The 72,089-nt window shown below is 38.2% G+C and overlaps 1 protein-coding gene and 1 long non-coding RNA gene across 3 annotated transcripts; one reads left to right on the top strand and one right to left on the bottom strand.

Moving 5' to 3' along the window:
- Positions 1 to 28,184: 28,184 nt before the first annotated feature.
- LOC143560055 (DNA glycosylase/AP lyase ROS1-like) lies at positions 28,185 to 34,666 on the top strand. 2 transcript variants are annotated; one of them, XM_077048456.1, is made up of 17 exons: positions 28,185 to 29,466; positions 29,750 to 30,139; positions 30,334 to 30,424; positions 30,827 to 31,541; positions 31,817 to 31,896; positions 32,001 to 32,085; positions 32,164 to 32,255; positions 32,380 to 32,448; positions 32,716 to 32,752; positions 32,825 to 32,907; positions 33,005 to 33,218; positions 33,283 to 33,530; positions 33,612 to 33,648; positions 33,718 to 33,775; positions 33,858 to 33,997; positions 34,076 to 34,256; positions 34,354 to 34,666. In XM_077048456.1, exons 1-17 carry the CDS (start codon positions 28,230 to 28,232, stop codon positions 34,503 to 34,505), a joined length of 3,909 nt encoding a protein of 1,302 aa, XP_076904571.1. In that variant the 5' UTR covers positions 28,185 to 28,229; the 3' UTR covers positions 34,506 to 34,666. The 2 variants fall into 2 exon arrangements, with proteins under 2 accessions (XP_076904571.1, XP_076904570.1); XM_077048455.1 differs by having other exon boundaries at positions 33,612 to 33,775.
- Positions 34,667 to 38,479: 3,813 nt separating this feature from the next.
- LOC143560072 (uncharacterized) lies at positions 38,480 to 49,457 on the bottom strand. The gene is made up of 3 exons (XR_013140050.1): positions 49,416 to 49,457; positions 49,138 to 49,231; positions 38,480 to 38,744 (listed from the first exon to the last, which is right to left on the bottom strand). It is a non-coding gene; the product is annotated as an uncharacterized LOC143560072 (long non-coding RNA).
- Between the last annotated feature and the right edge of the window lie 22,632 nt (positions 49,458 to 72,089).

The following is a 72,089-nucleotide window of genomic DNA, read 5'->3' as shown; positions in this document are numbered from 1 at the left end:
TATGACGTTTGGATACATGTTAGGACTTTTTGGCATAGTTTCCATTACTTATTATCACCAAAGAGTCGTTGTGTCAAGTTTGTGTGTGAGTCCATACTTGGGTTTTAGAGTCATGTGTTGTTGAGCACATTCTCATAACTTAAACACTTATACTAGGTAACGGTTAGCGAGTCAAGTACATCCTTTTGGTTTCGAGAAAAGTCTGTTACACGCGACACCAAGTGCGTTCATGCTTTATCCTATTTTTTTCTGGAGAGAAAACACAAAACTATTTTCGTATACTTGTTTTATAGAAAGAATACACCAAACATGTTTCTTAATTGTTTTCTGGATTGAAAACACTAAACTATTTTTGTATACATGTTTTCGGGATTGAAAACACTAAATTATTTTCGTATACTTGTTTTCTGGATTGAAAACACAAAACATTTGCCTAACATGTTTTCTGGATTGAAAACACGGACGTACTTATATACTGGTTTTCTGGAGTAAAACTTAGCAACTTATTTTGGATTTATGTAATTTCTTATATATCACAAGTATATACTAGATGCCCTCATATCACTTAAAGTCCTTACATACCTTGAACCGTTATGAATCGATCGCAGAGAAATTTAAATAGTACTACTGGGTTTGACAAACCCCACCTTCTAAAACTCGACTAGAGGTTGAACGGGTGTAAATTGTCCTAACATACTTGCACCTGTGTTTTGTGATAGACCTGGTAAGAAGGCATACATACAGTCAGCTTCGGTTCTAATGTTTAGTAGCTTGTAAATGGGTTAGCTACCATGGTATATTTGAAAAGTGTTAAATCTACTTACACATATATTAATTATGCTACGTATACTATATATACTACTTCTTACTACAACTTTTGAACTCACCAACCTCGTGTTGACCCTTGAGTATTTATACTTGCCCAGGTTGCTAGATGTGCTAAGGAGCGGGTTGCATTGCATATGTCAGGAGTCACAATTGTTGCATGAACTTTTATTTCACATTGTTTACATTTGATGGGTTGTGCATGTTTGAGCACTTGGTTTATTATTTTTAAACCATTTACTTTACGCTTCCGCGAACTTTAAACTGTATGACTTGGTTTTTGTTTTCTCGTTTTTGAATGAGACCTAAATAATACTTTGAATTGGATGTTTGGTATAACAAATGAGCTAGATCCTGTTATGTCACATGCCTCGTGGTAAAATTCCGTTCGTCGAAATTTGAGAGTGTGACGACACATAATTTAACTACTACTCTAGTGCTCGTTTGTGTCCTTAGTTCTTCTTTCTAGGTCTTTCTCATTTTAATCATTACCTTTCATTATTAATCGGTTCCTTATTCTTAGAGTTTATACTGTATAAGCCCGTATGTGTCATACATACATATATGTCATACCTGCATATACATTTTACATGCATATACGTCATATACGTCATACATACATAAAAATTATACATACATATACGGTATACGCACATACACGTTATACATACATATATGTTATATGCATACACATACACAGCATACATACATACATTATATACATATACACATACACGGCATACATATATGGCATACACGTACACGGCATGCGCATACACGGCATACACGTACACGACATGCTAACATACATATACGTTGTATACATACACACACATGACATACCTACATACATATACGTTATATACATACACGGTATACACATGCACATATACCCATACATATACGTCATACATATGCACATACGACATACGCATACATATACGCCCATACGTATACGTCATACATATATATATATACACCATACAGATACATATACGCCCATACATATACGTCATACATATACATATACGGCATACACATACATATACGCCCATATATATACGTCATACATATACATATACGGCATACACATACATATAGGCTCATACATATACGACATACATACATACTTATACGACCATATACATATACGCCTTATACTTCAGACCAGCTTTCTCTTTTCAAGTTTTTTAGGGTTTTCTCTGGTTCAGGCTCCGTCAGCCGCCGTTAACCACCATGGTTGGCCGGAGTTTGATCGTTTATGACCTAAGTAACTTTGGAGTGTCCAGATCTGAGCTAAGGTGACCTTAAGCTCTTTTTTGTTGATTAAACACCCGAATAAAGCTAGATCTAGATTCAACCGGCTCATTCGGCATCACGGGGATGCGGTGTCGGGTTCTAAATTATGGGTCATCTGAGTTAAACGATTTCTTACCTTCGGTTGGTCTTGGATCGTTGAATGGAATAGTGTAGAGAGTGTTTGGCTTAAGTGTGTGTTTTTTATGGTGTAGGCTAAGGTGTAGAATGATGGAGATGGAAAGGATTTAGGGTTTAAGGGGTATTTATACTCCCTAAGCTCATGGACCTTAGGCTCATTTACATCTTCAGTCCATAATTAATTCCATCTATTTTAGCCTACCATCCTTCTATCTTTATTATTATATTATTATTATTAATCTACTAACTCAAAATTAATTATTCCAACGAAAATAATATTTTAATATTATTCATTGAAATTTCGGGTTGTTACAATCACAATAAGCAAACTAGGATGAATAACAAAGGAATCAGTTATTACATTGGCTACACGAACTTGGATATGTCAAACAGTAGTTGCTCTTGTACTTGCTCTCAATGAATCCGGAAATGAGTGAAGGAGGGTGTAGATTCGGTTTATATAGTAAAGGGAAAAGGACTTTGTTATAGTTTGATGATTGGATACATGCCTTGGATAGATGAAAAGCAAAAAGGGTGGATAGTGAATGGGTTGGAATGTGTAGGAAGGCTATCGCCGGTTTTGGCTAGTGAAAAACAAGATATGTTGGTGATATGTCTCTTGAAAGTTTTGGGATACTTCCATGGATTGAGTGTAGGGGATTATGGAAAGGTTTGGGATTTTGGCGTGAACCAAAAGTTGGTGAACTAAATTTACTAAATTTAGGAAGTATACGGTGTGTGTTTATATATATATATATATATATATATATATATATATATATATATATATATATATATATATATATAGGGGTGGGATCTAGAGAGAACTCCTCTTAAAGAGAACTAGATAACTACTAAAGAATTATTTTTAACAATTTAAAAAAAATTATTTTGTGATTTTTTTTCTTTCCTCCTTCTAATAAGATGATACTGATACTAAAAAAAACCTTATCGGTGTAGTACTGTAGTGTATATGTGCACTAATGCCTATTGCATATATACAATAGTGTTTTATTGCATATACAATACAATTGCATTATCCAATACACACTATTGAATATATGAAAATACGACACTAATAATTGTATGCAAAACACATTATCCCATATATGTAATACAACACTAATGCACATATGCATTATATCGATTTTTTTTAATTTTTGTATATAATATAACACTGTTGCAAATAAACAATACAAACAACTATATATATGCTATTCAACACTATTTCAAATATCAAAATGCACATTATTGCACATATGCATTATAAAAAAAGTCGGTGTATTGCATATATGCATTACTCGTTAAATTTTTTTATTTTTATTTTATTTTTATTTTTATATTTTTTGTGGTGAAGAATAACAACATATAAGAAGAATGAAAGAAAAAAAATTAAAATTATTTTTTTTTTAATTAAATTAAAAATAATTCATTATTAGTTTTCTAGTTCTCTCCATAAAATAGAGTTCTCTCATGATCCTCTCCATATATATATATATATATATATATATATATATATATATATATATATATATATATTTCTTATTATTGTAATACCACACATTTAACACACATTCTTCACCATCTTCTTATATAACAAATATTTCAAACAATGGTTGAGAGGCCATGTAACTAGCAATAGCCAGTGTCATATCAGCGATGGCTTGCTATTTGTCACGTGTTCTTAGCAAGTTTTCCATAAAGAGAAACAGAGTACATTGATGTCCATACCCAACCTTTTGGTGGGTTAATCAATATGGTTCCCAAAAGGTTCGAGGGGAATTGTTTACCCGGAAAAAGACACCTCCACAATAACCTTACAAACATAGTTCGTTAACAAGTTATGTAGAAAACGTACATAAAATTTCGCGACACTAAGCTATTTATTTATTTTTATCATATCATCCCAACTAGATTCCATTCCAAAGCAACACCGTATCGTATCTTGATATTCTCTACATTAATATCGCTATTACTATGTATTTTCTGTAGTTTACTTTATTTTATCTTGCAAATTCACCACAATAAACTAAATCAACAAAGAAAACTAATTGGTAACTAATAGTTGAGTAATAAAAGCCATGTCCTTGGATTAACACTTCTATTGTAAGCTATATTATATACGATAGGTTATCTGCTTTTGTTTTTAGCCAAACATAATTCCCATTTTTATAAATTTAAAACTGTGATCTAAAAGTTCCCAACTATACACATTCCCAACACCGCCCCCTCCCCCAACCCAACCCAACCCAATTGTTACATTTGGATTCAATAAGACTTCTTTAAAAGATGAGGAGTCAACTCTTCTCCATTGCATGTTATTAACTTCTGAAATATTGGAGCTGCTTTATTTGCCTTTGTTTGTACGGTTTTTTCTTTCTTAGCACTAAAAGATCTTCATTCTAGTTTATATACTTGTATCCCCGCTATTCCGATTAGTTGAGGTCAGGCTTTCTGAATCTCACAACATCGACCTTTACCCTTTTCTTGCCTATCCTCAACGAGCTTAGCATATCTTTAAAAGTCAATACATCTTTTACAACAACTCGGGTTTCCATATAATTTATTAAATACCATTACCCGACCCGTTTAAAGTTTCACGTATCTTATCCGATCGACTTATGTATTTAATATCAATCATTTTATTAATTAAAGTGTTTTATATATTATCGTCAAACCACTATTTAATGTCTCGTTTATTAATTACGTCTCGATCAAAATATTGTGTACGTTATTACTCGATTTTTATTTTGTTTAAAAACACAGTATATTATAAACTATTAAATATATACAACCTTCCCTTTAACTTTATTTTTATCCAACCTCGTTTACCCTCTCAAACTTTAGGGACTGTTTTTGTAAAATTATTATAATATCCTCCCCCTCCAAATTCCCGTAACCAAAATCCTAACTTTTCCCAACATAAATACGATTAAATTCTCTTATAATCATGGAATTGTTTACGTCAAGATCGCTACTTGTTCCATACGAAATCAATACTTATAGAAACCTCGTTAAAATTGTTAATAATCCAATCAAATCGATTATTTTTTTTGTAACAGCCCTAAATCGGCCCATAACCGACCTTAGATCAACATATATACTAGTTTTTAAGGCAATTAAATGATGTTGCATACTCACGTGATCCAGGCGAAGCTAAGCCCTATCATAATTTCATCTATCGTTGATTTGATGTTGTATTTGGAGTTGTGTTATAGCTGAAAACCCGAACTGCTCGTTCGTATTCAATTTGTCATCAATCAAGGTATCTATATTAGGTTTTTTTCGTTATTGAATCGTTTATGAAACCCCTCTATCAATTTTAGTTAATAGAGGGTGTATGAGCTTTGATTTTGAGGGTTTACGGATTAGGGTTCTTAACTATTGATTTGGGGGTAAAGCTCTGTCTTAATAAATGTATTTATTTTCTTCTCTTTCAATTACAAACTGGTGTTACAGCGGGTTGGCGGTGTGTTTGTGCACAATGACTGAGCCAGTCTGGGGCGCAGGTTCGAGCCCTAGCCAGCCCAATTTTGGGTATTTAATTTTGTTAATTGTTTTTGTTAAGGATTTAAATGATTTATTAATTCATTAATAATTAATATTATTTTAGCAAACCGATATCCCCAAGTTCATATTTATTTTCAATTAATCTCGTTACAAGTTTATATATATATATATATATATATATATATATATATATATATATATATATATATATATTATGTATTATTCTTTAAATAAAAAATTGTAATAAACGTATCTTTAAACGTATTAACTATCTTTTTTTAACCACGAATTCTTCATTAAAGACTTGAAATAAAAATTTATTAAAAATATTTATATATATTTGTATTATATCTATTCAATATTACATGTATGTCTCGTATTTAATTAAATTATTTTATTTTAATAATATATGTATTCAAATATTATTATAAGTATATTTTATAAATCTATATATTTTAAATTATTTTATTAGTATATTTGATTCAATTATAAGCAGTGGTGTTTTTATATAGATAATCATTTTATAAATATATGATGAACAATAATATTAATCCTTGCGATTATAATCACTATAGAAATCAATCGTTCAAATCCATAATATTATAAACCCAGTCCTAATTCAAATCGCGTTGAAATCCGAATCTATTATACATGTCATGTAATTTACAATTAACTCATATTATTTTAATCATTGACGGTAAATCCCGAAGGGTTCAATCATTCTCATATCCTCACTCGTATTTTTGTGCATCTAATCAGGTGAGTATTCACTCCCTTTTTTACTTATTTTTTTTAAATCTTTTTGGGAACACTTGCGTACCAACTATTAAATTACATACCCTATTATTTCTCAAATGCAAACTGTGTTCTTGGTGTTGTGTATCAATTGAATGACTACTTGGTATTTGTTATATGCTGATATGTTTACTGCTTTTTTATGGTTGGTTGGTATCTCATCCTCATCCTCATCCTCATCCTCGTCCACATAGTATGATCATACGACCGTCGTAGTGGCCGGAGCCCGATTCGCATTGGCAATAGTTTCACTGACATTCATTACTTGCTCAACAATTGCATTGTTGATACTCACAGATAACAGTTTTGCTTATTTTTACTCTATTATTTATATCATTACATATTATCATTTTGTTTGTGTCAGAACTGGTGATTCTACTCGCTCAACACGTGTTGTTGACAAATATATTTTGTACGCATTTGCAGGTTATAGATTGGATTGACAATCGAACTGAAGCTCACGTAGAGATGACCTTAGGATGTTAAACATAAACAAGAATAGTTGGTTTTGTATTTGTAATTTTCTCTATTTTTGTTGTACTTAAATGTTCGTTGACAATAAATAAATTAATTAGATATTGTCGCTTTATAATTACATAATAGTACCTTGTGAGCTGTAGCATTCAGTTCGCACCCCGGCATTTCCGCCGTAGGTAGGTGATGTGTTGTAAAACACACTTACTTTCCGTATGGTTTTATCATGTTTTTCATGCTTAATTATTTTATTAATGAGAGTTATGGGTGGTTTTTGCATAATTTTACAAAGATTAAATGTTAATTGTAGGTTACGAAAGTTGATGGAAAAAATATTTAAGTTTGAAGACCTTAGGGGCTTATTTGATCAAGTTTAAACACTACAACTCAAGGCCCGACCCAAGTCACAAGATCCAAGCCTTTCAAGTATGATTATTATATAATATATGAGAAAAAATACACTAGCAGCTCTAAAGAAAATCCCGATCGGAAAAGATAGAAAGAAAGAAAAAGTTGGTGTTTATTTGGGGGATAGGTCGTCTAGGTTGTTTTGGCTTAATTTGATTTGTGTGGCTGTGTTTGCTCCTTACGTGAGCTGCTCAACATACAACAACAATAATATTAATATAAAGAGTAAATCAAAACCAACACAACTTGACAGCTAGGTTCCGATCGGAAGATTTTGGCAGCAAAGGAGAAGGGAAAACAATTTTTTTTGAGTTCTTTTGAAGCTAAGGAAAAAGAAGGCAGCCAAGGGCGTTTCGGTACAGCAGCTCGGGGTCGTTTTCTCATCCATAAACTCAGCCATAATATTAAGTATTACTCTCATAAACTTTATGTTTTTGTTCAAGAACCTTAACTAGTTGATTTGATCTTTTACTTTGAATTGTTTTGCGAGTAACTTAAAGATTGACTTGTGCTTGATTGAGATTGATTCTTGAATGATTTTAATTATGTTTATGTTGAGTTTTATGATGTTTAAATCAATTGTTTGTTGTTGTCCAAATAATATGCTCGGCTAAATTTGTTAGTTCTACCTAGGTTAGATGAATATTGTTAGGTTTTAGCAAGTAATATGGATTGTTGATCATCATGGCTTGAATTGTGAATTAAAAGTTTGGTTTAATATTGAATTAGGTTGTGTTTAGTGGCTGTGAATTTATTAATTATACTCATATACCACTTGCTTTGATTAATTGAATACGTTTTGATTGATTGTTGCTTGTTAGAACTCTTTACTTGGTGTTTAGGGTTTGTTTGCGGGGTGATCAACCATAGGGTTTAAGTGAGTGTTTTAATTGAATATATTCAGTGGGTGAACACCTTCTTAGAGACCGAGAGGTGATAAGAAGTAAACTCGTTTCATAGCTTTTACTTGTTAGGATTAAGATCGCGCGAGAGCGGGTTTGGTTCTTGTCGGGTTTGGGTTTTTGAGCAATTAGTTGGTCTAGTTTAAGTTAAACTAAATTGTTCCTCTATCCTTGGTTGCGTAATATTCGTCTCCATTAGGGTAGTGTGTTGGTGAGTCCGAGAGGAGAGTCGGCATTAGAGCACTTTAACAGTTCGTTTCCCGGTTTGTTCTTAAAATCAACTGAGTATAAGTTAGAGTTTGTTGGTGAGACCGAGAGGTGATCTAGCTTTTTTGAGTGAACCTAAGTTGTGTCATCCTTAGGAACCGGTGTCGTGAGTATCCTCAATCCATTATCTTATTATACCTTCAACATGATTCTTACCTAGGTAGACGTTTTTTTCCGACTGCAGTCAAGTTTCCAAGTTTTGTCAAGAGTTTCATATAGTTAAGTTAAGTTTAGTTAATTAATTTAGTTAAAGTAAGTTAGGTTAAGTAGTTAATTATATTAAAAATCATTTAAATATTCTTAGGTGAGTTTTGGTTAGGGTTAAGTATCATTAACCTTTTCTAGTGTCCTTGTGTTCGATACTCAGACTTTCTTAGTGCTATACTATAAGTGATCGGTACACTTGCCGGTTTTGTGTGGTTTCTTTAGGATTTTCGTTTAATAAATTTAAAGATTAGTTGTGAGAGCATCATTATACACACATCAAGTTTTTGGCGCCGTTGCCGGGGACACGGTTAGAGGCGTATTGAGAACGACTCGAGTTAGGACTTACCTTGTTTGCTACTTGTTTTCTTATTTGCTTTGTTTGTTAGTTTAAAATAGTTTAGCTAATTTTAGTTTATTTTATTAGTTGTATGCGACGTACTCGATCTCTAGGACCACCAGAAGCCGAAGGATTTCCCAAACCAGAGAGAGAGTTGGGTGAGAGACGTCGTACAAAGCCGTCTTCCAGTTCTTCTTCGTCGTCTGTTGGTAATACATACTCTTCTCCAACTTTTTCTGAATCTGACATTAGGGATAGGATTATGGCTGACGCACAACCGAGGAGGACAGTTGGAGACCGGGCACGTCCGGTTGACGCTCGCGCGAGATCCAGCATTACTCCACCAGCCATCGCAGTTCAGACGACTTGGCAGATTCCATCGAACGCTCTAAATACCATTTCCCATTCTGCTTAATTTCACGGGTTGCTCCACGAAAACCCGCATTCTCATCTCACTCGCATCGCACGTATTTGCGACACGTTTCATCTTGCCAACGTATCCGAAGACGCCATCAAACTCCGCATCTTTCCGTTCTCACTCGTTGATCAGGCGAGTCTGTGGCTTGAGTCCCTCCCACAGGGATCCATTGCTACTTGGGCCGCCATGCAGACCCAGTTTCTTGAGAAGTACGATCCTCCGGCTAAAGCCGCTCGTTTGCGTAACCAGATTCATTCTTTCCAGATGGAGGACATTGAGAGTTTCTACGAGGCGTGGGAGAGATTCAAAAATCTACTTGCTTTATGCCCGAACCACGGCCTGCAGGACTGGGCGGTTGTTGAAAAGTTCTATAACGGAGTGACGTACGCGACTCAAAATATGCTTGACACTGCTGCGGGAGGCAACTTATTGACAACAAAGGATACCTATGAGTGCATTGCTTTGTTTAACGGTTTAGCCATGAGTGGATACCGGTGACCACCCACCAAGAACACCAAGACCATCGACTCCTTATCACGCGGTATACATTCGGTCGACACGAGCACTGTACTTGCGGCACAGGTTGAGGCGTTGGCGAAGATCGTGAAGGACTTGCAGGTGAAGAGTAAGTTGTGCAAGATTTTTAGAGGAGGGCATGATATCGTTCAGTGCCCTGTAGGTTTTCAGGAGGAGGCTGTTGACTTTGTTAACAATCCGAATCGAAATCCAAATTCTTTCAATTCTTATAATTTGGGTTGGAGAGGTAACCAAAATTCCAACTGGAGGAACGGAAATCATGCCGGCTTCCAGCCGCGTCAGAGTCTATTCCAGGATTCCGGTGAGGGATCGAGTAGTGGGGAGAAGAAGCCCACGTTGGAGGAGATGATGGCACAGCAGACTCAGATGCTGTCTCAGCTTATGACTCGAGAGGACTCCCGCCACAAAGAGACCCAAGAGAAAGTTCGGGAGCACGAGTCATTCATGAGGAATCAAGGCGCATCAATTCAAAATCTTGAGAAGCAGATGGGGGAATAGCAAGTCATCTAAATGAGAGGTCGCCAGGTACCCTTCCGAGTAACACTGAGCAAAATCCTAAGGCATTCGCGAAGGCTGTGACGATGAGGAGTGGTGCAGGGGCACTTAGTGAGCCAGTGAATCAGGAGCCTGCAGTCGATAGAGAGGAGCAGGTGGATGAGGAGATCCAGATAGAGTCTCCACCAGCCAAGGTGCATCAGAGGCGAAGCCCAGGAAGTACAGCACAGTCCGAGGACCAGACATTACCCAGCACACCACCGAGAGTCTACAAACCTAGACTTCCATATCCCGGGAGAGTCCGCAGGGATAGAGACGAGGAGCAGAACTCCAAATTTCTTGATTTTTTGAAGCAGCTTCACCTTAACATTCCATTCCTTGAGGCACTCACACAAATACCGAAATATGCAAAGTTCCTTAAGGATATTCTTTCGAATAAGGAGAAGTTAGCTGAGGTCTCTTCCATCCCTTTGAGTGTTAATTGCTCTGCAGTCTTGCAGAGAAAGTTACTAGAGAAGATGCCCGATCCTGGGAGTTTCACGATTCCCTACATCTTGAGTGATGATACGGTTGTTCATGCGCTGGCAGATCTTGGTTCCAGTATTAATCTCATGTCGTATTCCGTGTTTCGCAAGTTGGGTCTAGGCGAACCACGTCCTACCCATATGAGTATCCAGCTTGCTGATCGTTCTGTGAAATAACCCCGAGGGGTGGTCGAGAACATGCTAGTTCGTGTCGACAAGTTCATCTTCCCGGTGGACTTTGTCATCCTGGACATGAACGATGATGATAGTGTCCCACTTATCTTAGGCCGACCATTCATTGCCACTGCAGAGGCATTGATCGACGTTTGCGAGGGTAAGTTGATTTTAAGAGTTGGGGATGAGAACGTCACCTTTGACGTTCGACAGTCACTGGAACACCCCAAGTCTGCTGATGACTCCTTGTACTTCATCGATACCATCATGGAACATGTTGGGGAGTTTTTCAGCGAGATCTGTGGAGGATCTGCCTTCGACACCCAGATTCTCGATATGGAGATTCCTGAGATTGAGATGGTTGCCATGACCAATCAGTCCTTAGATGACGACACCGAGTCGCATATCCCTGAATCTAGCGTGTCTGCTGAGATTGTACGAGACGATCTGATGGACCGACCTTCCGTCGAGAGTCCTCCTTCTTCCTTAGAGCTTAAGGTATTGCCTGCCCATCTTGAGTATGCGTTTTTAGATGAAGAGAGGAAGCTTCCGGTTATCATTGCATCTTCTTTGACGGAGGTCAAGAAGGAGAAGTTGTTGAGGGTGCTACGAGAGCACAAGGAGGCGATTGCATGGAAGATTATCAACATTAAGGGTATCAACCCTTCGTTTTGCACTCATAAAATCCTCATGGAGGATAATTTCAAAACTGTCGTTCAGCCGCAACAGCGGCTCAATCCGAAAATGCAAGAGGTTGTGAAGAAGGAGATCATTAAACTCCTTGATGCGGGGATCATTTACCCCATTTCTGATAGTGCTTGGGTGAGTCCAGTTCATGTGGTTCCTAAAAAGGATGGCATGAATGTCGTCACCAACGAGAGGAAAGAGCTTATTCCCACTAGGACTGTGACAGGATGGCGAGTCTGCGTCGGCTATCGCAGACTAAATGATGCCACCAGGAAAGACCACTTTCCTTTACCCTTCATTGATCAGATGTTGGAGCGTTTAGCAGGTCAGCAGTACTACTGCTTCTTAGATGGTTTCTTCGGGTATTTCCAGGTTCCCATAGCTCCCGATGACCAGGAGAAAACCACTTTTACCTGCCCTTATGGAACGTTTGCCTACAAATGTATGCCGTTCGGACTGTGTAACGCTCCGGCCACATTCCAGAGGTGTATGGTGGACATTTTCCATGATATGATAGAGGACTCCATGGAGGTGTTCATGGACGATTTTTCTATATTTGGGAGTTCCTTCGATCATTGTTTGTCTAATCTTGAGAGGATGATGTCCCGTTGCGTTGACACCAACCTAGTCCTTAACTGGGAGAAGTGTCACTTCATGGTTCGCGAGGGCATTGTTTTGGGGCATCGGATTTTAAGTGCGGGGATTGAGGTTGACCGAGCGAAGGTCGAGACTATTTCTAAGCTTCCCCCGCCCACTTCTGTGAGATCCATTCGTAGTTTTCTAGGTCATGTCGGGTTCTACCGCCGGTTCATCAAAGATTTTTCTAAAATCGCGAGACCCATGACCAAACTTCTGGAGAAGGATGCTCCATTTGTTTTTTCTGAGCAGTGTATCAAGGCGTTTGATCTTTTAAAATACAAACTCGTTAACGCCCCGATAATGGTTGCTCCTGACTGGTCGTTACCATTCGAGTTGATGTGTGACGCGAGCGACTTCGCAGTCGGAGCGGTTCTTGGACAGCGGAAGGATAAACACTTCCATCCGATTTACTATGCTAGCCGGACCTTAAATGGCGCACATGAGAGCTATACCACCACCGAGAATGAGCTTTTAGCTGTGGTGTTCGCATTCGATAAATTTAGGTCCTATCTTGTTTTGTCCAAGAAAATTGTGTACACGAACCATGCAGCTATTCGATATCTCTTCAGAAAGCAGGATTCTAAGCCTCGTCTTATCCGATGGATCCTGTTGCTTCAAGAGTTTGATATTGAGATCCGTGATAAAAAGGGAGCCGAGAATGTGGCGGCCGATCATCTTTCACGTCTAGAGGGAGCTGAGTTAGGAGATTCGGGGGTCAGAATCGACGATCGTTTTCCGACAGAAAGTCTCATGTTTATTACGGCATAGAAGGAGGGTTTTCCATGGTTCGCTGACTTCGCGAACTATCTTGCTGACGGATACCTCCCGAAGATGCCTTACCAGCAAAAGAAAAATTCTTTGCTGATGTTAAGTTTTACCTGTGGGACGACCCGTATCTTTTCTGTATCGGTGCTGATCAGCTTATTAGGAGGTGTGTAGATGCTAAGGAGGGATGGCAGATTCTGAGCCATTGTCATGTGGGACCGACAGGAGGTCACCACGGTGCGAGTTCAACGGCGAAGAAGATGTTTGATTCTGGATTCTATTGGCCATCGATTTTCAAAGATGCTCATTTGTTTGTTAAAAGTTACGACCGATGCCAACGTGTCGGTAATATCTCATCCCAGAATGAGATGCCCCAAAATGCGATTCAGGTATGCGAGGTTTTTGACATTTGGGGTATTGATTTTATGGGTCCGTTCCCGTCGTTCAGAGGGAACAAGTACATACTTGTGGCTGTTGATTACGTTTCCAAGTGGGTCGAGGCCAAAGCCTTGCCCACTAACGACGCCCGAGTTGTAGTGAAATTTTTGAAGAATATTTTCTCTCATTTTGGAGTCCCGAAAGCTTTGATCAGTGATCGGGGTACTTACTTCTGCAATGCGCAGATGGAGAAGGCGTTGCAGCGCTATGGGGTCACCCATCGGCTTGCGACCGCCTATCACCCACAGACTAGTGGGCAGGTGTAAGTGAGTAATCGGGGAATCAAACGTATTCTTGAGAAAACCGATAATGCGAATCGTCGGGATTGGTCCGACAAATTAGATGACGCTTTGTGGGCCTTCCGTACAGCCTACAAGACTCCGACTGGTTCCACACCATTTCAGATGATTTATGGGAAGGCCTGTCATCTTCCTGTTGAGTTGGAGCACCGCGCTTCATGGGCTCTTTAGAGGGTTAATCTTGATTTTTATCTGCCGCAGAGAGCACACGTTTCCACCAGTTACACGAGTTAGAGGAGCTCCGGGATCATGCGTATGCACAGTCATTTAAGTATAAGGAGCGGACGAAGGAACTGCATGATAGAAAGTTGAAGGGTAATATGCAGTTCAAGTGTGGGGATAAGGTCTTATTGTATAACTCCCGGTTGAGGTTATTCCCGGGAAAGGTGAAATCCCGATGGTCGGGACCGTTCACAGTCACTGAGGTATTTCCGTATGGCACGATTGAGATACAAGATAAAAGCGGGAAGTTTAAGGTGAACAGTCATAGGTTGAAGTATTACATAGGCGAGCCGGTTGCTGATCAGACAGTCGAGGTATTCTAGCTTGACTCATTCACCGAGGCGTAGAAGTGTTGGATGCATCACTCGGGAGGTAGCCCGAGTTGTATAGTTTGTATTATGATTTTCTTTATTATATGTTTTTTTATTTATTTTATTTTTGTTATTTAAAAAATCAAAAAAATAAAAATATGTTTATTTCTTATGTTTTTGTTTTCTGTTTTGTACGCCGCAACATGCGAGCGAGTTTGAGTTGTTGCAGGTATTATTATGCTCATGGTAGCTCTGATGGCGTTTTGGAACTGGTTCTTCTGAGGTTGCGGCCGCGAATGAAATGCTATACGGTCGTTCGATTGATACACTGCTGGTGAAGATTCTGCATATAAACCAGGGGAGGAACCCGTTTCTGTTTTACTTTTTTCTTTAAGTTTTATTTTTATTTTATTTTATTTCTTTTCCTTGTTCTCATCGAGGACGATTTCGTTCTAAGTGTGGGGATGAGAATTTATTTTACTTAGTTGTAGGAAAAAAAATAAAAATAAAAAAATAAAAAAAATAAAAATAAAAAGATTTAACTTAGTTTTTGTTTTTCCTTTTTGTACTTAGTTTTATTAAAAAAAAGAAAAATAAAAAATTATATATAAAAAAAGTTTAAAAAAATAATGTCCCTTGAAAATTGTTTTTGTTCTACGTTAAGCAGGAAATGATATTACTACCAATGTGCTAACGAACTCTTGGAACTTTTGATATATATAATATAATAATAAAAGAAGGGATGGTTCACATATCTGATTTGGGATGTGTCGGTAGGCCCAACTAGCTTTGATAGTCCTTTTAGCAGTTTTTATATATAATAATTTGAAAAACGGTGAAACCGAATTTCGATGCTTAGGGAGGATTACTATAATCTGAAAACTTTGAGATGGTTATACTTAGATACACTCAAACTAGCACACACCACATGTCCATCTTTCTACGAGCTTAGAAATAGTTATATATTTTAGGGTGATATAAAAGATTGGAAAAAAAAAGAGAAAAAAAAAGAAAAGAATGTATTGAAAGTTATGTTTGTGTATTCTCAAAAGTTGTTCAAGAAAAGCAAAATGTTTGTGAAGAAAGTTATGTATTGTAAAATTCCAAAGAAGCATTCTTTAAAGTTAGTAAAAAAGGCCAAAGTGCACATACTAGACGGGACTTAGAGTTTACGTGTTACCTTGGGGATGGTGACTCTGAGGATACACTATTGGGGCTCGAAGGTTCTTAGTCAATAAATAAAAATTATGAATTTATAGGACAAAGTCCAATAATATTTAGGAATAGCTCGTACGACCTCTACATGACCATTCATCCATCAAAATTTCACCGAGTGCATCTAATTAGTACCATCAACGAGTCCTTGGTTTATAGTGATTTGTCGAGCCAGTTTGCTTCGACTCTAGTTTTTCTAGCTCTCTATGTATGAGATGGGGTAGGTGTAGCCTTGATTTTTGGACTTTAAACGTTTAATGCAAAAGGGGGGCTTGATTGGCTGGTGGCTGGGTTTAAGTGGACAACAATATCGGCAATCGCGGTCAATATGTCGAGCTGTTTCTTATGTTTTGATAATGATTAATAATCTGGGAGTTTGTTGTTTTATGACTTGGTTATGATCCTGTGTAGATTACTTTTTCAGGGACGAAAAAGTCTTAAGTGTGGGGATGTTTGATGTGTTGTAAAACACACTTACTTTCCGTATGGTTTTGTCATGTTTTTCATGCTTAATTATTTGATTAATGAGAGTTATGGGTGGTTTTTGCATAATTTTACAAAGATTAAATGTTAATTGTATGTTATGAAAGTTGATGGAAAAAAGATTTAAGTTTGAAGACTTTAGGGGCTTATTTGATCAAGTTTAAAGACTACAACTCAAGGCCCGACCCAAGCCACAAGATCCAAGCCTTTCAAGTATCATTATTATATAATATATGAGAAAAAATACCCTAGCAGCTCTAAAGAAAATCCCGACAGGAAAAGATAGAAAGAAAGAAAAAGTTGGTGTTTATTTGGGGGGATAGGTCGTCTAGGTTGTTTTAGCTTAATTTGATTTGTGTGGCTGTGTTTGCTCCTTACGTGATCTGCTCAACATACAACAACAATAATAATAATATAAAGAGTAAATCAAAACCAACACAACTTGACAGCTAGGTTCCGATCGGAAGATTTTGGCAGCAAAGGAGAAGGGAAAACAATTTTTTGTGAGTTCTTTTGAAGCTAAGGAGAAAGAAGGCAGCCAAGGGAGTTTCGGTACAGCAGCTCGGGGTCGTTTCTCATCCATAAACTCAGCCATAATATTAAGTATTACTCTCATAAACTTTATGTTTTTGTTCAAGAACCTTAACTAGTTGATTTGATCTTTTACTTTGAATTGTTTTGCGAGTAACTTAAAGATTGACTTGTGCTTGATTGAGATTGATTCTTGAATGATTTTAATTATGTTTATGTTGAGTTTTATGATGTTTAAATCAATTGTTTGCTGCTGTCCAAATAATATGCTCAGCTAAATTTGTTAGTTCTACCTAGGTTAGATGAATATTGTTAGGTTTTGGCAAGTAATATGGATTGTTGATCATCATGGCTTGAATTTTTAATGAAAAGTTTGGTTTAATATTGAATTAGGTTGTGTTTAGTGGCTGTGAATTTATTAATTATACTCATATACCACTTGCTTTGATTAATTGAATACGTTTTGATTGATTGTTGCTTGTTAGAACTCTTTACTTGGTGTTTAGGGTTTGTTTGCGGGGTGATCAACCGTAGGGTTTAAGTGAGTGTTTTAATTGAATATAAGCGGGTGAACACCTTCTTAGAGACCGAGAGGTGATAAGAAGTAAACTCGTCTCATAGCTTTTACTTGTTAGGATTAAGATCGCGCGAGAGCGGGTTTGGTTCTTGTCGGGTTTGGGTTTTTGAGCGATTAGTTGATCTAGTTTAAGTTAAACTAAATTTTTCCTCTATCCTTGGTTGCGTAGTATTCGTCTCCATTAGGGTAGTGTGTTGGTGAGTCCGAGAGGAGAGTCGGCATTAGAGCACTTTAACAGTTCGTTTCCCGGTTTGTTCTTAAAATCAACTGAGTGTAAGTTAGAGTTTGTTGGTGAGACCGAGAGGTGATCTAGCTTTTTTGAGTGAACCTTAGTTGTGTCATCCTTAGGAACCGGTGTCGTGAGTATCCTCAATCCATTATCTTATTATACCTTCAACATGATTCTTACCTAGGTAGACGATTTTCTCCGACTGCAGTCAAGTTTCCAAGTTTTGTCATGAGTTTCATATAGTTAAGTTAAGTTTAGTTAATTAATTTAGTTAAGTTAAGTTAGGTTAAGTAGTTAATTATATTAAAAATCATTTAAATATTCTTAGGTGAGTTTTGGTTAGGGTTAAGTATCATTAAAGTTTTCAAGTGTCCTTGTGTTCGATACTCGGACTTCCTTAGTGCTATACTATTAGTGATCGGTACACTTGCCGGTTTTGTATGGTTTCTTTAGGATTTTCGTTTAATAAATTTAAAGTTTAGTTGTGAGTGCATCATTATACACACTTCAGTTGGGGTGTGACAGATTGGTATCAGAGTCGAAAGTTTAAGATAGGTCGTTAGAAAAGTCCTAGAAATATGCTTAGGACCCCCCATATGTGTCTATTTGTTTACCTCATGTGTTAAATTAAATTGTTTATAGCTTACGTAATTACCTGCTAGACTAAGTACTTATTTAACTGCTTAGTTTAATGCTTATTTTATTGTCATGCACACACAACTCCGAGACTGTGTCTCACTCTCAAAATATTTGTATAATTCCGAGACTATGTCTTACTCTCAAAATATTTTTATAACTCTGAGGCAATGCCTCTTTCCCGAGATATATATTTACATTTAAAATTTTGTTGATTGTTTTCGTTGACGGGAAATTCTTTTAGGATTTCCTAAGTTTTGTTTTTTAAGCATTTAACGTAATCAGTAACGATTTCATTTTTCCATTTCGTTTTATTGTTATTATTTTATTACATTTTAAATGTTTAGTCGGGTGAAAAATCCATGGGACGCCATGGACATGCCAACTATTCATTTTCACAATTATTATATTTACGATATTTGGTTGGAGCAATATCACGCGTGGTGATACACGAGATACTTCAACTACTCATACTTACATTTGTCCTTCGTTATTTAGTTTGGTCGGTTAAAACAGCACGTAACACTCATGGGCCAACAAAATACCATGGACAAGCTCATGGGAGACCCAATACATCGAGAAACTTATGTTATTTATTATTTGTTTATGTATTTGATTTTATTTGAAACAAGTTATGATTTGACTTAATTACTTAATTGAAACTTTCGTTAATTGAAACAAGTTATGTATTTGATTTTATTTGAAACAAGTTACATTTTAGTTTAATTGTTTGTATGTTTGATTTCATTTGAAACAACCTATTATATGATTTAGTTACTCAATTAATTAATTACTCAATTACATTGAATCAAGACTTATTGATTCAATTCATTCACATACCGACATACTCACAAATATTTTCATTCTCATGATGGAGTACAAATTATTCACTCACTAGGACTTTGTTATCACAAGTCCATCTAAACAATTTACTACTTAATTATTTAATCGGTTATCTCGCACTCATATTATCACATTCACAAATTATCAAGAGCAATTAATGATTATTTTCTCATATGCATATTATAATATTATCAAACTATCAAATATAATAAAATCATTAGTAAATACCTTACTAATTAAACAATATCCCTCATGTTCACGATTATCACGTTATCAATTAACGAACTTATCACAGTTAACTCAATACCCCCAAAAACTATCAATTACATCTCAGTTATCCCCTCATATTTTAAGTATTAACATTTTAATTGTTATGTTTCGATAAAAACTCATATCAAATCACCTCATTGATTATATCATCTACTTAACAAATTGTCGTATAGATTATCTCATTTAAATTCTGACTTATCCTTAAGTCATGATTAACGCTAGCATAACTCATGTCGAATTTCACTTTTTTTCTCTTTCCTTAATAACTAATAAGAAATTTACACAACTTATTATTTATACTCGTTTAATCTCAATTTACATAACAATATAGATCATATATTCTCTACACCCGCTTTATGACCACAATTACAAACAAGGAGATAGCTCCTACAATCTCTAGGGTATAAATTCTAACTCAAAACATTAATACAATCAATTTAATCTTGTTCACTAATTTCTTTTAGAGAAATTTCGATTCAATTACCCTTGCTCACCCTCACAACAACGATAATAGCAAGCGCAAGCTTAATAATCGAGTTTAGGTTATTAAGTAAACCAATTATCAACCTCAACGAAATCATAGTGTCCCAAACAAGAAACCTTACACCGGAATACGTTCGTTACGTCTTATTTGTGATTTTCGCCATCCGACTCAATCTTTGTGTCATTATTACACTCACTATAACCGTTATGGTTATCCCGTTAACACTTGCCGTACACTGCCTACGACACAAGACATCCCACAACGGTCTATGCCGTCGACTTAGCTTTATACACCTGCTACACGTGCCTTCTACAATTATGAAGACCCTAATCACCTACGCAACACATTGCTCTTTACTCATTCACGTCGAGATTAAATTACACCGCCACAATACCATACTACACATGCTCATTTAGCTTAAACCTACCAACTCTATGCCTCTCAGGCTTTCTTCATGTAACAAGGTTGTTCTCGCTTATTAGATTCTACACCCGCAAGACTTAATTTCATCAAGCCTACCTTAGTCAATCCACGTTTTCACAAACCTATTCGAGGTGCCTCAAATCATTCAATCTCAATTATTTAAGCTTTCATAAACTCAATTGATAAGGTGTTTTGAATCAAACCAATCGTAGTTAAGTTTTCACACAGAAGATTTTTATCGTCTTCATTATTTTCGTCTAAATGTATTTTGTATTCAATTATACCTTAAATGATTATTTGTCCAAATTATTTATTTTGGAACAAAACCAACCTGGAAAATCCATCATTTTAAGTATCTTTTTTCGCATACAATAAAAATTTTCTTTTCTTTCCAAAGATCAATATCGTTGGTTGTCGTACTTATCTATCTGCCTGGTTTTTATTAAATCAAAAAAAAATTTATGAGTTGATTCGTTAACATTACATCAATTAATCAAAATATATAGATTCTCATAAACTGAAACAATTCTTCAATTTTAAAAGATAAAATTTCGACAGTCAGTTATTAGTCGATCATATTATTTAAATTATCTTTTCTCATTTATTTTGTTATTTCAAATTATTAAAAGCGTGTCAATTTCTACCCCCAACCTTTATTATTAATATTTTTTGTACATCCTATATTTATTGATCTCATGTTACACAATTTATCTTTAATCTTATAAATTTTCGTCGTTGAAATATAACTGTTGTAGTTTTATTATTAATTGAATTCTTCATCATTTAACCAAAATTATCTCCACCATGGAAATTTTCTCTCTCAATATTTTATTTATTTTTCATTACATTTCCATGACCACTCATTTCATTTATTGGCATTTTCACGATTTTTGTTGAAAACCTGCGGTGGTTCGTGGGGATCACAACAACCCATTTTCACTTTTGTTAGATTTCGTTATTTAGTTGAAGTAGCACGGTGGTTCGTGGATATTTCAACTCTTTACTTAAATTTTAATACATTATGAGAATTTAAAATATTTTGATGATTTTTTTAGTTGTTATTGGAATAGTCATTGTGGTTCATGCATATCCAGCTCCGCGTTTTCTTCTATTTAATTATATAATTTCTCACCTCATCTATATTTTTCATTATTACTTTAATGATCATTATTTATTTAATCTTTCGTGATAAACTATGAATATTGCAATTTCTTTATTTTAATTTTAACGATTCTATGGAGATAGAAAAATCCCTTGTAATCTGGGGATATTCCAATGACCCACTTAATACTATATTTATTTTTAAATATTTAATTGGAATATGACTATCTTGGTGATTCGTGAATATTCGCTTCCAATTTCATCAATTCACAGTTTGTTTGTATACGTAAATTTTTGGATTAATACTTTTTGCATTCTCAATTACTACTAACAGTATTCTAATATTTTAATTTACCTTTTCTTAAATACACAATTGCGATATTTCAATGTTGTATAAAGCTCTTTTTAAATTTCATGAGTTTCTCATTTAACTAAACTGAATTCCTTAAAGTCTTCGTTTAATCTTGTTCAAATTTGTACTCTTAATCTTATGAATTCTACCTCGAATGTTGCAATATTTAAAAATTTCGCAAGTTGTTATTCGTCTATAATTATCAATTAATTCATCCATCAACTTTTGTTGATGTTATCCTTGCAATCATAGAATTTTGGTTTGTTGTCTTATTTGGTAATTTCACATAAATTTGTTAGTTGGCTCGTATCCCCGCTCTCTTTCTACATAATTGATCTTGTCGATGCATCATATATCCCAACTTCAATGTTTCCGTTTGTCTTAACTTTTAAGTTACTTTAAAAATTTTCACTAATTACATTAATAAAACTTGAAAGTTCACCTAAATTGCGTTATTAGAAATATTTTATATAATTTTCTGATTTTACACTTATAATAAATCAACTCCCAAGTGGTCTTATAATATGTTAACATTTTTCCTCATATTTATAATAAATTAATAACTTTTCTCACAATGTTATGTTTTTTCAATATAGTTTGTAACCAACACGGATGGGACGAGTTATGTGAACCATCCGACGACCTAAGTAATTATGGAGGCCTACATAATTATCGAAGTCCTCGCATGGAAATCATAATACGTGTAGTTGTGTGTCATACTATAGAATCGAAAGTAGTTGGGATAATAGTACAAATGTAGAGATGATAAGAACATGGTGGATACGCCGCTGGTACATCCTATATATAAGTGTCCTTATCGGATTTCGTTTGGAGCGTTCTTTTGACTATTCAAAGTTCTGGGTTATAATAAATTTTAAAACTTATATTTAAATTTTTCTTTTTCTCGAAATGAAATGGTTTTGTTATAGTATAATTTAATTTCGGGACGAAATTCCCTAAAGTAGGGGAGACTATAACAACTTGGGTTTTCATATAATTTATTAAATACCATTACCCGACCCGTTGAAAAGTTTCACGTATCTTATCCGATCAACTTATGTATTTAATATCAATCATTTTATTAATTAAAGTGTTATATATATTATCGTCAAACCAATATTTATGTCTCGTTTATTAATTACGTCTCGATCAAAATATTATGTACGTTATTACTCGATTTTTATTTTGTTTAAAAACATAATATATTATAAACTATTAAATATATACAACCTAACCCTTTAACTTTATTTTTATCCAACCTCGTTTACCCTCTCAAACTTTAGGGACTGTTTTTGTAAAATTATTATAATATCTTCCCCCTCCAAATTCCCGTAACCAAAATCCTAACTTTTCCCAACATAAATACGATTAAATTCTCTTATAATCATGGAATTGTTTACGTCAAGATCGCTACTTGTTCCATACGAAATCAATACTTATAGAAACCTCGTTAAAATTGTTAATAATCCAATCAAATCGATTATTTTTTTGTAGAAGCCCTAAATCGGCCCATAACCGACCTTAGATCAACATATATACTAGTTTTTAACGCAATTAAATGATGTTTCATACTCACATGATCCAGACGAAGCTAAGCCCTATCATAATTTCATCTATCGTTGATTTGATGTTGTATTTGGAGTTGTGTTATAGCTGAAACCCGAACTGCTCGTTCGTATTCAATCTGTCATCAATCAAGGTATCAGTTTTAGTTAATAGAGGGTGTTTGAGCTTTGATTTTGAGGGTTTACAGATTAGGGTTCTTAATTATTTATTTGGGGGTAAAGCTCTGTCTTAATAAATGTACCTTTTTCTTCTCTTTTAATTACAAACTGGTGTTATAGCGGGTTGGCTGTGTGTTTGTGCTCAATGACTGAGCCGGTCGGGGGCGCAGGTTCGAGCCCCGGCCAGCCCAGTTTTGGGTATTTAATTTTGTTAAGGATTTAAATGATTTATTAATTCATTAATAATTGATATTATTTTAGCAAACCGATATCCGCAAGTTCATATTTATTTTCAATTAATCTCGTTACAAGTTTATATATATATGTATGTGTATATATATATATATATATATATATGGGTGGGATTTAGAGAGAACTCGTATTAAAGAGAGAACTATTAAGGAATTATTTTTAACTATTTTAAAAAAATTATTTTGCGATTTTTTTTTCTTTCCTCCTTCTAATAAGATGATATTGTTCCTAAAAAAACCGTCGATGTAATGTGTATGTTCATTAATGTGTATTGTATATATAAAATAGTGTTTTATTGCATATAATATAACACAAATACATTATCTAAATACACACTATTGAATATATGCAAATACGACACTAATAATTATATGCAAAACACATTATCGCATATATGTAATACAACACTAATGCACATATGCACTATGTCGATTTTTTAAAATTTTTGTATATAATATAACACTATTGCAAATATACAATACAAACAACTATATATATGCTATTCAACACTATATCAAATATCAAAATGCACACTATCGCACATATGCATTATAAAAAAAGTCGGTGTATTGCTTATATGCATTACTCGTTAATTTTTTTTTATATTTTTTGTGGTGCAGAATAACAACATATAAGAAGGATGAAAGAAAAAAAAAATAAATTTTTTTTAATTAAATTAAAAATATTTCATTATTAGTTCTCTAGTTTTCTCCATAAAAAGGAGTTCTCTCATGATCCTCTCCATATATATATATATATTATGTATTATTCTTTAAACAACAAATTGTAATAAACGTATTAACTATCTTTTTTTACCACGAATTCTTCATTAAATACTTGAAATAAAAAAATTATTTAAAATATTTATATATATTTGTATTATATCTATTCAATATTGCAAGTATGTCTCGTATTTAATTAAATTATTTTATTTTAATTATATATGTATTCAAATATTATTATAAGTATATTTTATAAATCTATATATTTTAGATTATTTTATTTGATTCAAGTATAAGCACTGGTGTTTTTATAAAGATAATCATTTTATAAATATATGATGAACAATAACATTAATCCTTGCGATTATAATCACTATAGAAATCAATCTTTCAAATCCATAATACTATAAACCCAATCCTAATTCAAATCGCTTCGAAATCCAAATCTATTATACATGTCATGTAATTTACAATTAACTCATATTATTATATTTAACTAGGAATCATTGACGGTGAATCCCAAAGGGTTCAATCATTCTCACATCCTCACTCGTATTTTTGTGCATCTAATCAGGTAAATATTCACTCCCCTTTTTACTTATTTTTTTAAACCCTTTTGGGGACACTTGCGTACCAACTATTAAATTACTTACACTATTATTTCTCAAATGTAAACTGTGTTCTTGGTGTTGTGTATCAATTGAATGACTACTTGGTATTTGTTATATGCTTATGTGTTTACTATTTTTTTATGGTTGATTGGTATCCCATCCTCATCCTCATCCTCATCCTCATCCACATAGTATGATCATACGACCGTCGTAGTGGCCGGAGCCCGATTCGCATTGGCAATAGTTTCACCGACACTCATTACTTGCTCAACAATGTAATTGTTGATACTCACAGATAACAGTTTTGCTTAATTTTACTCTATTATTTATATCATTACATATTATCATTTTGTTTGTGTCAAAACTGGTGAATCTACTCACTCAACACGTTTTGTTGACAAATATATATTTTGTATGCATTTGCACGTTATAGATTGGATTGCTAATCGAACTGAAGCTCATGTAGAGATGACCTTAGGATGTTAAACATAAACAAGAATAGTTGGTTTTGTATTTGTAATTTTCTCTATATTTGTTGTACTTAAATGTTCGTTGACAATAAATAAATTAATTAGATATTTTCGCTTTATAATTGCATGATAGTACCTTGTGGGCTGTAGCAACCAGTTCGCACCCCGGCATTTCCGCCGTAGGTTGGGGTGTGACATCTTTCACATTGATGAATCTTATAAAAGCGAAGCTATTACCAAACGTTTCTCTATTCCCTGATACGAAGGCATCCAATAAAGAGCCGAAACTTTCATAAACTTTCCAAATAAGGTTGCTGGAATAACCCTCATCTACAATCTCTCACAATCTCCCATCATGTATCCTCTTCTTCTTCTTCATGGTGGTGTATGTACCCTAGTTTTCTAATCTCAACCCCATCGGCGATGTCTTAATCAGAACCCTAATCTTACTATTCTAATAAAGTAAATAATGAGGCTTGGTCAAGTACACATTCAATGCTAGCCTAGTTTTCCATTGTAATATTCAGATCTCTCATCTCATTTATCGTAGCAATCAATGGGCCGGTCATGAGTTAAAACAATTTTGACAATTGAGTTAAAAATAGTCAATTTTCACACATAATCTTCTAATAAATATATCTCATTCATCCTAGCTATCAATGGGTCATGAGTCAATACCAATTTGGCAATTGAATAAAAAATATTAAGGAAATTAACCTAAAATTATTTTTTAAAGATCAAATAAGTAAAAATATGAAAAATAAACAAGTAGAAAATAGCCAAGAACCATCTTCTTTTAGGGTGTGTTTGTTCTTTCGATGTCTATTTTTTTTCCCGTTGACTATATGTTGCATTGTCAAGGGTAACTAGTAGACGTTTTTTAAAATTTTCAATATTTGATGCGATGAGAATACTTGTGATAAAACAACAAATGTTGTGTATTTAGATTTTTTCAAATTTATAAATTTGAAATTCTAGAGTCCTTATTTTTTTTTGAACGACCAACTAAGTAACGGCGGGTACTTCGTACGAGTCCCCCATTGGCCAAAGGTAGCCCGAGCCGGCCACTATTCCGGACGGACGAAGCCCCTAGAGGTCCACCCTATTGAGGGATTCACCGGATAAAACCCGACCTCCACACCCGCCTAATGGCACGACAGCGAGGAGCTGGTAAAACCGGGTGAGATCAGAGTCATCCCTCATATCTCCCATATAAGTTGGTGATAGTGAGGTTTGAACCCCTACCTCTTAGTAGTAAAGTGAGTGCTCTACCATTGAGCCACAATCCAACTTAATTCTAGAGTCTTTATTGTTTGCATGTAATATATATTTCTACTCTAAATAAGTCTTATTAGTGCAATTGTAATATTTGTAACCTTAAATTATTTTCGTGTGTGCTAATCTGTGTAGCTCCATCCTAGAATTTATTTATTGTTTTTAAATAAAAATTTGTTAGCCGTTAGAGAGAAAAATGATTAGCATCAGTTTGAGTGAAAAGTAATTTTATAATTTTATTTAGAGGGTATATGATTAAAGCCTATAAAAAAAGGAGAGAGAGCATAGGGGTCTAGAATACGTGTAATTAAAATTAAAAGAAAGTACAGTGAAGAATATAAGAAAGAGCACAAGTGTTGAGTCTTTCTCTGTCTATGGACACAAACGCTTACTCTTACTAGTGGATTTGGTTTGACCATAATACCCTTGTAAGTAAACCTAACATCAAATAAATATAAAGAATAAGAATAGGAGGGGATACGATTTGACTCTCATCCAACTACAATTACACCGCCGACACCTACTGCCACTACATACATACTTCACCGACAACCTCCGATCAACAAAACAAAGGTTACCATGTTTCCACTCTATTCTATTTCCTTCCTTAACTTAACTCTCTTGTGCTCTCCAATTTCTGTTTATCTCAATTAATTTCATCTTCATTTTATCTCAATTTCTATAATTATATTTATTTTTTTTAAGAATATTTTCCAACTTGAAATATATATATATATATATATATATATATATATATATATGAAGTGTAGCTATTTGCACAGTATTATTATTATTATTATTGTTATTATTATTATTATTATTATTGCAATTACGAAGTGACGAATTACTTTGGGTAAATGTAAACCTAAACTAGTTTAGGGATAAGCTCCCGAATCTCCCGATCTCGGTTTTCTTTAAAACTCGGCCGCTGCAAAATTCCGGTACCCATTTATTGATGCATGTTTGTTTGTTTATGTCTGTTTAACATGTATTCGTTTATGTTCGTTCGTTTATATTCTCTTGTGTTTGTTTATATTCGTAAACTGTTCATTTAAAATGTTAACAACCAAACATAAACGAACACTAGCACGTTCATTTTCTTATCCAACAACATGAACAATAAAATCCAGATCCTGTTCAGTGAACGAGGCCTACAAGTCACACAATATCATTGCAACTTACTAAGTAAAAATGTGTTTTAACTGTGAATTCGTTCGTTTTGGATAAAAATAATTTATTTTTTTTAGTTTTCTGTGCATGCAGTGAAAACGAGGATGAAGATGTTTTACACTGTAAAAGTTGATTGATGTTAAATGGATATATAACGAGAGAGTCAATATCAAACTTTTAAGACGGGAAAATGAACGGTGAAAATGGATCTGAAAATCAAGCCACAATCGGGACGTATGGGAGCCTTTTGATGGATAGCATGTGGACGAGCATTCCTTGTGTTGATCTTCTTGCACTTGCAGACGCCGCATTCACCACAAATGGTACTGGCGGCGGTTTGGGCGATCAATGCGGTGGTGATAGTCAACAGGAAGGCGGTGGCAGCTTCACGCCCAGTTCACAGACTGATGGAGTGAAGTATTTATTTGATCTGAATGCACCGCCAGCAGTCAACGAACCACAGTTAATCACAAGCATCCCATCTGCATTACCTCCTATAACACCAAAGCAAACCAGACGGGTAGTGCGTAAACGAGTGGTGTCTGATATACTTAATTCGGACATAGATGGAAGAACGGGTCGGACTGCAGCAAGTCTTGGCCGGTTAAAGCCGGTTATCGAGCAATCACAAGATGACATCTGGCAGTTGGAGGTGAATGACGACTTTGACGAGGAATCTACATCTAGTGATGAATTGCTTCTACTCAAAACACCAAAACCGAAGAGAAGAAAACACAGACCGAAAGTGGTAAAAGAAGGTCAAGCCAAAAAGTCAACGACCCCGAAACCTAAAGGCTCTTCAACAGGAAAGAGTAAAAACATTACACCCGAAAAATCAACAGTTAGACCGGTTAGGAATTCGTGTAGGAGAAAGATATACTTTGAAGAAGAAACAATGTATGAAAAAGCATTCTCAATAAGTCCTATAACACCAAACAAGTCCGAGATAGAAAAGGATGCCGCGAACACGCATTCGCGAGCAAAGCGTAATCTTAAGTTTTCAAAAGAAGGTCATGAAAAAGAAGCTAGTTACAGTTCTACCCTCTGTACAGCTGAAGATAATACAGTATTTCCTGCAATATTTAAAAAGAAAAGAACCGAAAAGTGTTATAATTCTGTCACATCCAATGCAATTTCATTCAAATGGTCTCGTGAAATATTAACAGTGTATGATTACAAGAATATTTTGGGATATTTTGGTGATGTAGAGATATTTAGAAAGAAGAGAAGCAAGGGTCGGAAACGGGTTCGTGACATGGTTTCGTTTGCTGGATTGATTGAGGCTAAAAATCCCTGGAAGTGCATGGAAGCTCTTGCTGCTGCTGATTTTAGTTTATGTGTATCAACAAAGAAAAGAACCAAGAAAAATTACTCGATTGTGCCATCTTCTTCATATCATAACGATTGGTCCCTCACTAGCCATTTAGGTAGCTTCTTCATGTTGACTAGTCAAGCATTTTTTTACAGAAACCAAAACCAATATAATAGAGCGGGTTGGTTAACGGGTTAAAACTGGCCGGGTGCCCACAGATACGTTTCCTTTCTTTTTTGCTTCATTTTCATAAATAGTCAATGTGAAAACTGAATATACTATAATTACAAAACTATGGTAATACAAATAATAATTATAATATGAATTAACTAAAGGATTTAGATTTTACAAAATGTTTCGGATGAATGTTACCCATTGCAATTTGGTCACAAATGCAGGTTTCCTTTCAAATGTAAGATGGAAAAGCAGATATGATATTGATGCACTCATTAACCAATTTAACATTTTGTGCCTCAACGATCAAAAAGTGGAACAGGACCAACATGCACTTGTACCATACTTAACAAGATACCAAGAGAAGAATGGTCTAGTTTTATATCAGCACAGCAAAAGTCTTGTTCCTTTTGAAGATGAAAAAATAATGAAGACACGTCCTAAAGTTGATCTTGATGATGAGACAAGTAGAGTTTGGAGGCTTTTGTTGGAAGATATAAATAGTGAAGGCATTGATGGGACTGATGAAGATAACACAAAGTTTTGGGAAGAAGAACGAAGTGTATTTAGTGGAAGAGCTGCTTCGTTTATTGCAAGGATGCACCTAATTCAAGGTGAGGTGTTTATATATATATATATAAACTGTTATTTTAGGGCCTAGTTTATATGTTTATAATAATATAAGATGGCCGGTTAATGCTGATATTTTATTTCATAATAAGCTTTAAAACTCTTAAAACTTAATTTTGAAAGTATGTTCCTTAAATAACTAAAAGGTTTATTATAACACGAATTTCGCTTTTTATAGGTGACCGGCGTTTCTCACGGTGGAAGGGTTCTGTTGTAGACTCTGTTATCGGCGTTTTCCTTACACAGAATGTATCAGATCATCTGTCCAGGTAGGATAGATACAGTAGTAATTAACTAATTAAGTAGGAACTTGAATGTGGCAGGACGGGGATGCTGGACAAGTTGGATAACTGGTAGATTATTAGTAGGGTTTGGGTCAGTCGAGTTTACTTGGAAACAACATTTGTCCATTTTACTTAATTTTGGAAATAAAATAAATAGCTGATGAATTAAATACTTACAAAAACAGTTCTATTTCAACAATACTTTAAACAGAACCCATTTGACTAATTCCCTTTTCCACTTTTTTTTAATTTTTACACACACACATGTATGTATATATATATATATATATATTTCTGAACAGTTTAATTAAAAACAACCCATTTTGAAGTATATGGGTTCAGTTACCACATAAATTTATGACAAAATATGTTTGTTCGCCTTTGCAGCTCGGCATTCATTAATCTAGCTGCAAGATATCCTCTGCGACCGAAAACCAACAATGAAGAAGAGAAATCAAGCATAACTGTCAAAGAACCATTCCAATTGAATGATGAAGACAAATTAAATCATCAAGGTTCTGCTTTATATGAAGTAAAAGAAGTTGAGGATTTTGTTTCTTCAGTTAATACAAGTCCAAACACTTCACAATCTTCGATTTCTGTAACAAATTGCAATGATGGTATTGGTGCTGAACATATTGACATGACAGAAGAAAAAACAGTTACGCAAAACAAACGTGAAGATAAGAGTCCAAGTGAACAAAGTGAAATATCTGAAGAATTAAAGATTGTTTCCAATCAAGAGACAAAGGTCTTTGAATGTCAAGTAGTAGTATCAGAGAATTTAACAAGTGTTATCGATCAACAGGCGGAGGTTTCAGAAATCATAGAGTCAAATTCTAATGATAATGGCAATCTTAAAGTATCCGTAAGTGGTAGTAGTAAAATGAATAAAGGTAAAGGTAAAACTGGAAAAGGCAAAAAGAAAAAAGCTGATTGGGATAGTTTGAGAAAAACTGCACAGTTGAAAAATAGAAGAGAAAAATCACCCGACACTATGGATTCAGTGGACTATGAAGCGGTAAGGCGTGCAAATGTTAACGAGATTTCTGATGTCATCAAGGATAGGGGCATGAACAATATGCTTGCAGAGAGAATTAAGGTACCCATATGTCTGTCTTTTATAAAAATAAAAATAAATAAATTAAAAAACTGAAAGGTGGCAGTTTAATTATAAATGGGTTGATTTAGGCTATGTTTTATCTCTAATGGCTAAGAATGTCAAATGGTATGAACAATATATATGTTTTTACAATCATTTTTGAAACACTAGTTACTTGTAAAAGTTAGAACATAAAGTGTCAAACCCGTCCCATTTTGCCATCTGTATAATATTAGTGAAAAAGTGGGCATACTAAAGGGAAAATAACCGTACAGGGGTTTCTGAATCGGCTTGTAAAAGACCATGGAAGCATTGATCTTGAATGGTTACGGGATGTTCCACCTGACAAAGCCAAGTAAGAGAAACAACTTCAAATTTATAGTCGGGTTAATTACTATGTCAACTGTCAAGTAAGAAAAGTCATATTCTGTTTGCACTAACACTGTTTTCGATGTTTAGGGAGTATCTGCTAAGCTTTAGAGGTTTGGGCTTAAAGAGTGTGGAGTGTGTACGGCTACTCACACTTCACCATCTTGCCTTTCCAGTAAGAATTATGATTACCAAGATAGAAAAAAGCTAGTGTTAATTTCAGGTTATAAATGTGTGGTATGTGTTCAACTAGGTTGACACAAATGTGGGACGTATAGCTGTAAGATTAGGATGGGTACCCCTGCAACCACTTCCCGAGTCTCTTCAGTTGCATCTTCTAGAAATGTGAGAACCAATTCCTGAGTGGGTGTGTATGTATGTATTTACACACACACTGTGTATTTACACACACACTGCTTATGCAAGCTTTGGAAATAAGACTGAATGCTAACATTTTTGTTGTTTCCAGGTATCCAGTTTTGGAGACGATCCAACAATATCTGTGGCCACGACTCTGCAAGCTTGACCAGAGAACTCTGTAAGCAAACAAATATCATGAATTGCCACACCAAATATAACATTGTTTAGAGTTGGCAGATCGGACTGCATAGAGTTAAGAAACACTTTTTGTAAAAATTAGAATCCTTTTATATATATTTTGTGTGCCAAATATGATTACTGAAACTATTTTATAATAACCTAATCTTTCGAACAAATGGTGTCATGCACCGCTGTTTGATATTAAAATAGATGAAGATATAACACTTGATAAGTTTTGCTATGTTATTATTGTATTGACTGACAGGTATGAACTGCATTACCAGATGATTACTTTTGGGAAGGTAAAATTATATATACAAGAAACATAAAGTGCCTCTGTAATTGATGGCAACATAAGCTCATAATTTCTGCAGGTTTTCTGTACCAAAAACAAACCAAACTGCAATTCATGTCCAATGAGAGGAGAGTGCAGACATTTTGCAAGTGCATTTGCAAGGTTTCTTTTCTTTTAATCCAGTTATCCCTTTTTTGTTTATTTTTTTTATAAATGATATCCGTTATATTCTCGTGACTAATAATAATTCCCACTGCAGTTCTAGACTTGCACTTCCAGCATCAGAGGAGAAAAGAATCGTGACTACAGTCGCCGGACATAATTCACATGGTCAAAGTGAAGGCTCTAATCTAGTCAATAATCGAGGCTCCCTAACTCTACCTCCAATTAATCATTACCCGCACCCCGAAATTGAAAATAGAGATCAAGACCCTGTTATTGAAGAACCAGCAACACCGGAGCCCATAATTGAGGTAAAGAATACAAACTCATCTTACTTTTTTGAAATTAAGTAATTTTGGATTTGATTGGTATTAGGTACCAACAACACCAGAGCCAGCAAAGCTGCAAGAAGATTTTGATATAGAGGATTTTTGTGAAGAGATTCCGATGATCAAACTTAATATGGAAGCGTTTACTGAAAACTTGCAAAATTACATGGAAAATAATATGGAAGTTGCAGAGGGTGACAAGTCAAGAGCCTTGGTTGCATTAACATCAGAAGCCGCCTCAATCCCGACACCTAAACTTAAAAATGTCAGCCAGTTAAGAACTGAGCACCAAGTGTAAGTACTAATTCCTTTTTTTCTTTTTTTTTTCTTATTAAAAACTGAATGCATTTAATAACCATTTATATAATGTTACAGTTATGAGCTTCCGGATTCACATCCTCTCTTGGAAGGGGTAAGTAAGCACACGAATAACATTTTCATTCATTTTTTTATAAATTATGTAATGTTGTTTAAATTTCAGCTGGACAAACGAGAACCTGATGATCCTTGTTCATACCTCCTTGCTATTTGGACACCTGGCAAGTAGAAGAATATTATTTAAAACCAACTAACACTTTGATCTAATTGCTGCTAACATGTTTTGGTTATTTGTGCAATCAGGTGAAACCGCAGAGTCAATTCAGCCACCAAAAGGCCAGTGTATCTCCCATGAATCGGGTAAACTATGCCGCAAACGAACTTGTTTTTGGTGCAACAGCATACGAGAAGCAAATTCCCAAACCGTGAGAGGGACAATTTTGGTGTGTAACAAGCAAATTCTTTGATAGTTTGTTTTATCTTACAATAATCTAATATACATATTTAAAAACAATGAATAGATACCGTGTCGAACCGCTATGAGAGGAAGCTTCCCACTCAATGGTACATACTTCCAAGTTAATGAGGTGTTTGCGGACCATGAGTCTAGCCTTTGTCCGATTGATGTCCCGAGATGTTGGCTGTGGAATTTACCTAGAAGAACGGTCTACTTTGGAACTTCAATACCAACCATATTTAGAGGTAATAATAATAAGTTAGCTGACGTGGCATTTGTTATATTATATTATATTACATTAAAGATAATTAACGAGTTTAATGTGTGTATGTATGCATGCAGGGCTTACGACAGAAGGCATTCAGTATTGCTTCTGGAGAGGTTTTGTATGTGTTAGGGGATTTGACCAGAAGACTCGTTCGCCACGTCCGCTTATGGCCAGACTACACTTCCCTGCTAGCAAGTTAAAAGCATCATCAAAGTTCCACGATTGAATTAATTAATGCACATGTTTTTATGTAGAATAACCAGATAATACGTTGTCATTAATTTTAGAGATAATGTGTGTGCCTTCACTTAAACCCCTACAATTCTAACAATCATAACCACTCCAACTAATATTACTTGCTTGACAAACAACGGGTGACATTTTCGAAAACATGACATGCAACCAAAGGGTTTTGTTTTTGTTTAAACCTCTTTATTTTCATTCATTTTTGGGTTAAACAGATTGTATCATTCGGGGTATTTTGTGAAATTTTTGGGTACAAACTGACCAATATGTGAACATGGCCTATTTAACAACTGCCAGATCAGTCGTATGATAACTAGTTACTTGGGCCAACTGCCAAATCAGTCCTACGAGACTAGAAGTGCACTCTGGAATCGGATAAGAAACGTGTTTTTTGAACCGGGTATAAAATGGAACCGGTTTTTGTCAAGAACCGGACCGGACCCGACACGACAGATGTATTTTTGAATGTTATATTTGAATGTTGAAAACCGGTTCCAACTTATACACATACTATAAATAGTTAGGTTATGTTTAGGATTAGTTAAACCACTTCCATAACTCTAAAACGCACTTTAAATCGCAAATTCGCTTAAACCGACAAGTTGTGGCAAGCAATGTTAAGTGGTTATTTAAAAATCAGTTACATAAAACATGACTAATAAAATATAAAAACCAGTTACGTTGAAGTAAGACTGATAATAAATAGAAAACCGGTTACATTAAAGTTGATCGGGTGATTCAGGTCCAAATACATAAAACCGGTTACATAAAACATGACTAGAACATATACAAATTTAACTTCTTCTAACGTCTTCAAACTCTTCTTCTTCTTACATGTCTTCGTCTTCTTCACCCGATAGCCTGGAAGACAGGTCTTCAACCTCTTCATCATGAATAAGACGTTCAAGTAGTATTTCATCTTCAAAGTATGCCTTGTGTCGTATACGATCCGCTACGTCCAAATGATCCTTTAGGCAAATGCACACCTCTAACGACTCTAGAGTGAGTTTCATTCTTCACATAGATAATATCACCCCACTAATAGAAAAAAGAAAAAACTGATCTGAAGCTATCGTTGAAGTTTGGATGCTTAGCAAATCACGAGCCATGGCAGAAAGAATATGAAATTCGTTTTGCTTTCCTTTCCACCAAGCCAAAATATCAGGGTTGCGAATTTCTTCGACCGATGCACCTTCAACATAATTTGCTCCACTATATTGATCACGTTCACATTTTGGTGTGTTTCCCCTTTGCCTCTTAGTTGTTGACTCACGAACAACATTCATTATTGTTATAAGCTTGTCCTTGCTTGGCCTACTTGTTGTTTTCCGCACTATATATGACTTTGAGCTTGGACCATAAATTTGGAAATAATGATCATAAATTTCTTGAAGGGATTTGTTGAAAGATTCCTTCGCTTGCGCCGACAACATCAGGTCGATCTCATGCATACCCCAGTTGTCATATATTTCCTCGATTAATGTCTCAACCACGACAACATTCAAATAGGGATTTTAAGCGGCGGCACATGTAAACATCGGTGGTAAGTCTTCAAGATTTTTTTAAAGGGGCAATTTCATATATACCCTTACAAATATTGATAATATCATATATACCCACGCAAAACTAAAAATATCATATATCCCTTACAAAGTTATTAATTTATCATATATACCCAATTCATTAATTTTTTTAAATGTCCATATTACCCTGGTTCGATTAGATGTAATAAAATGTTTACACTATAGGCCATTCGATATGATAAATCATCAAGGGTTTGCTACTTTGAAGAAGTAACGAGAGACAATTTAGTTGTAGTCAAAGATAAGAAACAAAGATGAGAAACGTAGATCAAAATAAAAATAATAACACATAGTATAAACTCATTATGTAATGGATAGGGGTAGACATTAAAAAATGGGCATATATTAAGGTTAAATTTTTTTGAAAAAGAACGGTAAAATAGTCATTTATTAAATTGATATTAATGAATGAGGGGTATATATGATACATTAATTGTTTTATAAGGGCATACATGATATTATAATTATTTTGTAAGAACATATATGATATTTTAAGTTTCGCTTGGTTATATATATGATGTTTATGATGTTTGTAAGGATATATATGAAATTAATCCTTTTTTAAACTTCTCCTTCATTGGTTCAACAAGACAATTGAAAAGATGATTCTTGTTTTCAAACTCTTTAAAATTCAAAGATATGTTGTATAATTCTTGCACCACCCAACAACTAGTAGGATAGTACCCCCCCCCCCCCACAATTTAGTGGTTACGGTTTTGAAAACATCAAGAAACCTCATAATCTTCGCATCGTCCGGAAACATATCGTTTTCGCACGGATCCACAAGAATTTTATGAAATGCTTGTAATGTTTATTGTTGGGAAAAAGCACACAAGAGCATATGACTTACATGAATGTAGCGCGGTTGAAGAGTCTCTTGAATCATGGTCGTCAAACAAGGGACAGACCTTCTTGAATCACAAACTTTGTCATTCTATCATGACCAATTTCATGTTGTAACAAAATATTGTACCATCTCGACCCAAATTTAACTCGATCCGATGCAAGAACCTCTTTTAACACCTTGCAAAATTTCTTTTCGATTTGCCTTTTTAAAGTTGAGTTAAAAATTGCTACAAAAATTGCAACGAGCCTTAACGTCTGCATTGATCAACTAAACCAAATCCCAATTCCGCCATACATCTTCGTTGCGGTTATGCGAGATGACACGTGCAACCTCGGGGTCATCTTCAACACGACCGGATCAATAAAAATGGATTTAGAAGGCGCCTTGTTTTTGCCTTGTTTTTGCTTGCCAGAACAAGTGGTGGTGGTAGAAGTGAAAAAAAATTGGAGGTGTAGGTGTGTCGGGAATGTAAAAAACGAGTGTAAACCGAGACGTTTTTTTTGGGTGTTTTGACTAGGGTACTCAAAAACCGTTTCCAACGGTCATAAAATGGCTACAATGTCGTTGAAATCGGTTCCAACGACTCTATATAAGTAGTTAAGCTCATTTAATGCAATACCCAGTGGAATTGGTTATTTCGGGTACGAAGCGGAACCGGTTTGAAACCAGGTAGGAATCGATTTCCGATACAAAAGGTAGAACAGGTAGGGATTTTTGGGTATACACAGACCCTAGGTACAAGGTATACCGGGTACGACCTGGACCCGGTTCTAGGTCGAGTATGTAACCGATTTTTTTGTGCACCTATATATGAGACTAATTCTATCGATGGTCGGTTGACCAAGATTCTTTCAAAACAAGATTAAAAATTCGTTAATTGGGCCGATAAAGTCGGTTCACTAACTATAAGACCATGCGTAGTGGGGCGCTTCCCACCCCAAAGCGCCGGGAACACCGCTCTCGGGCTATTTGGGTGCTTTGAGGGGGAGGGGGGGGGGGGGTCTTGCCACAAAGCGCCAGAAGGGGGAAGAGGTGGAAGGTGATTGGTGGGCTTGTTTATTTGTTATTTATAAAGAATAATAATATAATAATGATGTATTGAATTGAAAGGCTACATCCGCTACACCCCTTTTAGCCAAAAAATACCCCTATGATGACGTGGTGTCATATGACGGAAAACGCCCTCATAAGAGGGCCATCCACTACACTGATCTGAGTCGGTTGTCAGAAGGTTGAACAAAAAGTTAATTGGCACTCATGATCTTTAATAATTAAATTAAACTAGTATTGAAGACCCGCGCGTTGCGCTGGGTTTTCCTGTTTTAACTTATAAATACTCTTTTACAAACATCACCTGTTTAACTTAAACATCCAACCAACATAATGAAAGACAAATATAGCCTAAGTGGGAAATACTGTTTTAAGTCATTATCAATGAATTAGGGATGCATCATGCATGTTTATGGTTGTATGCATAGTGTAGTAGAAAGCATCTTGAGGTGGGTAATTGCATATACAACCACTTCTGTGAATTACGTGAATCAATTACAACTTAATTCTGAAATATACATGTGAATCAAATACAACCACTTTATGAAATACAAATTACAATTTACAACCTAATGATGGTCCAGGATTTATCCCGAGAAGATATTCTGGACTTACCCCCTGACCATAGCCTCCTATGTTGATTAAGATCTCTTGCTAGATGCACCATAACACACTCCATTCCCTCGAGCAGAAATTCGGCTGCCAAATTCAAGTTTTGTAAGTACAAACATATGTAGACCTGCATTATAAAAACAACTTCTAGTCATTATAATTTGGCTTAAAAGACTAACGTGAAAAGGTTTTGTATGATGTGTGCATGATTTCAAGTCCTTTCTGCTATTTGATGGATCTAGTTCTATAAATTAACGATTACATATGTTTAACCCTTACACTTACCTTTCTTTTGATTAGTACTCCTATGATATGTAAAAGTTGGAAATATTAACAGTAGTTCAACAAAACAGGAAGGAAAAAAACCGGGTGAACCCATTTAGTATTATTTCTTTTTCCTAAAAAAAGAAACACATCAACCCAAGTCCATTTTGGTCAGAAACAAATCCGCCCCGAACAAAATTATTATATTAATTTCCTTATAACAATCCGTTGATCCTAAAATCATTTTTCCTTTTTACCCCAACTCATATGAAGAAACACTAACCGGACCCCGGGCAGATTACTGGAAACCTGGGGGTTAGATAGATGTTTCCCACGAGGGGTTAGACCCAGAGAAGATGGTTCTTCTGATAACCTGCAAAACAGACACCGTGAGCTTGTCACTGAGAAGGGGGGGGGGGGGTTCCTCCTTGTGACCACCCTCCGGCGTGAGAATCAGACTAGATTGCTCTTTAAATATAAGTGTATATTAAGAGATTGCTAGAGCAGATATCATGTATAATATGATGATACAAGATAAGATATGATGGTCATACCATTTGTGGTATTTATAGCCGAAGGTAGGTTTCCAAGGAGGTGTGGCCGGCTGCAACAGTATTCCTGTTCCACCAACAGTGGCCTACGCACGTGCCCTGCTGGTAGTTGGTGGGTAGGCAGCGGCTGATAGTGACCAGGCCTGCTGTGTACTATTCCTTTTCCACCAACTGCCGGCTATGCACGTGGTATGGCAGTAGTTGGTGAGTAGGCAGCGGCTAATAGTGACACAGTACAGGAGCATGCTGCTCGCCATACAGTTGTCAATAAGCTGTCGTATCTTTAGTCAGATCTTTTTCCCATACCTCGTCAGGTACAGTACAGAAGATCTTCCTGTATCGTACGGACTGGCTTATTTGGGCGGGAGTATTCCCCCTCCCGCCCTTGTGCGGGATTGTTCCCGGCTTTGCTCATTCCTTCAGGTGACACTGAGTGATTGAGAGCTAAGTGCCTTGTGCGTGTAGCCTTGCTGCGCGGGTGGCCTTCCCTGATGGCTTGTATCCGAGGCTGCGGGGACAGGCGGAGTCCTTCACCATTGGGAGGCATTTCCTGCGAGAACAGCTTGCGTACTGCGCGTAAGGACGTCACGTCTCTGAGCATGGTTGGTCCTGCGGATCCAGTTGGTTTCTGCGCAGACGTTCCTCTTCAAGGTGAGTCTTGCGGGTCCAACTGGGCTCTGCTGGGACCTACCTCTTCAAGTCCCCCCAGTCCAGTGTTCTTCTCATGAGTGTTTAATAAAGTGATGTGAACTTTTGGACTTAAGCAAAGGGTTTTTGAAAAGGGTTTTTTAAGGTTTTCCATGGGGATTCCTCCCGCGGAAGTCCTTGTCACTTGCAGAAATTCCCGAGTTTCCTGCTTGGTCTTTGGGTATGATGCGGGTAGGTCTGTAACCTCCTCGCAAGTCAGGAGCGTTGAGTCCCACTTGTGTGGATTCTCCATGAGGTTTTGGTAGTTTTGCACATAGTGATCAATTATGTTAAAACCACCAATTCCATCCTGGAGCTTCAAACAACGTAGTTCTCGACGTTCCCGCTATGCGGGGATGTTATTTCCGTTTCCGCAAGCATTGCCCAGAAGATCCTTCTTGGTTTCAATTCCCAGCGGAGCGCTAGGTATGTGAAGGGTTTTGCCTTAACACTGTACCCGCGCTCGTCTTACGGTTACTTTACTTCCAAGGTATTCCTGGCGTCAATTCCCTGCGGGTGCTAGGTATGTGAAGGGTTTTGCCTTTACACTGTATCCGCACCCGTCTTATAGTTACTTGGTTGCCGAGGTATACCTGGCTTCAATTCCCTGCGGGTGCTAGGTATGTGAAGGGTTTTGCCTTAACACTGTACCCGCATCCGTCTTACGGTTACTTGTTTGCCAAGGTTTACTTGGCTTCAATTCCCTGCGGGTGCTAGGTATGTGAAGGGTTTTGCCTTAACACTGTACCCGCATCCGTCTTACGGTTACTTGTTTGCCAAGGTTTAGTTGGCTTCAATTCCCTGCGGGTGCTAGGTATGTGAAAGGTTTTGCCTTAACACTGTACCCGCATCCGTCTTACGGTTACTTGTTTGCCAAGGTTTACTTGGCTTCAATTCCCTGCGGGTGCTAGGTATGTGAAGGGTTTTGCCTTAACACTGTACCCGCATCCGTCTTACGGTTACTTGTTTGCCAAGGTTTACTTGGCTTCAATTCCCTGCGGGTGCTAGGTATGTGAAGGGTTTTGCCTTAACACTGTACCCGCCTCCGTCTTACGGTTACTTGTTTGCCAAGGTAAGGGGTATTTTCCCGCTTTTTTGAATTTTGAATTTTGAATTTTGAAATTCGAAGAGTTGGTGGAAAGATAAGAACAGTCCAAACCTCTGAAACGTCGTGCGACGGTTTCTTCTGACTGTGTCAGGACGTGCAGGAAGTTATGGTGACGTGACAGTACATGGTCATTCCAGACGCTTTTTCAGGCGCGTGGGCGCGATTTTTCGGGCGCGTGGCCGCGAAATTAATGGTATGCGTCCTGTCAACAGCTGTTGCCAGCTTGCTTTTTGCCACGTGTCATAGTTTCATTGCACCTTCGTTTTCTCTCTCTTCCGCATTAATTTCATCGCATTAATTGCGATTAGTATATAAAGGGGGAGAGGGTTCTTTGTAATCCACACTTTCACTCTTCTCTTCATCTTCTTTGCGATTTCCGGCGAATACTCACCTTTTCAGGCAAGCATTCTCCCGAAATCGTTTTCTTCTTCTTTTACAAGATGTCTCGTGATCTCGAATCTACAGCCGATGACAAGAGTACTGCTGGCGAGTGCCAGTGTGCTCTGCCTGGCGATCTGTATCGGTACGTCGTCAGGAAGTTCATGCTCGAGTCTCTCGAGCCTGAGTTTCCTGAACCCCACCAGACGGTGTACGATGCCCCCAGAGGCAAGATCGGGGTTTATGCTGCATTCTTTGTTTATGGGAATCTTAGGTTCCCATTGACAAAGTTTGTTTACCGTGTCCTTGAGAGGCACGGTGTTCATTTGACCGAGTTGCACCCCATGGCGATCACCAAGATTCGCCACTTCGAGTGGGTGTGCCGGATTTTGGGCATTGAGCCCTATGTTGACCGCCTGATGACCTTCTACACTTGGAGGTGCATCCAGGGGTGGTACACGTTGATAACTCGGATCAAGGGTTTGTTGATTTGCGCAACCGAGCGCAGTCTTCGTTCGTGGAAAAGGGAGTTCTTCTACCTCTCCGCTCGCGCCATCCCCCTTGCCATGAAATTTAAGAACGGACAAGTACTTCCCAGCCTTCACGCCTCCAACTACGAGGAGGCGGAATGGTTTTCGAAGATATCCCGAGTCCAATCTCCGGTTTACCGGTTTGCGGAGTCCGGGATGGTGATGCTGGGGATGAGCCGGGTGTGGAAGGCTGCGGATTCGCATAAGATCCCAATCATCCTCGAATACGGTTCGAACTCTGTTCCTTACGGTATGCTTTGTTTCTTTTTGTTGATTTTGAATTTCTTCTAACTTCTTTCCTGTTTATTTCAGAGGGGAACGACTTGCAGTCGCTCCTGAACCAGCGGGAGGCTGACGGTCCCGCTCGGATGGGTACTCGCGCTCTAGACGAGAACGAGTTGCCCATCCTAGAACAAACGGCGGATCGGTTCGTGGAGGTCTATCCGCTAGGCCATGAGATCCTTAGCGCCCGTCGGCCAGGTAAGGCGCTATTCGACCCTCGACCCCTCAATGTTGAAACCTCTGCTGGAATTCCTCTAATCGTATGTTCTGATGAGGAATCCGCAGATGGTCCTCCGTTGGTGCGGAAGAAGAAGGCTGCCGGCGGGAAGGGGAAGGAGAAGGTGGCCTCCACTGCCGATCCAGCGCCTCGGTCTGATTCGGAGACCGAGAGCGAAGAGGTGGCGGGGAATCCCGGTGGTGATAAGATCACCATTCCGGAGGCTGTGACAACTGTCACCGAAGAGCCCAGGATGACAACGGTGACCGGCGTGAAGAGGCCGGCTCCATCAGGTTCATCCCCGCCCGTCCGTACTTTCAGGCTCAAGAAAACCCGTAAGTACAAATTTCCTGTCTAGCTTCATAGTTTAATATCGTTAACACTTATCTTTTTTACGCAGGCGTGGATGTTGACGCATTCCAGGGTGGAGTGCAGAGTACCTCTCCGCCAATGACGGTAGGCTTGGTCAGCCTACCTGAGGCGTCGACCCAGGCGCCTGCGCCTGCTTCCGCTGGTTCAGTTGCTCACTCCTTTGAGCCGACTGTTCCAGCTGTGTTGACGTCACCGCCGGCTGTGAGTGCTATTTTTACAGCATCCTTCACCGAGCCGGCGGTTACTATTGCTGCGGATTCCGCGGCGGCGACCGCGGCGGCTGCTACCATGCCTTCGTCATCGGCAACGACGGCCGATCCATCAGGTACGCATGGGGCTTCTCGCCAATCTCTGCCACCTTCCCATCTGCCTGACCTCTTGGATGGATTTCCCTTGGGTTCAGGTGATGGGTTCGGCGACTATCGGCCTGTTATTGACCCTACAGGTGCGTAGGGTTCTTTTGGCCCATTTTATATATATTTTTTATCATCTTTTCCTAACTGCTTTATGTTTTTTGCAGTGTCGGATTCCAATGAAGTGTATGTTCCACGATGGAACATTCGCCGAGGAACAACCCTTCGCACCCCTGTGGAGTGCGTGGAATAGGCTCGTCACGCTGCTCCCAGTGGTGCGTTGGGGGAAGCCATGGCTAGCTACCAGGAGGGTAGGCTAACCAATGAGCTTCGGGTTCTCCTGGCCCGGATGCAGCCGCGCGTCGAGCTGCTTTGTCGTGAAAACGACAAGTTAAAAGCAGCTCGCGTTAAAGAAGTAGCTCAGGCGCGGGCTGTCCGGGAGGAGAACCAAAAACTTACCGCAGTGGCTGCGGAGAAGGAGAAGGCCTTCAAGGCCCTCGAGGTTGAAGTTCAGGCTCGACTCGAGGCCCGTTCCAAGGCTGCCCAAGCTGTTAATGAACAGCTTCGGCTGGCTAAGGAAACTGCAAGGAACGCAACCGAGAGGGCCACCAAGGCTGAAGCTGTTGCTGAGCCTCTACGCGTGGAGAATGAAGAGCTTAAAGCCAAATTAGAGGCTCTCCAGCAGGCTCATGATGCCTTGGCGATGGAAGACGCCAAAAAGCTCCAAGAAATCTTGGACCAAAGGGGGGTGCTTGACCATACCGAGCGTAAGCTAAAGGGCGTCGAAGAGGCTGCGGCTAAAGATGTGTTGCTTGCCAACCTCAACAAGAGTGAAGCCGATCGCGCCCGTAACGAAGCTCAAGCTGCCCTCCAAGAAGCCCTGGTTGCCAAGGAATGGCTTCTTCGAGAAGCGTTGTCTCAGGTAAGCTTTTCTTGTCTTTACGCTTTTCTTTGTAAATAGAAAAGGTTTTTGACACTTTTATATTTTCTTTTGTAGGTTGTGCATCGAGTCTTTGCTGATACGTCGTATGACGATGCTATGAGCGCAGCCCTCAACGCTTCTCACGAGGATGGGGAAAAGGTCGGCTTCCTGCTTGGTCTAGGGTTCGTTGAGAAAGGCATCCCGCCTTCCAACTTCCTTTTGTACAATGTTGATACTGAAGCTGTTTACGACCAAGCAGTGAATCAGTACGCCACCTTCCCGCATCCGGTGGTGGAGAAGGTGAATGAAGTTGCTGCTGCTGATGATGGGCTAGCTATCCTTAAAGCTTTCCTTGAACTGCCACGCTCTACTGACGGTGCTGGTCCAAGTGGAAGTGGCCCTGAAGCCTGATCCTGAAGATCCCTTCCCACTGCTAGGATAGATTTAGCCTGTATAGATTTATTTTCTTGTAGGCGGGTAGTTACCCGGCCATTCTTGTAATGAATATTTATGAAATATAAATCTTTGTGCGGGTAAGACCGCTACTTTCTCTGGATTCCTTGCTTTATAAACGTTATATGACTTGCATACTTTAGTTTAAATTAGCAATTTTCCAAGTGTAGAATAAGTTAACCTTTGAACGTGGTAGATAATAGGTTGAAGTTTTGCTTCCTCTTTCGTGATTGTGCGGGTAGGACCGTCACTTGCACTTAGTAGGATGGCTAAACTTTACCTGCGTCTAACCTGCGTGTAGGTTTTCCTCATCTTTTCTGAGGATAAGTTAACCTTTGAACGTGGTAGATAATAGGTGTGAAGTTTTGCTTCCTCTTTCGTGATTGTGCGGGTAGGACCGTCACTTGCACTTAGTAGGATGGCTAAACTTTACCCATATCTGACCTGCGTGTAGGTTTTCCTCATCCTTTTTGAGGATAAGTTAACCTTTGAACGTGGTAGATAATAGGTGTTAAGTTTTGCTTCCTCTTTCGTGATTGTGCGGGTAGGACCGTCACTTGCACTTAGTAGGATGGCTAAACTTTACCTATATCTGACCTGCGTGTAGGTTTTCCTCATCCTTTTTTGAAATTTCTAAGTGTTTAGGATAATTTAACCGTTCGACGCGCGGTTGTCAATGGGTTAGTGTTCAGTTCCCTTTTTCATGATTCATGCGGATAGACCGGCACTTTCATTTAATGGGATAACTGAACTTTTCCCCTTCAACTGACCTGCGTGAAGGTTTGCCGTTTTTTGGGTTTATGTGGGTTTTGCCGCCTTCCCCACGCAACGACTTCACGTAATTATGCGGTGAAAACCGGCATATCCGTGTTGAATTAACCGTTTGACGCGCGGTTGTTAATAGGTTAGTGTTCAGTTTCCTCTATCATGATTCATGCGGATAGACCGGCACTTTCATTTAGTAGGATGACTGAACTTTTCCCCTTCAACTGACCTGCGTGAAGGTTTGTCGTTTTTTGGGTTTATGCGGGTTTTGCCGCCTTCCCCATGCAACGACTTCACGTAATTATGCGGTGAAAACCGGCATATCCGTGTTGAATTAACCGTTCGACGCGCGGTTGTTAATAGGTTAGTGTTCAGTTTCCTCTATCATGATTCATGCGGATAGACCGGCACTTTCATTTAGTAGGATGACTGAACTTTTCCCCTTCAACTGACCTGCGTGAAGGTTTGTCGTTTTTTGGGTTTATGCGGGTTTTGCCGCCTTCCCCATGCAACGACTTCACGTAATTATGCGTTGAAAACCGACATATCCGTGTTGAATTAACCGTTCGACGCGCGGTTGTTAATAGGTTAGTGTTCAGTTTCCTCTATCATGATTCATGCGGATAGACCGGCACTTTCATTTAGTAGGATGACTGAACTTTTCCCCTTCAACTGACCTGCGTGAAGGTTTGTCGTTTTTTGGGTTTATGCGGGTTTTGCCGCCTTCCCCATGCAACGACTTTTCACGTAATTATGCGGTGAAAACCGGCATATCCGTGTTGATAGTTCATAAAAGTATAAATGTAAAATCATCAGCGTCGATGTTTTAAGGAGGATCATTTCCATTAGAAGTGGCTCTTGGCCTTTTCTTTACAAATTTGGAATTGATTTACATGCAAACTGTGTAAATGAGCTCCCTTCCATGTTGTTGGGATGGGAGTGCCATCGAGCCGATACGCACCTGGTTCGGGATCTCGTTCTTTACGCAGCATGTAGTCTCCACATTGAAGCTGGAATTTTATTCGTGTTTTCCCCAGCTGGGGTTCTACACGCATCAGCCTGCTCAGCGTTCATTGCGCCACGAGGTGCGCGAGCGTCCCATCTCTAACAAATGTTTCGACCATGTCCTTTACGTCTATGCATTCTTCGGTGTTGTGGCCTTTTGTCCTGTGAAAGTCACAGTATTTGCTCCGATCAGCATTGTGACGATGTCGGATTATTTGAGGCTTTGGCCATAGGAGCTCCTCGGTAGCGAATATCTCGGTGACGCTTTTGGTGAGCGGCGTCCATCTGGAGTTCTTGTTTGACTGTACGTTATCCTTTCCGCCAAACCGATGCTGCAAGCCGGATGAGGTGTCAAAGTTTACCCTTGACTGCCAAATGCCTAGCTTCCGCTTTTTGTTTAATCGGGCAGTAAGGACGTTGTCTTCTCTTGTTTTCTGGGTGTAGAGGTTTGTGCTCTGTGGGAGATCTCTACCCAGTTTCTTCTCCGTTTCCGCAAAGCGTTTAGCTGCTGTCATGATGGCATCCCATGTGGATGGCATGCCATCTTTACCTGTTAAGGTGCGGATGAGCTCTGGGTCGTTCGCGCCCTGGATGAAAGCAGCGCGAACAAGATCTTCGCTAATGTTACCCAGACTTAGTTTCTTCGAGTTGAAGCGAGTGATGAAGTCTAGCAAAGATTCATCTTTCTCTCGAATGCATTTGAGGATTGTCCATTGCTCCTCGGTATACTTTCTTTGCTGGCTAAAGTGTTGGCTAAACTTCTGTTGGAAGTCAGCCCAGTCGTAGATGTGGTTGACCGGTAGACGATCGAACCACGCTCTAGCAGCCCCGACAAGCGTCATTTGGAACATGTAACACCACGTGGGTTCCGTCCAACTACTGACGGTTGCCCCCGCTATGAATCTGTTCAAATGATCATCTGGGTCGGATATACCATCATATGTGCCTATGCTGGACATTTGTTTGGCACTTTTTGGGGCAATTGCTTCTGCAATGTCCCTTGCAAATTTGGACGTTCCTGCATTTGCAACATTTGGTCTGAATGTTTTGGAGAAGTCACGTGGACTTCCACCTGTGTTTTTTGGTTTGAAGGCTTCTCCAAAATGCCTTCTCGGTTGGGAGTCTGTTTCCTTACGCTTCCCTTTTGCCCTATGGCGAGGGTTCGCGTCGGAGTCGGACTCCGAGTCATCGTTCCAGTATTCTTCGAATTCGTCAGCCTGTTGGACGGAACGCAAGCGTTCGTCCAACTCAGCTTGGAATTACCTCTGACGTGCCTCCGCCCATGCCTTAACTTCATCGAGTGTTTGGCGGGGGAGTCTTGTTCGTTTCTCTAACTGGGTATCTGTGAATCCCAGTGAGCGATTATTTACTGCACTTGCCCCAGCTTGGGTAGCTGGGGTAGTGTTCGTAAGATTTACTTCACTTGCCCCGGCTTGGGTAACCGGGGTAGTGTTTGTAAAAACTGTGTAGCCGGTATTCCCCCCAGTAGCTGGGGTTGTGGTTACCGGAGTTTCTTTAACCATCTTTCTAGAAGTTTGAAAAAACTGGAGAAAAATGTTCTAGCTTTATGCACGGATGGCGCCAATGAAGAAACACTAACCGGACCCCGGGCAGATTACTGGTAACCTGGGGGTTAGATAGATGTTTCCCACGAGGGGTTAGACCCAGAGAAGATGGTTCTTCTGATAACCTGCAAAACAGACACCGTGAGCTTGTCACTGAGAAGGGGGGGGGGTTCCTCCTTGTGACCACCCTCCGGCGTGAGAATCAGACTAGATTGCTCTTTAAATATAAGTGTATATTAAGAGATTGCTAGAGCAGATATCAGGTATAATATGATGATACAAGATAAGATATGATGGTCATACCATTTGTGGTATTTATAGCCGAAGGTAGGTTTCCAATGAGGTGTGGCCGGCTGCAACAGTATTCCTGTTCCACCAACAGTGGCCTACGCACGTGCCCTGCTGGTAGTTGGTGGGTAGGCAGCGGCTGATAGTGACCAGGCCTGCTGTGTACTATTCCTTTTCCACCAACTGCCGGCTATGCACGTGGTATGGCAGTAGTTGGTGAGTAGGCAGCGGCTAATAGTGACACAGTACAGGAGCATGCTGCTCGCCATACTGTTGTCAATAAGCTGTCGTATCTTTAGTCAGATCTTTTTCCCATACCTCGTCAGGTACAGTACAGAAGATCTTCCTGTATCGTACGGACTGGCTTATTTGGGCGGGAGTATTCCCCCTCCCGCCCTTGTGCGGGATTGTTCCCGGCTTTGCTCATTCCTTCAGGTGACACTGAGTGATTGAGAGCTAAGTGCCTTGTGCGTGTAGCCTTGCTGCGCGGGTGGCCTTCCCTGATGGCTTGTATCCGAGGCTGCGGGGACAGGCGGAGTCCTTCACCATTGGGAGGCATTTCCTGCGGGAACAGCTTGCGTACTGCGCGTAAGGACGTCACGTCTATGAGCATGGTTGGTCCTGAGGATCCAGTTGGTTTCTGCGCAGACGTTCCTCTTCAAGGTGAGTCTTGCGGGTCCAACTGGGCTCTGCTGGGATCCACCTCTTCAGTTACCGAACCCAAGTTGAAAGCAATTATGATGAAGTAATGTTATAAAGTAGAAAGATTACGAAAAACACCTGGTTTGAAGCCATGATTAGTTGCAACAGCCTTTGTCACAGAAAATCCATATATGCCTCATATTCTTTCACGTAATAGGTTATTGACCTAAACCTGTTGCGGGGTTCGTTCCATAAGTTTCAAGGGACAAACAGATTAATAGAAATGGAAGTAAATAATCATCAATGGGTAAGTAAACTGAAACACCTCTAACTAAAGCATGAAAAATAAATCAACTGAATCATGTGTTAATCAATGGTATAACATATAATAAAAGAAAGTAGGAGCTACTCTGAACCTGTGTATGGATGAATGCAACATATCAAATGAAACTCTCGACTGCTTAAGCGAACAGCGTAGGTGGACTGCTTAAGTGGGTCAAGAGGGATGTAGAGATAAAGCCACGTATCAAACAAATGGTGATGATACAGAGATGAGATAAAGCCACGTATGAACGTGTGATGAAACCAAAGGGAGTTACAACTTACAACATTAATAGCAGCAAGTACAAATCCTCAAACAGCATTTACAACAAAATAAACAGACAATACAATCTTTTAAGCACATTTTTAGATAAGCAAGCTCAAAATTAATATATATATATATATATATATATATATATATATATATATAAAATGTGCTGCTACATGTGAGCTTTAATTGGTTTGATACTATATATATATTTTTTTGTATTTTCATATTTTCCCTTCCTAAAATATTTTATTATATATTAGTTTTAGAACCTGTATATTATATGAGATTTGTAAATTAATACAATGAATTATTTTAAATAAATAAATAAAAACTAAATGTTAAACATAAGAACATAATTGTATAAAAATTATTACAATTATATTCGAATATATATACTATAAGTACTAAGAAGTTAATAATTTATAAATTTCGAAAAAGTAAAAAGAATTAGTTGGCAATTTCTTGAAGGAAATTATTAAAGTGGATTTTCTATAGATACAGTTAGTATCTCAAAAGTAAGCCTTCCGTTAAACAAAATTAGCCACCAAAAGGACTAATGATCCCAACCACACAACGCATTTCCTCTGGCTTTAGGCTTATTGTTAAGCATACCATTTTTATGTTGTCAATTGCCAATAAAAATAAGATGTAAGATGGCTCCTCCACAAAATAGTCGTTCATTACCACTTTGTGGGCATGTATACTGTCACACCCGGCCCTGAGCGGCGGAAACAGCCGGGCGCGCGCGAGTGGGGATTGATAATTAAGCACGGGCCATTGCAAACATTCAAAGTAAGATTTTCATTGCGCATGAAATGTTTAATACAAATACATTACATTGTTTAAAAAAATTACATAAAAACATCCAAGTATAAAAACTGTTGAAGATTTCCACGCCATATCCCCTTGCGCGGCGGGAACAACCACGCGCATCGAAGGGATAGAACTAAAATCTTCCAAAAAGCTAGTTTTAGATGTTCAGCGTGAGGTGCTCTAAGTGTGACTCCATGCGCTACTTAGTTATCTCCGGAAAGACACGTAAAACATTTGAATCAGTATAAACTGAGTGAGTTCACAAGTTTTAGTAACTTGATAAATCGTATTGCATCATAATCTTGATAAAAATCATTCTGAAACATAATTCTGATAGCATCATTAAGACACATGCTTGGTAAAACATAGTTCTATCAACATATTCTGATAAAATCGTTCCGCGGGTTACGCGCGAACATTTCTGGGAACTGTGCTCGTCTATGCAAAGTGGCGCTGCCACTACGAGCTAAAATAAGTAATACCGTCCCGCGGGTTACGCGCGAACGTTTCTGAAAAATCGTGCTCGTCTGTGTAAGTGGCGCTGCCACTACGAGCGAATAATACCGTCCCGCGGGTTACGCGCAGACGTTGTGCCGGAAAACAAGGCGCTCGTCCATGCAAAGAGGCGCGACCCCTACGAGCGGGCTCAAACCCATAGTACTGCCCCATGACCATACTAGGCACTCGTCCATGCAAAGAGGTGCGACCCCTACGAGTGGGTGGATCAAACCAGCAGTCCCTACCCTTAGAGTTCCAATGGTAAAGTGATCACTTACTCGAGTTCTAGCGCACATACTTCGAAAACCTTAGATAACCGTTCGCATTGCTCATCATGAAATATAATTTAAACACATAATCGCTTGCATAGCTTGTAAGTATACCATGATAAAACATTATTTAAGTACGTGTCCCTCGCCCCGAAAATAGTTTAAAAAACAGTGAAAACAGCGAGAATAGGGGCTGTGAGACTCACCTGAGGTTCTTGTTAAGGGATTAATCGAGATTCGGGTTTTCTTGGTGTTGGCCTCGGAATCGAAGGTCTAGAATACGATTAAATAACAAGAAGTATATATATTAAGATCAAGAAATGGGAGAACATAAGGGTTGGAAAGTAGATCTCAAGGTTATATTCTCGGCTTACCTAGTATCAGGATCGGAAATGGAAACAACGGATGCTTGGGAGAGGATTAGTGCAAGTTTGCAGTTCTTAAGAGAGAAGTTTGAAGTGTGCTTGGGTGATAATTTAGGTTACATATTTATAGGCAAACTCAAGGGAACACAATCCCTTGCTTTAGGGGATTGTAATCTCTTCATATCTAGGTGTAATGATGATAAAGTATGGAAATTATTATTATTTATTTAAGAGTGGAGTAGTGGATAAAAGATTTTGATTTTGATTTGGTCAGGACATGCAGGTCTGGGGTTGGTGAGAATAGGGTGGCTGACAGTTGACTTTTCATGTTACAGTGTGCTTTTTCAGGTACTTTTGTCAGTGTACAGTAAAAAAAAGTGGAAAATCTCTGAAACACGCTACCGTTTCCTTTTGGGCGGGAGTAATCTCCTTACGTCTGGAGAATAGACTAAGTGTTCTGTGCGTATCACTTTGTGCGCATAGCTTTCTGCGTGAAGGATATTTCTTTGCTGCGGGTAGGTGCGTAACCTTCTCGCAGTTAGGGACATTGAGTTTCATTTGTAGATTCTCCAGGTGGCCTTGGTATTTCAACATAGTGATCAGTTATGTTGAAGTCAATTCCATCTTGGAGCTTCAGACAAAATAGCTCTCAATGTTCCCGCCATGCGGGGAGGTTAGTTCCCTTTCGCACGCGCACAAACGATTTAGGATGCACCCGCCTTAGCATCATGCGGGATGGTCAACTCATTAGACAACATAACGTTAAGGTACATGAAAACATAAAGCCAAAACGTTCGCGTATGGCGCTTATAACAAATGCACGCGCTGATTCTTAACATGGTGCGCTCGCGCAGGGCGCACATAACAAATGCACGCGCTGATTAACATGGCGCGCTTGCGCAGGGCGCACATAACAAATGCACGCGCTGATTAACATGGCGCGCTCGCGCATAACATAATTACCTAATATTTAGGTTGGTTACTAGGTTTAAGGGATTGGGAATTTACCGGGTGTCACATTCTCCCCCTGTTAAGCGAATTTCGTCCCGAAATTTAGGAGACGTTGCTGGCAGAAGCCATGCTCTGAAAGAGGTGTGGGTATTTCATGCGCATCTGGTCTTCTCCTTCCCAAGTGAATTCAGGCCCACGCCTCGAATTCCATTGAACCTTTACTAACTTGATTCTGCTTCTGCGCAACTTTTGTTCTTTCCAATCGGTTACTGCTATAGGTTCTTCTACGAAGTGCAGCTGTTTGTCGATGTGAATCTCTTCCAACGGTAAAATCAACGTTTCATCAGATAAACACTTTTTGAGGTTGGACACATGAAACGTATCATGAACTCCACTGAGTTCGGCGGGTAAACGGAGTTTATAAGCAACCGGACCGATCCTTTCCAGGATCTCAAATGGTCCAATGTAGCGTGGATTCAACTTTCCTCGCTTGCCGAAACGGGGGACTCCTTTCCATGGAGAGACTTTCAAAAGTACTCTATCCCCTACTTGAAACTCCAACGGTTTCCTTCGCACATCTGCGTAGCTCTTCTGTCTGTCGCGCGCTGTCTTAAGGCGATCCCGTATCTGAAAAATCTTGTCTGTTGTTTCTTGGATCAATTCTGGCCCAGTCATTTGCTTGTCACCCACTTCAGCCCAGCACAGTGGGGATCTACATTTGCGCCCATACAAAGCTTCGAACAGCGCAGCCTTGATACTTGTGTGATAACTGTTGTTGTAAGAAAATTCAACCAATTGGAGATGAGTATCCCAGCTACCTCCGAAATCGATTGCGCACGCGCGTAGCATATCTTCCAATGTCTGGATTGTTCGCTCGCTTTGCCCATCCGTTTGAGGATGATAAGCTGTACTCATATCAAGGCGAGTACCTAGAGCTCCTTGTAACGATCTCCAAAACCTTGATGTGAACCGACTATCTCTATCAGAAATGATGGACACTGGGACCCCATGTTTTGAAACTACTTCTCGAATATACAATCGGGCTAACTTTTCCATCTTATCGGTTTCCTTGATCGGCAGGAAGTGCGCTGACTTAGTTAGCCGATCTACAATAACCCAGATCGTGTCATAACCCCCAGGTGTCCTTGGCAGTTTGGTGATGAAGTCCATAGAGATTTGTTCCCACTTCCACATGGGAATTTCTGGCTGCTGAAGTAACCCCGACGGCTTCTGATATTCAGCCTTTACTTTTGAACACGTCAGGCACTTACTGACATACGTCGCGATGGCGCCTTTAAGATTGGGCCACCAATACAGCGCTTTAACATCTTGGTACATCTTGTCTGCGCCAGGATGTACGGAATACCGCGTCTTGTGAGCCTCGTTTAATACTCGCTCACGCAATCCTCCCTTGAGAGGGACCCATATGCGGTTAGCGAAATATAGATTGCCGTTCTTAAGTTCCAAATTCTTAATCATACCCCCAAGGGATTCGTTTTTAGCAAACTCTGGTTTCAAAGCTTCTTGCTGAGCGTCTCGGATGCTGGTAAAGAGATCTGCGCGAATGGTCAGCCTTAGAGCCTTGACTCGTAGTGTTTTTATTCGCTCCTTCCTACTTAGCGCGTCTGCTACCACATTCGCCTTTCCAGGGTGGTACTTAATTTCACAATCATAATCATTCAACAACTCCACCCATCTTCGTTGCCTCATGTTTAAATCCTTTTGATCAAATATATGTTGAAGGCTCTTGTGATCCGTAAAGATTACACACTTTGTACCATAGAGGTAATGGCGCCAAATCTTTAGCGCGAAGACAACCGCTCCAAGTTCCAGATCATGCGTTGTGTAGTTCTTTTCATTGGTCTTGAGTTGGCGTGAGGCATACGCTATGACTTTGTCTCGCTGCATAAGGACACATCCGAGTCCCTGATGTGAAGCGTCGCAGTAAACGACGATGTCGTCCGTCCCCTCGGGCAGAGACAAAATTGGCGCACTACATAACTTCTGTTTCAACATTTGAAACGCTGCTTCCTGATTTTCGCCCCAAACAAACTTCTTGTCTTTCTGAGTTAGCGCGGTCAGAGGTAGAGCTATCTTGGAGAAGTTCTCAATGAAGCGTCGATAGTAGCCAGCTAGTCCTAGGAATTGCCTCACCTCAGTTGGGGTTTTTGGCGCTTCCCAGTTTTCGATGGCCTTGACTTTGGAAGGATCAACGTGTATCCCTTTCTCGTTTACAACGTGACCGAGAAAGTGAACTTCTCTAAGCCAAAACTCACATTTGGAAAACTTCGCATACAACTTTTCTTTCCTCAACAATTCCAAAATCAATCTCAGGTGTTGCTCATGCTCGGCCTTGGTCCGAGAGTAAATCAGAATATCATCTATAAACACAATCACAAACTTGTCCAAGTATGGTTTGCACACGCGGTTCATTAGATCCATGAATACAGCCGGCGCATTAGTTAGCCCGAAAGGCATCACTAAGAACTCATAATGGCCGTATCTAGTTCGGAAGGCTGTTTTCGGCACATCTTCCTCATGGACCCTAAGTTGGTGGTATCCGGACCGTAGATCTATCTTCGAATAATAACTGGATCCTTGCAACTGGTCAAATAAGTCGTCAATCCTCGGTAAGGGGTACCGATTTTTGACTGTCAGCTTATTCAGCTCCCTGTAGTCAATACACATTCTGAACGAACCATCCTTCTTCTTAACAAACAGTACTGGAGCTCCCCAAGGTGAAAAGCTTGGGCGTATGAAACCCTTATCCAATAGTTCCTGTAACTGATTGGATAGCTCTTGCATTTCAGATGGAGCTAATCGATAAGGCGCTCGAGCTACTGGCGCAGCTCCTGGGACTAAATCAATACGAAATTCTACTTGTCGCGGCTGCGGCAATCCGGGCAAATCTTCAGGAAAAACTTCTGGAAATTCGCGCACTACTGGTAAGTCTTCAATTCTTCGCTCATCTCCTTTCTTCTCTACGACATGCGCCAGGAAGGCGTAGCACCCTTTCCTTAGGCACTTACGCGCCTTTAGGCACGAAATTAGTTTCGTCGCAACTCCCCTTCTTTCCCCTTGAATCACCAAGGTTTCTCCGTTCAACAGTGGGACCCGAACCTGCTTCTCATGGCAAATAACTTCCGCGTGGTTCTCGACTAACCAATCCATACCTATCACAATGTCAAAACTTCCCAAGTCTATTGGCAACAAGTTAATGTTGAACCCGTGACCTCCCATGACTATTACACATTGTTCAGTTCTTTCGTTCGCGCATAACTGCCTACCATTGGCTAGTTCTATAGTATAAGGTGTGTCTAGCCTACTGGTCGCTAAGACTAGGGAGTCTTTAAACTCAGCGGATATAAAACTTAGGTCAGCGCCAGTATCAAATAAGACAGATGCAAAATGTCCGTTAAGCAAAAACGTACCGGTTACCACATTCGGCTCTTCTTTAGCTTCACCCGCGCCGATCACAAAAGCTCTCCCGCGAGCTTGGTTTCCCTTTTGCGGGCAATCCCGACTAAAATGCCCTGGCTTCCCGCATGCGTAGCAGTTGTCGCTCGCTCCAGCTTCTCTGACACGGCAATTCATCGTCTTGTGCCCTGGTCTGCCACATTTGGCACATTCGATTCTTGCGCATTCACCCTCGTGGTGATACTTGCATTTGTTGCACCATGGGCGAGGCCCGCTGTATCCTTTCCTTGATGGCTCCGCGGCTTGGATCGCGTAAGCCCTTACGCTCTCCTGCTTCTTGAACGGTGGTTGCTTGGAGTCGGACCCTCGGTGGTGAGAGTTCCACTTCCTCTTGGGATCAGAGGTTCGCTGCTCGATTCCTCGCGTAGTTAACATACCCGCACGGACCGTATCCCTTGTAAGGGTGATGGCCCGCGCTACCGCCTCATCAAAGGTTGGAGGCGCTGCGGCGTTGAGCGGAACCCTAACAACAGGAGGTAACCCAAAGATATACCTCTCGATCTTCTTTTCCTCCGTGTTTGCCATGTCTGGCACCAACTGGCAAAGCTCGTTGAACCGGTTGTTGTAGGCGTCGATATCCGTTCCTACCATTGTGTGGTTCCAGAATTCCTGCTGCAGACTCTGGATTTCTGCGCGAGAGCAGAACTTTTTCATCATCATTTCTTTCAGTTCCTCCCAGGTCTTGTGAAGAGCAACTTCTCGCCCCAAGGTTTTCACTTGAAGCTTCCACCAAGACGAAGCTGCTTCTTGGAACATGCATGTCGCGTAAAGAACCTTCTGGTTCTCACTACATCTGCTAATGGAGAGAACTGTCTCCATCTTGTCAATCCAGTTGTAGAGCCCAATGGCCCCTTCGGTACCCTTGAATGGCCAAGGCCTACAGGCCATGAATGTCTTGTAGGAGCATCCTTTGTCCAAGGCTCCTGATTCGGGTTCTGGGGTCTCATTCTGACGACCCTGACTAGATTCGGCCTTGCTGGCCTCATGTGTTGCGATCGCTTGCGCGATTATTTCCGCGAGTTCCTAGGGTGTCATGGTAATTCCCTTGGCTTTAGTTGGAGGCATTCTCGCTTTAAAAGAGAATGAAAATATATCAAACTTAGCGCATGTACTCTGAGCACATAAAGTTTTTCTTTATTTACTAGAGACTGTGTGTGACCCGTGTTCCTAAGTGTGTGTATAGTTTCTTTTTGAAAATATTTTCTTTGAAAAATTATTTCATGCGATTCCCCAACGGTTATAGTCTAGGTTAAAACTTCTTTTCCTAGTTCGCTATAACCAGTGCTCTGATACCAATCTGTCACACCCGGCCCTGAGCGGCGGAAACAGCCGGGCGCGCGCGAGTGGGGATTGATAATTAAGCACGGGCCATTGCAAACATTCAAAGTAAGATTTTCATTGCGCATGAAATGTTTAATACAAATACATTACATTGTTTAAAAAAATTACATAAAAACATCCAAGTATAAAAACTGTTGAAGATTTCCACGCCATATCCCCTTGCGCGGCGGGAACAACCACGCGCATCGAAGGGATAGAACTAAAATCTTCCAAAAAGCTAGTTTTAGATGTTCAGCGTGAGGTGCTCTAAGTGTGACTCCATGCGCTACTTAGTTATCTCCTGAAAGACACGTAAAACATTTGAATCAGTATAAACTGAGTGAGTTCACAAGTTTTAGTAACTTGATAAATCGTATTGCATCATAATCTTGATAAAAATCATTCTGAAACATAATTCTGATAGCATCATTAAGACACATGCTTGGTAAAACATAGTTCTATCAACATATTCTGATAAAATCGTTCCGCGGGTTACGCGCGAACATTTCTGGGAACTGTGCTCGTCTATGCAAAGTGGCGCTGCCACTACGAGCTAAAATAAGTAATACCGTCCCGCGGGTTACGCGCGAACGTTTCTGAAAAATCGTGCTCGTCTGTGTAAGTGGCGCTGCCACTACGAGCGAATAATACCGTCCCGCGGGTTACGCGCAGACGTTGTGCCGGAAAACAAGGCGCTCGTCCATGCAAAGAGGCGCGACCCCTACGAGCGGGCTCAAACCCATAGTACTGCCCCATGACCATACTAGGCACTCGTCCATGCAAAGAGGTGCGACCCCTACGAGTGGGTGGATCAAACCAGCAGTCCCTACCCTTAGAGTTCCAATGGTAAAGTGATCACTTACTCGAGTTCTAGCGCACATACATCGAAAACCTTAGATAACCGTTCGCATTGCTCATCATGAAATATAATTTAAACACATAATCGCTTGCATAGCTTGTAAGTATACCATGATAAAACATTATTTAAGTACGTGTCCCTCGCCCCGAAAATAGTTTAAAAAACAGTGAAAACAGCGAGAATAGGGGCTGTGAGACTCACCTGAGGTTCTTGTTAAGGGATTAATCGAGATTCGGGTTTTCTTGGTGTTGGCCTCGGAATCGAAGGTCTAGAATACGATTAAATAACAAGAAGTATATATATTAAGATCAAGAAATGGGAGAACATAAGGGTTGGAAAGTAGATCTCAAGGTTATATTCTCGGCTTACCTAGTATCAGGATCGGAAATGGAAACAACGGATGCTTGGGAGAGGATTAGTGCAAGTTTGCAGTTCTTAAGAGAGAAGTTTGAAGTGTGCTTGGGTGATAATTTAGGTTACATATTTATAGGCAAACTCAAGGGAACACAATCCCTTGCTTTAGGGGATTGTAATCTCTTCATATCTAGGTGTAATGATGATAAAGTATGGAAATTATTATTATTTATTTAAGAGTGGAGTAGTGGATAAAAGATTTTGATTTTGATTTGGTCAGGACATGCAGGTCTGGGGTTGGTGAGAATAGGGTGGCTGACAGTTGACTTTTCATGTTACAGTGTGCTTTTTCAGGTACTTTTGTCAGTGTACAGTAAAAAAAAGTGGAAAATCTCTGAAACACGCTACCGTTTCCTTTTGGGCGGGAGTAATCTCCTTACGTCTGGAGAATAGACTAAGTGTTCTGTGCGTATCACTTTGTGCGCATAGCTTTCTGCGTGAAGGATATTTCTTTGCTGCGGGTAGGTGCGTAACCTTCTCGCAGTTAGGGACATTGAGTTTCATTTGTAGATTCTCCAGGTGGCCTTGGTATTTCAACATAGTGATCAGTTATGTTGAAGTCAATTCCATCTTGGAGCTTCAGACAAACTAGCTCTCAATGTTCCCGCCATGCGGGGAGGTTAGTTCCCTTCCGCACGCGCACAAACGATTTAGGATGCACCCGCCTTAGCATCATGCGGGATGGTCAACTCATTAGACAACATAACGTTAAGGTACATGAAAACATAAAGCCAAAACGTTCGCGTATGGCGCATATAACAAATGCACGCGCTGATTCTTAACATGGTGCGCTCGCGCAGGGCGCACATAACAAATGCACGCGCTGATTAACATGGCGCGCTTGCGCAGGGCGCACATAACAAATGCACGCGCTGATTAACATGGCGCGCTCGCGCATAACATAATTACCTAATATTTAGGTTGATTACTAGGTTTAAGGGATTGGGAATTTACCGGGTGTCACATATACGATCACGATCCACCATTTTTTTCTTTGGATGGCTCGGGCCTTCAAGTACGTTATATAACAACGGGAACCATTCAGCAATGTCATCACCCGAAGACGAAGAGCTATCGGTGTCTAAGGGAACCAAGTTGTTCAGAAATTCCATATTTTTTTGTTTTGAATGAAATAGAAGATTGAGAGTGTTTTGAGTTGGATTTGGTTTTGAGTTGGATTGAAATGGTTGTTTATTTATATTGTTTATTTTTTTTATTAAATCCCCCCCCCCACACCCCCCAACGGTCAAAAATTCCCCAACGTTTCAATTTCTTGAACCAATACACGTGATGGTCATCACGTTGGATCACCATCACGCGTGATGACCACCACCGGCGGCGGTGTTCCCACATGTATAAGGCGTGGTGGGTGGCCATCACGGACCACCCCCACCCCTCTAAATTGAATGAGGAAGTTTACGACGACTTTAATGGCAATGACGAATTTAATGGCAATCATCATTGAATCAAAACTAGATTAAGAATTGAATGATGTTGTAACAACTTGTATTTTTTTTCCGTTTATAATATGTAATATCCATTACTGACCCATTTTGTACTTTTAGTATAAACCGAAGTGTTATGAAATCAATAATGTAATGAAATAGGTGTTTGACTTTTATGCTAATATTGTTATTATTACTTTTATTTAAAAAAAATGGTAACGTTAACTCAATTCATTTTAACAACTATTATCATTAAACGCAAGAATATTTTCTTTGTTTCTATAAAACTTTTAGCGAATGTATGTGTGTGTGTGTGTTTGCTCTTTTCCTTATTCAAATTTAAAATTTATTTGAAGTAAATACGTAACCGATAGATTTGTCAAACTTTTGGAATCATCAAATTATAAATAATATGTATGTACAAGTTTTATTTAGTTTATTTAGCCTAGTAAGTTTAAAACTCAATTTTAAATTCATTTCAAACGTGAGGGACCTTTATTGACAAATCCCAAACCACGAGGACCATTTGTTTTATAGTTATTTAATTGTTTCCATTTTCCTGCAAGACACCACGTATTGTCGGCGGCCACATTCCTTGTTTTCCGGCGACCCCATTTTAGCACAAAATTTATAATGAAAAGACCAAAACGTTTTCACGTGTTGACTCCAAACTTCAAGCCTAAGATATCGTCACCATTATGGAAATGCAATCTAGGTTTTAAAGTCACCTATTAATCGAGCGAAATTTAAATTTTGAAACGCGTTTTCAACCTTATTAATATTGAAGATTTCCCTGAGTTTATAACACTCAAGTTTTGTTTTCCCCTCACTCGCAATAAACCTTTTTCTGTCAACTTCAATCGCCTCCGCCACTCCTCCGAACAAGTTCGTTGGCTATTTTTCTTTTAGGTAATAGTACCATCCATGTGCTCATCTAAGCATTCCAATCGATATCCCTTTAGTGTCAAGTATTAGCAGTAAGGAATGAAAGATAAATTTTAGATTTGAAATATAAGACAGAAATAAATGATTACATAAATTAAGTTTATAATAGGTTTTAGCCAATCTACTTTTGCTATTACTAATTTATTATTATATTTGAAAGACATGAATTACTATGACTCTTTTATTCTCAAAAGCATAGTAAATTTGCAGCCTATCAGTTTACGTTTTTATATAAATAATTATTAAACATCTTTTTTATAGTTTCAGAAAAAGGGACATAATAACTTGGTAAAACGAAACTGTTAATAATAATAATAATAATAATAATAATAATAATAATAATAATAATAATAATAATAATAATAATAATAATAATGATCACTGATCACGTAGGTTTTGGTTACAAAATTTGTTACTATTGGTCCAATGCAAATATATTTTTTATAAAGTGATTTAATGCTAAACATTAGTTTCATGAAACCGACAACACTCTTATACATCATGAAATCATGGCTGATTCATGTCATCAATTTTGGTTAATTCATTCTTTTGTTAATCCGCTCAAACATCATTTGGGAATTAAAGTATTCTTCGTAATAATCAGGGCCGGCTCAACGGTCTATGAGGCCTAAAGCTAACTAAAATGTTGGGGCCTATTTCAAAAACTATTTCATATAAACTCTTCTCTTTTACTCGAGCTTTAGACCAATATTAAAGAATTTTTTAGGCTTCCCATTTTTGTTTGTTTAATCTTTTTGAATGACATTATTCATACTTTCAAGTTCTATTTTACATTATAATTTAAAAGTTATAAACAAATTCATAAAGAATCTAATCTCAATAGCAAACAATTCACATCATTTAAGTATAAAAATTGGGAACAATAATCAAAATTCACAAAAAACGAAATCAAAACACGAAGAATTAGGGCTTATTAGTGTACCTTAAAGCTTGAAAATAAGTTCAACAAAACCAGAATCAAGCCGACAAGCCTTCAAATCAAACTAACTGAATTGAATTAGGGCTCCAACAGAAACAAGAGGAATCAAATTAATCGATTATTGAACTCTGAATCAAGCTGCCTTCGAAGAATTGATGTTCCAGCTTCCCACCCTTAAAAAACACAGAACTTCCATCTGTATTGCCGCTTCCTGTGTTTGCCATAGTTGCTATAGTTGCTTTAGGTTAAGGCCTCTTCATTGTTGCTTCTGGCCCATTAATGAATAATCAATTACCAATTAAAAAAAAGCCCAATTCTGAATATGAAAGTCCATATTATATAACCCTTGGTTTAGCTGGAGGCCTTCTAAGATTGGAGGCCCAAAGCCAATGACTTACTTGGCTGGCCCACGGGCTGGGCCTGACTAATAATGATTCCAGGTTTCCGCAACGTTCGCTTCTCGCTCAAGGAATCTCTCATTCTGCTTTTGTCTTTGCGTATGCGACTTTAGAACCTTAAGAACTTTTGTGAGGATCATTTTAACTATTTCTCAGGTGAGTAATCACTCCCCTATGTTACTTTTTTTCAAATGTTTTGGGGACACTTGCGTACCATATATCATATTATTAATCTTATTATTTCTCAAACGCAAACTGTGATCACCTTTGTGTTGTGTATCAATTGAATGACTGTCTGTTACTTGCTATATGCTTACTTACTTACTTACTTGAATCGCATTCGAGAGGTCCAACATAATCTCATTATTGTATGATCATACGACCGTCGTAGTGGCCGGATCCCGATCGCATTGGCAATGGTTTCACCGACACTCATTACTTGCTTAACGATTTCATTGTTTATACTCACAAATAACAGTTTTGCCTATTATTATTCATACATTTATATCATTATATATTATCGTTTTTGTTTGTGTCAAAACTAGTGGTATACTCACTCAACATGTGTTGTTGACAAATATATATTTTGTACGTATTTGCAGGTTATAGAGTTGGATTGCTTTTCGAACTACAGCTCACGTAGAGATGACTTTAGGATAATAAATATATACAAGAATAGTTGTTTTTCTATATGTAATTTTCTTGTTTGTGTTGGTTACCATTGAATATTGATTACGCAACCGTATGTTTGTTATTGATTCCGCATTTAACAAACGTTCATCTTTCTAAATATAGCAACCCGTCATTAACTCTCTTGTCGACACATCTATTGTGTGAGTTATGACATGATTAAGTAAGATCCAGCTGAAATTCGAGGACCTGACAAGTGGTATCAGAGCTTGTTGCTGCTATTTTGGAAAGATTCTTGCTGATTGAAGATTTGAAGCAGAATGACGTAAGCAGACCACTGTTACATTGAAAAGTGACGCCAACAGCTCTGTTCTTCATTTTTCTTCCAGATCTACAATCATTCAGTGTTTTCTCTTCCTTATTTTGATTAAAGTCCTAATATTTACATATAAATCTTGTTCTTATCGCATCAGACACCTCAGATATGAACAACGGTTTTCAGATCTGATTATTTTTGAACTCTGTTTTTACAAAGAAACTACTTTTGATTTTTCAAAATGTCTAGTTACGAGGAACAAGAGGTGTCTACTAACAAGATTCCTAGACTGTATGGACAAGAAAATTTTACAAAATGGAAAGTCTTGTTTGAAGCAGCCGTTTGCTATAATGATGTTGATATGTGGAACTCCATCAAGAATGGTCCACAAGGCACTGTTGAGGAAGGAGCAAATCCAGCTGCAACTGCAGCTGTTAGAGAAAGAATGAGAAAGGTGGATGACAAGGCGTTAGCAATGTTGAAACTAGGTCTGTCTTGGGAGATACTTACCAAGGTTGCACATCATCCCACTGCAAAGGAAATGTATGATGCAATGCTTGAAATGTTTGAAGGAAATGTTGAGCTCAAAAACATCAAGAAGCAAAGAGTGAAGCAGCAGCTAGAAAGATTTTAAGTATAAAGATGGAGAAAGATTGAAGTCTATCCTTGAAAGGTTTTTGGGAATTGTGAATGATCTAAGAACTACTGACTATGTCATGACTGATCTTGACTTGAATACTAAGTTGCTCAACTCAATGCCAAAGGAATGGTACACTGCTTGCAAGTTCATCCTTACAAAACACAACTTCAATGATTTGAAATTGGATGATGTAGTGTGCTTTCTTCAAGCTGCAGAGATAGAGATGATAGAGAATGAGATGATTAAGGAGGAAAGACCCTGCTTCAATGTTTAAAATGCATTGATTGCACCTATGGGTAATCTGACAACCAAGAATCAACAGCAGATACCTGTCATTGAAGAACCAGTTGAACTTAATACTGATACTCCAAAATCATTTGTTGGTGGTAGCACAAGTAATCATGGAAACCAGCAAAGTGTCAATGTGCAGCTGATTGATGACACTGATTCTGCCTCTATGGCAAGTGGGAATGTTCCTCACACTATTGGTGGAAATGGTCAAAGCAGTGATACACAGGCATTGCTTTCAATGTTCACTGAGTCATATAATGCATTTGTTGCAAAGAATTTAATTCACACAAGTGTAGTACAAGATGATCTTGAGCAGATAGATGCTGATAATTTGGAGGACATGGATTTGAAGTGGCAAATAGCTATGTTGGCTCTTAGAAGCAAGAGGCTTTACAACAGGACTGGTAGGTCACTCCTATCAGGGCCAAATAAAAGAATTGGTTTTGACAAGTCAAAGGCCATTTGCTATAATTGCCAACAGCCTGGTCATTTTGCAAGAGAATGTAGCATGCCAAGAAATTTCCAAGTAAACCAATATCAGAACCAACCAAGAAATCAGCAGCATCAGTATCAACAGCAGCCTCAATATTAGCAGAGACCAAACACCAACAATCCCAACAACAACTATAATCCCAACTTCAACAACTTCCAACCTCAAATGAACAATCATGATCAAGGAGTGCCTCAGAATCAAGGTTTTCAGAGAAACAACAACCAAAATCTTCAAAATGTTCCAAACAACACTGTTCCATCCAACCAAAACCAGATCATAAATCAAGGAAATGTTGCTGTAACAACACAGCATGAAGGTAACTTTGATTGGAGTAATCATGAAGAAGACATTAAAGATGATATCAAGAGGGCAAATGTGGCATTCATGGCTATAATTGAAAAAGAAGCTGGATCAACTTCTCAGGTACATTCTGCTCCTACTATTGATTTAACTGAAGTTATCAATGAACTGAAAATTAAAGTAGGCAAGCTGGAAATTGAGTGTTTTAAGAAACAAAGTATCATCAATGCATATGAGGCAAATGAACTAGTGAGTGAAGAAAGAATGAAAAGTTTGGAAGAAGACTATGTAAACAGTTACAGAGCTCAGAAAAGATTCACAACTGAAATAGATGGGTTGAAGAAGATGATTATAGAAGAGAAGGTGTTGAACACAAAACTGCAAGCTGACAATGAATTCTTGAAGAACTTGGTCTCCACTGGAAATATTTATGGAATTCTAAACCAAGTTAAGGAAGAAGACAAGTACAAAGCAGTACCACCACCATTCATCAACAACTTTATGCCAAAAGTTGATAAAGAGAAAAGAAATGCATATCTACAACAATTCAAAGATGTCTTTCAAGACAAAGAAGAACTGGTAGATTTGTACAAGAATGTTGAGGTGAGTGAAGAAGGAGAGTTTGTTGTAAAGAAAGAGTTGAAAGAGGAAAAGTCAATTGGAGTTCAAGTCTCTGAAGATGACCTTGAGTCAATTGATTTGAATCAAGATGACTTGGGTGATTTGAGTGATCAAATTACTGAAGAGGAAGTTAAAGCTGCTGAAAGAGGAAGAAGATTCAAGAAGCCAGAATCCATTAACAAACTTCCAAAGTATCCACCTGTCACATCAAGAATGAAGAAACAGAATGAAAGAACAAAGAGAGAACATGTGTCCTTAGATATATGTGAAAAGAAGAAGGTAAATTACAATGTAGTGAGACCTCCAAGCAAAGAATTACTGGAAAAGTTAAAGCAAAACAGCAAGAAAAGGGTGAAAGAAGATGTGAATGTTGAAAACTTTATTCCAGTTTACCCTATTTTCTCAAGAATTGAAGACTTTGACATTGGAGAAGTAGAAACTATGGAGGAATATGAAAAGAGGAAATCAAAACAAAGGGAAAACATAGAGGAGGAACCTTTGAGTTTAAGGGAAATTGTCTTTGTTAAAGGGAAAGTGGAAAGAAGTGACATAAGGATAGCTGAATTTGTTCCCTTCTCAATTGATTTTGACAGTTTGAAATCTAAAAAGACAATTGGAGTTGATCCACCAAGACCAAGTGAAAGGTTCAAGAAACCAAAATAACATGAAATATTCAAAGCAAAGGTTTGGTGCAAGAAGTGTGATGAGTATGGTCATCATACAGACTCTTGTAATGAAAGACTCAAATTCAAGCCTTTTTATGTCCCAGATGAAACAAAGTATGGACAAGACTTTGTGGCTTACAAAATGAAGTATGAAAAATACTTGGGCATGGGAAAGGTTTGTGAAGAGGAAGTTCTGAAGGATGAGAACCAAAGGCATTCAATGAAAGCCAAGAAAATGTGAAAAATGTTAAAAAGGTCCCTCAACCCTTGAGAATAATCCCTAAAAAGGACTCAATATGTCAAATCTGATAGTTCACAAGGATCATCAAGCAGTGAGAAGACAAGAAGAAAAGATACATATCCTAGAAAGAAACCAACAGAACTCACTCGTGATGAGAAGTTTTTGTTAAAGCATGGATATGAACCACAAGGTTTTCTTTGGAAACCTAAAATAGAAACAAAGGTTGAGAAAGTGCTGATGTGAGATTACTCTGAAAAGAAGGACTATGTGATAAAGGAGTATGCCATTGACTCAGCTGAGTACCAGAACTCAACCTCACTTGTTAAAACCCCAAGAGAGTGTGGTTATGAAACAGACAATTCAGACAACATTGAACTCACTCATGAAGATCCTGACCCAACAACACTCACTTCCCAAGCTGCCTCTGAAACTGAATCTGACGAGCTGCAAGTTGATATAGCTTGCACTTCATCACTCAACTGATCAAATTTTTTCTTATGTGCAGGAACAGTCCACTCCTCTGAATGACATATGGTACATGGATAGTGGTTGTTCTAGGCACATGACTTGTGACAAGAGATATCTTGTCAATTATGAAGAAAAGTTTGAAGGTCCTGTAGCTTTTGGTAGTGATGAAAATGGTGGAAAGATAATTGGAAAAGGAATCTTGACAAATGAAAAAGTCTCATTTGATAATGTGTTTCATGTTGAAGGCCTTCAGTACAATCTACTGAGTATATCACAAATGTGTGATAAGGGATACAAAGTCAGTTTTGATGATTCCCACTGTTTTATCTTAAAACCTGAATTTGTAATTCCATATGAAATGATTATGATGATGGCACCAAGAAATGGCAACTTGTATGAATTGAATATGAAAGAAGTTGTTTCAAGAGGAGGTGCATGTTTTGTTTCCAAAGCCACTAAAAATGAGTCAAAATTGTGGCATAGGAAACTGTGTCATGTGAACTTAAAGAACATGAATAGACTTGTCAAAGGTGAGCATGTCATAGGCTTACCTACAAGAGAGTTCAAATGGGAAGATCATTGTAGCTCCTGTCAAAAGGGAAAACAACACAAATCTACTCATAAGCCAAAGCTCATCAATTCAATTTATCAAGTACTTGAATTACATCACATGGATCTCTTTGGTTCTGTGAGTGTGCCAAGTATAGGGAAGAAAAGATATTGTCTAGTGATCATTGATGACTACTCAAGATATACTTGGGTTTATTTCCTAAGTACCAAAGATGAGACTGCAGAGTTGATTAAGGGTTGTGTGAGAATGATTGAGAACAAATTGAACAAGAAGGTGAAAATGATGAGAAGTGACAATGGTACTGAGTTCAAGAATGGAGTTATACAAGAATTCTGTGCAGAAAAAGGAATACAACAACAATTCTCAGCTCCTAGAACTCCTGAACAAAATGGTGTTGCAGAAAGAAGGAATAGAACTTTAATTGAAGCTGCAAGAACCATGCTAGCAGATGCTAATTTACCTGTCACTTTCTGGGCTGAAGCCATAAATACAGCCTGCTATGTTCAGAACAGGGTACTTGTCAACAAAAGGCATAACAAAACTCCATATGAAATATTTCATAACAGAAAGCCTTATATCAAGTTTTTCAAGCCCTTTGGATGCAAATGTTTTCTTCTGAACACAAGGGAATATCTGAAGAAGTTTCAAACAAAATCCCTGGATTGTTTCTTTGTTGGATACTCTACACACTCAAAAGCATACAGAGTATATGTAAAAGACCATTTGAGTGTTATAGAATCATCTGACATCATCTTTAATGAGAATCAATTCAATACAGTTGATGGTGCAGCATGGCTGTTTGATCATGAAAAGTTGATAAGATCCTTCAAGATTTATCCTGAAGACTTTGATGAATCTTTCTACAAGACCAGTGAAATTGAAGAGAATAAGAAGAAATCATTGGACTTGGAAGAATTGTGGAAGAAGGTTGCTAGAAAAGAAAAGGAGTATACTTTTGTGAAGAGTGCCTCATGTGACATTGGTGAACAAGATCAAGAAAACAATCACAATCATGAACATGATCACACTGAGAACAATCAAGACCATCAAGATGTACAGAATGATCAAGTTCAGAATGAGGGTGACACAAGCAACCAAGAAAGTGAAGAAGTAGCTGCATCTACTGCAAGATTTCAGGATCTGTTTCAAAGACTGAATTTAGAAAACAATGGTGCATCTACTTCAGGACAACATAATGATGAAGCATCAGAATTTCATGATGCAGAAACTGATTTGATCATTGAAGAACCGGATCTCAATGAAACAAATCTTGACACAAATTTGTCTGCAGATATGATTGTACAAACTTCCTATGTGGAAAAGAATCATCCTTCTGAAAACATCATTGGAGATTTGCATGAAAGAGTTACAAGAAGTCATTCTGAAATTGCAAACATCTGTCTTTACTCCTGTTTTCTATCCCAAATAGAGCCAAAGAACATTGCTCAAGCACTAAAAGACAATAGTTGGGTGGAAGCAATGCAAGAGGAACTGGCACAGTTCAGAGACCTACATGTGTGGGATCTTGTTGAGAGACCAATAGACAGATATGCAATAGGAACCAAATGGGTTTTTAGAAACAAAAGGGATGAAAGGGGTTTGGTGATTAAGAATAAAGCTAGACTAGTAGCACTGGGATGTCTTCAAGAAGAAGGAATAGACTTTGAGGAAGTCTTTGCTCCTGTTGCAAGACTTGAAGCAATCAGGATCTTTCTTGCATATGCTGCCTTAAAGAACATTAAAGTGTTCCAGCTTGATGTTAAGTCTGCATTTCTAAATGGAAAGATAGAAGAAGAGGTATATGTAGCTCAACCTCCAGGTTTTGAGGATCCAATGTATCCAAACAGGGTGTATAAGCTAAACCAAGCCCTTTATGGATTGCATCAGGTTCCTAGGGCATGGTATGATGAGCTGTCAAATCATCTTCTTGAAAAAGGTTTTAAAAGATGAGCCATTGACAAGACACTCTTCTATAAAAGAAAGGGATCAGACTTACTTCTTTTACAAGTGTATGTGGATGACATCATCTTTGGATCTACAAATGAACAAATGTGCATGGAGTTTGAAGGGGTAATGAAGTCCAAATACAGCATGAGTTCTATGGGAGAAATGAACTTCTTTCTTGGATTACAAGTTCAACAGAAAGATGAAGGGATCTTCATTCACCAAAATAAATATGTGCAGGAAATCTTGAACAAGTTCAACTGTCATGAGTACAAGACTGCTTCAACTCCAATGGACACCAAAGAAAAAATGATTGCAGATGAAAAGGGGGAGCATGTGGATGAACATGAATATAGAGCCAAAATTGGATCTCTGATGTATCTTACTGCAACAAGACCAGATATCATGTTTGCTATATGTGTGTGTGCAAGATTCCAATCAAGTCCAAAAGTCTCCCACATGAATGTTGTTAAAAGAATATTCAGATATTTGAAGGGAAGACCAGACTTAGGGATTTGGTATCCAAAGAACCAATCTTTTGATCTGATTGCATATGCAGACAGTGATTATGATGGCTGTAACATGAGCAGAAAGTCAACCTCAGGAGGATGTCATGGCAATGCAAGAAGCAGACTACTGTTTCAATCTCTACTGCAGAAGCTGAATATGTTGCTGCATCTGCCTGCTGTGCACAAGTTCTATGGATTCAGAACCAGATGCTGGACTGTGGTTTGAATTTTCTGAACACCCCTATTCTTATTGACAATACTGCTGCATATTTTATTGTTAAGAATCCACTTCAACATTCTAAAACTAAGCACATTGAAATCAGACATCACTTCATTAGAGATTGCAGTGAAAAAGGTTTGATTGAAATGCAAAGAGTTGATACAAGTGATAATTTGGCTGACCTATTCACCAAACCACTTGATAGAACCAGGTTCAACTTTCTTCTGAAAGCCCTGGGAATGATCAACTCTGATGAGATCTGATTAAGGATGTGTGCCTAGTTGTGTGCCTCTCTGTGCTAATTGATTATTTTGATAGAGGCTACACTCAATGAATGTTTAGTGAATATGATACTGATTATGCTACTGAATATGTTAACTGTTATGTTCCTTAACTGATTTAGTGTGCAAGATTTAACATGATTGATTTATTTAAAATGTGTGCATATTTATCAGTTGATGTGCATTTGTGATGTTAGGATAAGTGTTCTTATTATGAATTACCTGTTAATGTAAGCTTATCTAACATCATTGATTAATTGCTTGAATATGTGTTTTATCTAATCTTCTGATATTATTAAGATAGATTAGACTTTGAATGATAGTACTGTCTACTTGTCTTGATGATATCATGTTTGATTAAGATTTGATTGTGTGTTACAACTGTTTGTGTCAAAATGAGTCTTATGTCAAAATTAAGTGATAAAATGAGAATTTTGCATAAATACTCTATTTTGGTCAAAACATGAGCAAGTTGATTAATGGTGATGAGATATGATAAGATTATTCAGTTCAAGCTTTAAAGAAGCTCAAAAGAAGAATTTTTTTTTAGAAAAATCTCAAAAAGTTGTTTTTGCTGAAAACTATATCATTTGCCCAGTTGGAAGGACATGCACTTGTGTATGTTTGGTCCTTAAATCTCTACAGATTCAAAGGATAGCCATTGACCTGAAAACTGAAAGCATTTGGGGCAATTATAACTTGTTTCTTATTCCTTCACTTAAAACTATGTCAATAGCTCTTACTTTGAAAGGACATATATTCACATGTATGTTTGGTCCTGTTGACCACTTTTGGTCAAACTATCTAGCCTTACCTGCCAATGAAGAGAAACTGGGGTGATTGAATATGAAATTGATAATGTGAGAAATGATAGTACATTGACTAATTAGCCAATCATATGGAATTAATAGGCTAAAAGGACCATAGTATAGTCATTAACATGTATGGTTGCTTTCTCATGATGATGTAAAATCTAAGGTGATATAAACATAATGAATATGCTAATATTTATGTGGAGATACATAGTTGTCTTTGCATGTCTCAAGATAAATCTCTCCAAATGATAGGCAGAAATGTGATTACCTAGTCATACACAAGCCTGTTGTTATTTGGTCAACCAAAAATGAAACATATTTAAATATGACAAAGAACATGCTTTAAGAAAATTTGAGAAAATATCAAAAACAAGGGAAAGAATGAATAAATCAACCAAAAGTTGATAAGTGTTTTAAATATTTTATCAAACAAGAGGGTTACAACTTAGAACTACAAAGATGTTAACAAAATATGTCTCATCTTGAATGAAAGGCTTGTTATTTAAACAGTAAGTCCAACGTTCAACCTCTATATATGTTTGAAAATCAAAAATACAAAAAGATCCAATAAGTTCTGTCATACAAAAACAAGTTTTTGACCAAATGCAGGAGGTTGGAGTCAAATTGGGGTGATCTGGGGAAAGCCAAATAAGCTTTGAGAAGAGATATGAGGCATCATAGCACAGTGTTGACCATTAATGCATTATGCTTAAATTGAACCTTAATCATATCACCAAATAGATGAAATTCATGCTAAGTTTATACCTGCTGTTAACCTATCTATGTTGTCATAATAATG

This window comes from Bidens hawaiensis, unplaced genomic scaffold, assembly GCF_021521415.1.
Source record: "Bidens hawaiensis isolate Kalapana, Puna unplaced genomic scaffold, B.hawaiensis_p1.1 tig00001093_1, whole genome shotgun sequence".
In the NCBI taxonomy this organism is placed as follows: Eukaryota; Viridiplantae; Streptophyta; class Magnoliopsida; order Asterales; family Asteraceae; genus Bidens; species Bidens hawaiensis.
Note: the sequence above shows the minus strand (reverse complement) of the source record. Positions and strands in the feature narration are given on the sequence as shown.

Excerpts from the sequence above, each read along its gene's own strand:
- LOC143560055 (XM_077048455.1), top strand. The coding sequence starts at position 28,230 with ATGAACGGTGAAAATGGATCTGAAAATCAAGCCACAATCGGGACGTAT. Across the intron at positions 29,467-29,749 it reads GTCCCTCACTAGCCATTTAG|GTTTCCTTTCAAATGTAAGA; the intron begins GTAGCTTCTTCA and ends TCACAAATGCAG. Across the intron at positions 32,086-32,163 it reads TTCACCATCTTGCCTTTCCA|GTTGACACAAATGTGGGACG; the intron begins GTAAGAATTATG and ends GTGTTCAACTAG.